This window comes from Paralichthys olivaceus, chromosome 13 (genome assembly GCF_024713975.1).
Source record: "Paralichthys olivaceus isolate ysfri-2021 chromosome 13, ASM2471397v2, whole genome shotgun sequence".
NCBI classification, from domain to species: domain Eukaryota; kingdom Metazoa; phylum Chordata; class Actinopteri; order Pleuronectiformes; family Paralichthyidae; genus Paralichthys; species Paralichthys olivaceus.
Window position 1 is genome coordinate 23,615,276 of NC_091105.1, and position 72,089 is coordinate 23,687,364.

Sequence of the window (72,089 nt, forward strand, 5' to 3'; positions counted from 1 at the left end):
GATTAGTCAACATTTAGTGAGTGAATTCATTATCCTGAGAGGATGAACCCTGATGAAGGTGCTGGTCACTCCCACAATATCTATTTATTCAACAGTTGTAAAAATCTTCCTACTGTGTAAAAACACATTTCATCCCCTAATGGCTGGTAACACTTTTGACATATGTTAAATGATATTGATACAAGTCAATGTAAAGTTACATCTACTCTTTATATAAATAAATATTTCTCCTCATAATCTTAGTGTTTGTAGATTTGATTCCAATGAGACCGTGGCTCAGGAGACAGGTCTTCCACTAACCAGGTCTGTGGTTTGATCAAGTCTGCATCATGAAATGTCCTTGGTCAAGATACTGAAGCCCAGATTGCCCCTGATGGTAAATGGAAATGGTTTGTATTTATATAATGCTTTTCTGATGAACACTCAGAGCACTTTACTGTACAGTTTTTGCCATTAACACACATAAAGAGTGCATCTACACTATGTGGAGCACTTTCTCTGTGAGAAGGAGCTGTTTTCTGGGTTCAGTATTTTGTACTAATTGATATCAATTATCAGTTATGTGCACAGTGATCAATCTCTGGGTGACAATGGACAAATAAATAGGGAAAAGCAGAGATTCTTGCTTCGTTTACAACATGTATCAGTAATAATCTAACTCCAGACGAATGATTTATATTATTAGTAAGACCTGCATACAGAGTGTATGGCTTGTTGCAGGTGAGAACACTGTTTATCGCCTGCCTGTGCACAGAGCTAGGTACTCAGTAGGGACATAACAGACTGCATTTACACAAGGCTAAGTGCTATATGAACAATGTGAATGGGCACAGGCCCAATTGACTGAACTGACTGCATGTGGGAGCTGCTTATTCCTAAAAACACTGTTTTTTAATTCTTGCAATATTATGGCCTTTTTTCTCATTAAATTACAACTTTATTGTAGTAATTGTTACGGCTTGTTGTGGCTGGACCCGGAAGCAGACACAGAGAGTTTGTGACATGAACAGGGTTTTAATGAATCGTTCATGGCAGGCTGAGGGGGAGCAGGAGCGAGGGCAGGCAGGTAGAGTCCTGGTGATCCACAGGAGCAACTGTAACAATCTGGCGACGAGCAGCGGAGAAACCAGGTTCTTATAGTGCTGGTGATGAGGATGAGGAAGCCCAGTGTGGAACTCACACCAGGTGCCCGGAGTGGAAACTGCGCCCACACACACACACAGATACACACACACACAGATATACACACACACACAGATACATACATACACTCACACACACACATACAAATACACACACACAGATATACACACACACAGATACACACACACAGATATATACACACACACACACAGACAAACACACACACACACAGGAGGAGGAAAGGAAGAGGGACACAGAAACACCATGGAGACGGCCCAAGCCGTGACAGTAATATTACGGCTCTCTTCTCAATAAGGACTTTATCCACATGATATTATGACTTTGTTCTGAAAATCTCAACATTGTTTACTGGCCAGACAATGCCATGACAACCAACAATAAATCATTAACCGATGGGAACGTATTTGTAACTAGGGTAAATCACACAGTGTCATTTATAAACTCCAGGTGGCTTTCCATACAGGCCTGCTTTCAGTTATGCCATTTTGTGCTGCTTTTCCATGTAAAACCAGTTTTTACCAGCAATCTACTTCCTGTTGTACTGTTGTAAAGTGGGGGTTTATATGTGATTTTTCACACCATTCTTCCCTATAATGATGAGCCCTTCCTTCTGTTTTGCATAGCCAGTAAATCCAAATGTATGTAACCAATCAGTGAAGAGTAAAGCCAGACCAAAGTGCTGCATCTTTAAAAAGTGTGTGCCATTGCAATGTTGCAGATTGGTGTTGCCTTTGACAATCGCACATTACTTAAATAATAATTGTCTGAGAATAATGACCTCGTCTGCCTTCACTGTCTTTTAAAGTAACTTGTGTTAATATCATTGTGAGCAGGTTAGCAAAGTTCCCCAAGAGAAAGAAAGTTCCCAGTTCGAATCCCAGTTCAGCTTGGGGTCTTTCTGTATGGAGTTTGCATATTTTCCCCATGTTTCCATTGGATTCCTCTGGGTACTCTGACTTCCTCCCAGAGTTAAAAGACATGCAGATTGGGGTTAGGTTAATTGCAGACTCTAAATTGACTGTAGGTGTGAATATGAGATGGCCCTGCGATGACCAATTCAGAACCTGTCCTGCCTCTCGCTCAGTGTCCACTGGGAGTGGCTACAGCTCCCCCTGCGACCCCCTAAAAATTAAGTGGTATAGATAAAGGATGGATGGAAATATTGTTGTAATATGTTCATATGTAAGAAGTGTTAGAAAAAGCCATCCTCTTCTACTATTTGATTGCGAAGGTATAGACAAAGTTAAATTGATTGTTCAGAGATAATAATGTCCAGTATATTGTAGACTCCTGCTTCAAATGAAGTCCTTGGCACAAGATGGCAGCCTTCCTTTACTGACATGCTTGGCTTCATTTCTAAATAATGGGAAGCAGTGGACACACAGTGGACAGGAAAGTGTCACATTTTCTGAACATTAGAGCATGAAAACCTTTAAAGGTTTAAAATGATGTACCTGAACATGAGCAGAACATGTCTCCTTTAAAGCTAAGCACTAAGACCTGGAATATCAGGGGGTTTGAGGACGAGAGTCCTAGAATTCAAGCCATCACAAATGTTCTAAAAATACAAACTAACCTTTATCTAAATTGCCTTTGCCTTAAAACAAGTTAAAGTACTTGTAGTTTTATGAGGGAAATGCAGTGAAGCAGCACTATAGTGCAACTCCAGAACAAAACTTGATGCCTGCACAGATTTAAATGTCCCTCCAAGGCCAAAATATTTGTTGACATTTTTCTGATTTGTGTTGGAATTTTGTTCTCTCAGTTTCAGAAGCTTCAACACTGAAAGGGATACAGCTCTGGATGAGACACTTATTTATTGGCACAAAGAAATTATAAAATGAAGCGTAAACTTGCATTTTAGTGCAACACACACAAGTAAATACAAGGGTTAGTTGATTAATTGATGTTGTTCAACAGAAAGTTAACCAGCACCTGTGTTGATTGATTAAGTCATGAGGGAAAAGAACTTGGCTCCTGCTTCTCAATTCCAAATGTTTGCTGGTGTTCTTGGACTAATTTGAAAAACACAGCATGAAAAAAAAGTATGTGCAGATGCCACTGTGGGCTCTAGGAAATTAAAATGTACGTTTCTCACTATTTAATTTGTCTCAATTAATCAATCTATTAAAAAACAATTTGGTAGATGAAACGATTATGAAAATAATCCCAAGTTAAACCCCTATATGAGAAGCACCAGGTTCACCCAAACCCACCAGCAGATACCAGAGCTCTAACATTCATCAAGTTTCAACAGCATCAAGTGAGAAAAACTGTTAAGTATCAAAAATAAATGTAAGCTGAAAGTCAACCAATTCACTGACACTGTGGTAATGTACTTCTACGCTGCTACGGCATGAGCAGGACAGTGCTGAAGAGGATGGACAACATGAAGCGGGAGAGGCTGCGTTCAGTAACAACAAAGAAGCAGTGAGCCACGCTCACATTGTCACTGTCACATTCTTAGATGTGACAGTCTCTTAACATTAATTTGATGTGATTGTGCTTCAGATTTCCACAAACAATTATTTACTTCTGTTTTCACATTTTCTGCCCTTTTGCACAGGTTTCAGTAGATCACTGAGGATGCACGGTAAAAGGGGCACTGCACAAAAGTACCAAAACCAGACTGGGTTAACTTTAGTTTTATTACCTGTGCTGGATCAGGGGGCTGATGCAGGAATTGTATATCATTGTGAGATTTTTTTGACATTTTGACTTTTCAAGGGAATAGTTAATGTGTCTCAACTTTTTAAATCTTGCATATTTAGGAAACTGATATCTGTAAGTGTGCAATTTGGTGCATCTGGGTTAATTTTAAGGAGACTGTTGGGCCTTGGGGGAGGTATGCGCTCTACTGAGTGGAATTCTAGTTTGCAACAACAACATAATGACATAAAATCTTCAGCCTATTGAATCTTCAGTTTATTGACAACTGATCACACAAAGACCAATTAAGTCAGTTGCTAAGCGTAATTCATATGTTTTATTGGGAGGTATTTGTCATTCAATTTTTATAAATAGAGATAATATTTAAGTACCCAAGAAGAGGCTTGCATACACAAATCTATCTAATGACAGTCCCGACAGATGGAGCTGGTCCTATGAATCATCTGTTTCTCCAGCTCTGTTGCACATGAGTTTGGCTGCCAGGGATCCGTATGTCGTAGTCTTTGCCTCAGGCTGTACTTTGTCTGTGTGGCTTCTCCCTGTGAACAAAGACAGCACAGCTCATTAGACGGACACTGCTGCCAGATGAGACCAGGGTCAGTGCTGGCAGGCATATTGTCAGTGCTGGCTAATCAATGCAATGATCAATACTCAATATATAGGTCCACAGAACCTCCTTCGCTTTGATGAGAACTGATTCAAAGTTGATCAAAAATTTACCAGGGATCCGGTCCATTGCGATGAAATTTCGATCTTGTTGCTTTATCTTTGGCCTGTTTCGGGCTATGAGGAAAACTCCAAGGAAAGACAGAAGACACCTGAAAGAAAAAGTCATCTTGCAATGAAAAATGTAAATATCTCATTTCAATTAGATGCAGTTACTTGTGTGTTGTTGAATACGTACCCAAACAGAAACATAAAAATGTTGAGTAAAGCCAAACCTTCAAATTCCTGGTAAAATACTATCCCTGCAAAATGGAAAAAAGCACATTAAAATGCATTTTACAGCAACAGAACATGTAGATCATCTCTAGTGTTTTATTTGTGAAATAGCCCTGCAAATCTTCAGTAAATCATATGGTGTGATGAGCACAAAATGTCTAATTATTAACTGAAGGGTATGGATTTTTTCCTCAAAACCCTAACCATAACCCCACAAACCATGAGGATTTACCTCTCTCTATAATGGATGTCTCCCTGGGATTAACTGTGCAAAATGGTGGAAAGAAGCTGCAGTTGTTTCGTTCTAAGAGACTGACACCAAAAGCCGATGTTTACAGTTGAACTGCTGGAACATTTTCTCTGATCAAACTCAACCGACTGGATTTGCTTGAAAGGACGCGTCAGTGGCGGTTGGGTAATCTAACCACAAAAAGAACAACAAACGAGGAAATGAATTAACACTATTACTGACAAGATAACAAAGATCTGACCTGTCCCACACCATTCTGTAAATAGTGTGGGACTTCTGCTGTACAAGAACTCATAAGTGGTTCACATAAGAGTGAATCACCATCTTGTCTGTGTATTTTGGTCCACTGTATTGAGGTCATGAACTGATTTCGACTCCTGCAGAGTACATTCAGTTCTTCAAGGATAAGGACTGTGATCATGGTGGATCATGGTGGCAGATAATCGTGGATTATTACTTTGATATACAATAGATATACAATATGCTATTCACACATACTACCTTAACTGACTCTATCATTACAACTGTCATTACCACTCCATTCATCTCTGTCTGCCCTTTGCTTTTGTACAAATACTACATTGACACACCTCTTTACTTATGTTAGACGCTGTCTTTTCTCATCAATGTTGTAAATATTGTCATTTTGTTGATGTGCTCAGCAAACACAGCATCTATTGACACTTCTTCATCCTAGGGATTCCTCACATGTGGTTTCCACAATATTTTTCCTCTCTTAATGTTCTTTTTTTGGGGGCGGGGTAGTTTTTCCTGGTCCTTGTCGAGGGTTAAGGGCAGAGGATGTTACACTTTGTTCACCCCTATGAGACAAACTGATTTGTGAATATAGGCTATACAAATGAAATTTCATTGATTGACTGATAAAGCTGATATTCTGTTGTCAGCAAATGAGAATGTGTATAGTCCATCTCATTGCTAACTGACATCCGGCTGCAGTCACAGCTGCTGCAAAAAGGGCTGTTCATTCAAAGTTCAGTTAAGCTTAACTTAATACACAAAACCCAAACTGGAGAAATCCGTTTTTGTTTCCATTGTCATGGACGCACTGTTGTGGTGATCGACAATGTCACTTTTATTGATGAGTCCCAGCCAGAGTTGCTACAGAGCGCTGTTTGCCTGTTTATTCAATGTTTATTAATATTGAACGTTGGACTCTGTAAGCACGGAGCCTCACCCCCACTGGAAGACTCTGTTTGCCTGGTTATACAGATTTTTATTGCATGTCCAAATTGCGCCTAAGTCTATGCTGCACTTTGCTGGGCCTTTAATAATGCACATTTGTGAAATTACAAGTGTGAAGCTGATGAAGATGAATGTTTCTCAAGATATGAATTCCACATACAGACAGACAGGCAGGGATCTATGGAACTGTTAGACTAATGCAGAGCCCATTCTAAACCTGCCTGTTTGCTTGACCTGTGATAAGACAGCGGAGCTACTTCAGAATTATTCCTCCTCATTTTTATTGTTTGTGTGCCAGATGTTGTGTGAAGAGCTTTTTATATACAGTCCATAGTGCAGAGTGAAGTTAGGACATTTGGTAATTGTGATGTAGAATAAGACATGTTCGACCCACATCTGCCTACTGAGTGATACAGAGCGCTGTTTGCCTGTTAAAACATTTGATAATATTCAAGGTATCGCGTGTTCAAACTGCACCAAATTTGACACTTCCCTTCCATGGACCACTAAGAACACTCATGGCAAGTGTGAAGCTAATAAACAAACTGTTCACAAGATGTGTTTTGTTATTTTCAGCTGCAGATTATCATGTATTTGGTTCACTTGTATTTGTTACACCATGACAATGATTGCTTAGCATTCGACTAAATCTATAGTGGCAGTGTTCATGAGATCCTATTCTCCAGGGCAACGAAACAGTTTCATCTTTTTGTGTGATTTGTTGACAAAGAGAAAAATACAAAGCATCACTCGTGTTCTCCTTTACACAAAAGAATGAAACAAGTAACTTTGAACCCACGGAGAGTGACAGATTTATGATTCACAAACCTGCAACAATGGCACTTGCCGTGAAAAACACAAAGTTGATCGGAACCACCTCAGTGGCATCAAACATTTTCATTGCCTGATTGAGAAATCTGTGGAGAGAAGAGAGGATTTGTGAAGCGCAGTGAATACAATGACCATGGTTACAATAGGGGTCAAGTAGGCCCTCTGTTGCGGCCTATTCATCCATCAAAATACTGGAGGTGTGCTGCAAGTACAATGTAACCATGCCAAAAATGTTCTTTTTTTGTTCAAACTGCAAAGCCAAAGTTGCATCTAGCTTGAGGCAAACATGGGATTTCAGCAGTAAAAAAACTGAGAAATGAAGGTACTCATACAGAGCGAAATAAGAAACCTTGACTAACTTGATCTGGAAGGCGCAGGAGGCGACCATGACAACGAGCATTACGTAGAAGATGGGGTATATGAGCTGCAGTTGGCCTTTTATCGACTCTGTGATCATCCCTGACACAGCTTTGACCGAGATGACTGTCAGAGAAGCTGCAGGAACAAAGATGCCACACGTCACTTCATCGTTTAGTTTCCAAAAAATGACTTCCTCACTGGTTCAAGCTGATTCGTGGAGGCAATAATTTATCCCTCATTGAGTTGTAATTAATTATTTTCTTCTGTCGTGCTCTAATCAGATCTTCATTGAAATGATAACAGAGCACAGGTCCATTTTTGGTAGCCAGGCAACAAAACAACGTCTGACCACCCAAAACGGTTCAATCCACAGCTTTTGCCCTCAATCACTCAGCTTTCACTGGTCCGTACCGAGCAGGGCCACGAGCAACATCACAATGACGATGTGTTTCATGTTCCTCCCCTTGTACAGATACAGCAGGATGCAAAAGATGATGACCTCAATAAACTGTTGAGAGAGTGAGAGAGAGTGAGAGAGAGGGAGAGGGGGTTAAACAAGTCATTATTGCAGGTGCCATTTTCTCAGAAAATGAAAACTTAAATTGCACTTTTACTGGCAATTTTATCCACGTAAAACAAAGTGGTGAATGCAGTCAGTGAGCAGCCTTGAATAATTCAAACAAATGACCATGGCAGAAAATGAAATGAATTGCTAGTCATTGAGGAGAAAGGCCCAGGGTGAATTCAACATTATTCAGTGGTTTGAGGACCTCTGCCGTAGAACCTATAATTTGTAAGAGTAATAAAGGAGTTCCAAATTAGGACTGAAGAAAAAGCTGACCTCTAAATGTCTGTCAACGTTCCCAGTGTTTCAGTAGAACAGAGGACTATGTTAACTATTTAATGAATCATTTTTAGAAATGGGCCATTCACCATGAATTTAGCATTTAACACTTTACACAATGTGAGTGAATGACAGTCCTTCCAGATAAAATCATTTGATAATACTATGACCTCTGAAAATAACAAGGAAACAGTGATGAATATCTCCTTTTCCTCTGATTAATCACAACCTACAGTTAATCCCACAGTTGATGGAGGCTGTTCCTCTGCAGACTGATGAGTATTCACAATGCATTGCCAGAAGTGCAGCATACCACTTTCCACACCATCAATCACAGCAGCCAGAGGCAACAAGGCTATCTCAATGTGAAAACATCTGTCTGTCTCTCCACCCGTCTGCATTTTGCTTTTCTTTTGTTTTTCATGCAGTTGATTTTATTTTCTCTAAATGTGTTTTCATCAGTTCAGCAAATAGGACTATATTAAGGAGTGGAATGTCAAATATGGTTGAGGGAAATGCTGTGGCCTGAATAATGATTGCACTGCTACCCGACACACTGCTCACATGAGTGGCTAGCACGTCCAGTGAGCTGCTCGCTGTTCTTTTAGTCTTGTCTCTGCCTGGCTTGATGCAGATGATCGGTTGCCCACTCAAGGTAATATTCAAGATTTGTGAACATTTTTGATGCGACAGCGCTCTAGAGTTTAGTTTGTGACACAACAATCAACATGTGTCTCATAGGCAAGGAGGCACTATGTATGCTGAGGGGGCTGCAGCACCTCCTACTGGCAAGAGGTGTAACTGCAAGGAAAGACTTTTACTTGGAAAGATTTATATCATTTAATTCTCTAGAGTCACAGTTTGAGAGTAGCATTGAAGCAGCTTTTATAACATTTGATTACATTTGTGGAAGCTCCAGTGCATGTTCTGCATAACCTATCTGAAATGTAAAATGTGACGTAGATAAAGTAAGGTGCCACTTTTGATAAAAGAATCTGAGTTTGAACTCTGTAACTGTCTCTGTTGCTGTCTGTTGTAATGTTAATGCTGTTGGCCATTAAAATTCATTCCGAAATACTTAGGGAATGTGCTGCTGCTCTGCATCAATGACGTTGTTATACATAATTTCTCTTAGCACCCCTAACTCTGAATAACCTTCAACGCTCAAGGGATTTCTTTTCAGCTGTAATTTTGTACATATCATGTTTATAAAGTAAAAAAAACTGCCCACATGTCAGATGCAGAATACGCTACAGATACTCAGTGGATTTGAGTCCAGATGGGGCACTTAATAGCACAAGATAGGGCTTCTGTTCACTCTTGAATTACTCAAAGCACTGCTTATCTAGCCTGGAGGTTTAACCCGACAGGTGGAAAATACAGAGCACCCTGTCTCACTCTGCTGCGACCATGGGAGTCGTGGCATCAGTGGAAAAGCAGCAGGATATGACCTTCCACTGCTGAAATATTCCCTTAGAAACATCGAAGGTGTGTTTTTTAACACACACTAGAGTTCACATTTGGAGCTGGCTTTTATATTTTTATGTGATGTGTATGTTGAAGCACTTTGGTGCTGCTCTGTACTTTGTTCCAGATCTTTTCACCATGGTAACGGCTATGTTTATGCCATCCCTGCCTGAGGCAAATTTGGAGTAGGAGAGCACACGGATGAGTGTTAATGCACCCGCAAAACCATTAGGTTGGATTGATTCTTTGAACACTTAATGTAAAAACATACAGTTGTAGTTTTAGCAGACAGGGCTCTTCCATATGAGGTCAAACACCAAGCAACACCAAAGATATTTCATCCACAAGGATGACCTACATAAATCAGGCTGTTATTCAGCTGCAGTTAAATTCTTTACTGCGGATTAATAAATATTTATACTTTAATTAACCAGTGAGAGTTATGCTCCAGCTAATCTCTAACAGATTCATGTTAATATGCACTAACTGTGGGCGAGGGACAAGATTTTAAGGCAGGAAGAGTTTAGACAAAATTTTGTTGAGTTAAAACACCACAAAAAGCATTTCCTTGTATGTTTAGTTTGGAGAAACGTTGGACTTGTGTGGTAATTAAAGGTAGTTAGACTATAAAAAGTGTAGAGTGAACAAAAGAAAGATATCTGCTGTCTACACTGGAAGCCCGACAAAAGATTGGGGACAGGCTAACTAACACTAAGAGCTTTAAAGACATTTTTGCTGCTAAAAGCACAACAGTGACCCATGTGGGCAGAGCAGTATCTCCAGGGAAAAAAAAAAAGCCATACAAACTATTACTGAACTTAGTCAAGATACATACAAGGTAAAGCAGGAAGTGCCAGCTAATGGCATAGTACTGGACCAGATGGGCTGTGATGTGTGTTGAATTATGGGGAGCAAAGGTCACCAGGAGATACGTTCCTGTTATTGCCAGGGTGCCACCTGTGGAAGAAAGAAAGCAGGTTGTAATGAAGCTCAGGCGTGAGTTCAGTTCTCTCATTCTCTCTATGCTTATTAATCAGCCAATCCGATTCTGCTAAAGTCTCCATCAGCCAATCATGCAGCTGCTGTCAAACTTCCCCTCTTCTGCAGTCAGCAGTCATTCAGTGACACGAGTAACCCACCTCCACCCCAATCTCTTCCAGTCTTCAGCAGAATCATGATCACTTCATCTGGATCCTCAACCACCACCAACGTCTAGAACCCCCTTCTAATCCTGATGACATCACATAGGGGTCTAAAACGCCAAGACATAACATTCACATCACTATCTCAAACGTTAAATTGAAGTCTCTCCTGATGAAATGAAGTAGTGTATATCTCTGCCAGGGCACGAAACCACATTTAAATTTACTAGCTCCGGGTTTGTATATATGATCTGCACCAAATTGCAAACACTCACATAAATATCTGTCCTTAAACATGAATGATTTTTTCAAAAAGATCCATGAATTATTCTCAGAGAAATTAAGCAAAATGTTGAAAAACACCCTTTATCACAATGTTAAAGAAAGTTAAAGCTAATTCCTGGGTAAGCCCCCTTATGTGGATCTGCACTTGGGTCATGAGCCATCCCTTCAACATTTCATACTCAGGATTTTTAATTTATCTGAGGCAGTACAGCAACACTACCCCAATAAGGCTGCATAATACTGTATGCATGGAGTGGATGGTATGTATAACAAGATCAATCACCTGTCATGAAATTCAACTGAATTAAATGGTCATGTTTTTCTCTGTGTTTTTAGTCAGTCATTTTTTACATTTTATAAACATCTTGCTATTTATACATCAAATGACATACACTGAAATTAGATTTTAGAAACACAACCATAACTTAAGTTCACAATGCCTTCGGTCGTTCACGTGCAGTATTTGTTTAGAAATGACTTAGCAATAAACCTTGAAAAAATACTATTTTGTACTGCATAAGAGGTTAATTTGTTATATCACTCTTAAACTTGGTAAACTCACAGATTTACCAGGTTCATTGAGACTTGCCTGCACGTTGTTACATGCAGTTACCATCTTTTTCTGTCATTTCAGTTATAATCCTAATTCTGTTGTTGGTTTGTCTGACCCTTTGTAAACAGGTGCTTCTGCAGCTTGCTCTCAGTGATTGTCCCCATTAAAAATAAAACATTCAATTAAATGTTCTGCATCACTCAGCAATTACATGAGAGTGAAAAAATGGGCAAAAAGATATGCTAATGATTTCTCCCGGAAACCAACAATGTGTAGAACTGTGAGGTGGTGATATGAATTTCCAGTTTAGCAGTTGTAATTATCATCATTAGTGTCGCGAGAATCCCAATTATGCCATTTAGCATGAGACAATAGCTTTTCATAAAACAACATAATGAGAGAGGTCAGTTGAATAGATTGTGCACTTTCTTTAACTGCTACAGACTTTTCTCAGCCAAAATGGAACATGCTATCTTTGTCACAGGAGTTTTGTTTTGCATCTGAGACTGTATCTGAGAAGTGTGGTTAGATTTACACCTGAACTGTAAATATCAAAGCAGCAATGTGAGAGGACATGTCAGCTCGAGGCTTCAAGCGTTAGCTTACCAACAATGTCAGAGGGTCGCACCGTCTCCTTGAGGAAAACCACAGATATGACAGCACTGGCTGGGAAGTGAAAAAATAATCCTGTTAAATTAGTCACCCATCAGTGCGCACAGAATATATTATGAACTCTGACACAATTATATCTCCACACTGTATATTAAAAATAACAAGACGGTACCATGAATACAGTCTCAACACAACACTGATTTGAATTGCAAAGTAAAATCAATCAGTGCTCATCTCCTGATGACTACAGATTTGTGTTCAGTTGTTTTTTGTAACCTCATATTCAGGACTGATTCGTTGTTTTAATGCAAAAGTCAGTTTAATCATAAGAAATGTAAGATTATGGACCGAATACAGATAAAATAATAACAACATTGCTGCAATCAGACTGCAGCGGTGTACATACTATAATTGGATGAGGAGCAATCAGATTTATCAGGATAAACGCAATGATAGCACATCACTGTGATACTGCTTGATACAGAAATGAAATACAGCAAAACGTGTACACATTCATTCATTCACATGTGCACACAATGATACTGGAGATGCATATATGTCCACATAAATTGATAAATGTACACTTGATACACACACAGTGCTTGACATGTTAATATTGATTGGCTCAGGAAAATCTGTCAACGAGCTTAGAAACATTAGGATTTCATAACATTAAATTACAACAAAATGCTGTTCCATGCCACATTTTTCATTAAGTCATTCATCAATATCCATGTCGGAAACTGCGATGCTGGAAAGCAATCAGCTTCACATGAGCTAAGCCCCAGATTAGTCTTCTTAATGTCTCCCCAGGACATGCGTCGAACTATGGGAGGGGAATGATCACACAGCATTTGGAGATAGATATGGCAGATATGCATGCAGACACACAGACGTGCTGAGAAACAAGCCAACACACAGATGGATGACCACACAAGTGGACTAACTGCCTGAGACAGAATAACAAATCACAAGACGAACAAGCAGAGAGCAGACTGACAGGGAGGCAAACTGATATGAAAGTGACAGCAGCCTGTCACAGAGAGGAGGTCGGTTTACACAACACACTGAGGCTGCCATGTTGGAGCTCCTCAACACTTTGCATTACTGAGTGGCATTTCTGACACTATGTTTTGGAGCCATGTTGTCGTACATTCACAAGAAAATATGAGCAGAGGCAGCTCTGCAGATGTGTTGGTTAGGACATTTTGGACTCAACTGTGGCGAGCTGCTGTGAGCCATACCCATCGACAGGTGTGCACAGCTGGCACTGAGACAAAGACAGGCAGACTGAAAATAGAAGCAGCAGGAAAATGCTGGAAGAAGACAGACGGACAGCAGGCAGTTTGAGAGTAGAGGTTCTGCTGCTATTGTAAGGGGATTAGATACAGAGCACGAACAGCTCATTCATGGGGAGTCCTGTGGTGTGGAGGCATGATAGACAGGTTCTCAGGATGTTTATAGTGTTTACACTGGCTGTGCAGCTAAACAATGAAAGACTGAATCTCTATGCCTGTAACTATATGCAATATGATGCTGATAGTGTCTTCCAGGGGACACAAGAGACTGCAGGGACACTACTGTCAAACCAGAAGTATACAAAGACTCTTGTTGGTGCTCTGATGAATACCAGTTAAATATTTCATTCTGCAAGCATGTTCGCTCGCACACACATTTAGGACTCTATCTGTGCCTCTGGAACCAGCTGGATCTAACAAGTAACCATAGCAACTCCATACAAAGTGATCTTCACGCGGCTTGACAAAAATGAGAAATGTGTCGACAGAAACCTCTGGGGTACACAGTTCTGTCACTGGCCCTGGGTATTTATGGTGTTGCATGTGTATGTGTGTGTGTCTGTCTAAGTGTGTGCATCAGATCATTGCTGCCACTCTACGTGTTATTTCTCAATTCAATTCAATTCAATTTTATTTGTGTGGCGCCAAATCATAATATACATTATCTGAAGGCACTTTACATAGAAGGTCAAGACCTTAAAATCATATAAATATAGAGAAACCCAACGGTTCCCACAATGAGCAGCACTTTGGAGACTGTGGAGAGAAAAACTCCCTCATTAACAGAGAGAAACCTCTAGAACCAGACTCAATGTGGGCGGTCATCTGCCTCGACCGGTTGGAGTGAGCAAAGAATAAGGGGGAGGAGAGGAGAGAGGGGTGCAAGAGAGGGGAGAGAGACCGGGAACACTTGAGCACCATCAGGTATCAGATCTGACTAGTTAAAATGTAAACAATAACAGTATGAAAAAGTTATTGATTATTAATGTTGTGGGGAGCCTTGCTGTGGGAAAACACACCGTGTCACACACTCCCTCATCACGTGAACACACAGATGAAAGCACTAGATGTCTGACAGTCATCTCTCAGAAGAACGCAAGTAAGAAATGTTATCACCCTGTACATATTGCACTTTCACAGTGTCATAAATGTCAAAATAGTGTCTTTAGAAAACATTTGAACGATGCATGAATGGTGTCATGTAGTTGATGTACAGGACTTTTGCCAGGCTTTGCAAAATACAAGTACAACAACATTGAATGTGTTTCTTTATCTACTGAAAATTGTAACAGCTTCACCTGAAAATCTTTTCCAACTGACATCTGTGAGTGATGCTGATGCGATGTATGAATCTGCATTCTGTATATTTGTTTTCACCTTGCCAGCTTTCCTTCTCTTTTACATGGGATGACAGAGAATCTACTGGGGGGAGCTGATGCTCTGCTCAATACCACAGCACCTGGAATGATACTGTCATTCCTAATAGAGATCGATGGGGGACAGCAGTAATTGCTCCCAGTGGAGGGTTGGAGTGCCAGTGTGACATGAAGGGACAGGCAGATGACAGCAGCATTGTCTGCGCTTCCAATCCTGACCTTTGCCTCCTCTGCTTCTTTCCAATTCTGTATATATCCCTAGCTCTAGTCTTTTTCCATTCCTCTCCTCTGTCTCCCCTCTAACCTCACTGTCTTTTGCTCTCAGCATCCATCTTTTTTTCTCTCCTGCTTTACTCACCTCTTGTTTACGCACTCAAGGTCTCCTGCTGTCTGCCCACCCACCCCCATCAGATGATCCCACACACGACTCACATAGAAAACAGGCACAACAACGCCAAAGGAAGAGGTCTGTCTTTAGATCGGCATGTTCCTACACACCAGGCTGTGGCTGAGGTGAAGAGAGCAATAGGGAAGAGCAGACCTCCATCTTGGGCAAGATACTGAACCCCACATTAGATCAGAACTGCTGCCTATAGTTGCACTGTGTGAATGTGTGTGAATGGGTGAATGGCAAAAGTACTGTAAAGAGTTTTGAATGCTATTCAGGAATAGAATATCGCTATTTAAATAAAGACCATTAACCATTCACTACAGTTATGCATTTGTGTTCAAGTATGTGAATGTTTTTATTTGCATAAAGTGTGAGTCAGCATGAGGTGAGAGGTGGAGTCACAATGCAGACAGCACCCTGCACACTTCCCCCTCTGCTCCTGTTTTAAGCTATGAGGCAATAGACCATGTCATGGCTGCAGACATCTTCCTTCACCTTCCTCTTACCTCTTCATCTCTTGCTTCATTAATTCTTCAGCTGCATATTATATATTCATGCATACTCAGATTCAACACCGGCCTCTAGCAGTCGCTAGTTTTAATAAGGATAGCAATGATAGTAAAATGGAAATGAGCACAGCTATTGTTACTACCTGTGGCTTTGAAGAGAGTCATTATAGTGCCAGCTTTAGAAACAATGACATCACACTGATAGTTACTGCTTTGACTAGAACAATGTGCTGAAGTGCTGTTATTGTCATAATAGCATTTTATAAAATAATTGCTCACTCACACAAATACAGCAACATGCACAACTACAATGAACAAGATTTGTTCAGTGCTTCATTCAACCATTTCTCCACTTTCTACACATGACTATAGGATAATGGTGTAAAGCGTTGAGGTAATAGCTGTCATTAATATCCATGACTCACCACCACCTCTGGTGCAGTGAGTGATGGGTGACAGGAGGTAAGACATGAACCTCTTCAATATTTAACCAGTGTTTGCACAGCAACCATGCAGACTGTGTTTTGATAGGCTAATGAATCCGACTTTAATTCACACTGTGGGCTGTAAAAATGAGCATCTCTGGAGTAGCCTGCAGTACATCTTCATAATGTCAATAGTGTTTGTCGACTCAGTTGCATCACTTAGTGATGTTTTCTCACAGATAAAAGATCAACACGTGTCAATGTTTAATGCTCCTGACCTTTCAGTTCCTGTTCAAGAAGCAGTATTTGCTGATGGTAAATACATCTTTAAAAAGACGAATGTCCCAATATTAATCCCAGTCAATTATTTCTGTGTTCAGTAGATCAGTGATTCCTAATCTGGAAATGGATACCATTTGTCACATGAGTAACATAAATTATTGTATGTTCCTCTAATCTTGCTTTTAAATTGCTGGAATTACATTTTCATGCATCTGAGAATTATTCAGAAGAAAGGAAATATGTCTTTGGTCAATCTGGTAACCGCTAACAGTGGTCCATCCATTAATCTGGGTGACACAAGATTTAAACAGATTTAAACAAGTGCACAATGCTTTGTTTATGGGTCACAAGTAAAGTAGCATTAAATCAATGTACAGTCCAGACTGTACATATTTAGACAGTTGTGTCTTTTCTGCTCTTCGGCCTCTGCACTACAGCACATTCAATTTGAAATACCATAATGGATATGACATTAAAGTGCCAAGTAGATATAAAGTAATCATAGAAAGAGCTGTGTGGGAGATATAGCCCTTTGAACACTTAGTGGTCAAATGTTAGGTGATTAAAAGTAACAAGAAAGAGACCCATGAAGTCACACAAATCATCATATTCAATGGCTAAATTCTTCAGCAGACCCTTTATATCTCCCCTGGGGTCTGTGGGGTCTCTCTGTCTTCAGTTTCAACTTCACTGAGTATAATGCTGCTCAGTCAGACGGAGATCAGGTGACTGACCTGACCAGTCGAGAATATTCCCTCTCCTCATCCTGAAAGGCTTTTTGGTTGCTTTGAGCATGTTTTCAGGATCCATGTCCTGCTCAACCATAAAATGAGTTCTGATGTATTTGACTGAATTGGTGCTCACGGGATGCTTTTGTTAATCATCAGTAAATACCAGAGCACTTAGCAGTAATACATGTCAGAACCAGCACCATGTCTGACAGATGTGGTGGTGGCTCTGGGTCATAAGCTGTTTGTTATTTCCTCAAAACTTTCCTGTTCCATTCTTTTTGTTTGGTCTGTATTTATATAGCACTTTTGTAGTCATGGTGACCACTCAAAGCACAGTACAGTTTTACATTCACCCAATCACACACACATTCATGCAGTGCATCTATGTGCAGCACTTTTCTCTATGAGAAGGGGCAACAGGAAGACTAGATCGAACCACCGGTTAGAGGACAACCGCTCTAACCCCTGAGCCACAGCCAACCCATGTTTTTATAGAGGTTGATTTAGGTTTTCGACTTTGTTCCAGTTCTTGACCCCATTTATCTATTCGTGTTTTCTTTTGAATGGCAGCCTGCCCTTTCTGTGATTGAGGTTAACCAGTGATTTTCATCATGTGGTGAATACTCAGATTTCTGGTCCTGACATCTTCTCTTGTTGACAAGGAAACATGTTGGCATCCTGAAAGGCATTATGGACTTGCTGTGCAGTCATAAATAGTTTTTTCTTCACAATTGAAGCTATTTCCTGCTCATCCGCAAGATTTGTGCTCCACAGTCTGTCAGGACATTTGACATTTTCTAGTTTTCCTGTGAACACCTGCTTTTATAGATTCTAAAAGAAATCCTGACACCTCCATGTTTTCCTGATGACAGTTTTAAAGGTTCATGGTGTGGTCTGGGCACCTGAAGATCCCAATCAGTCCTGGTGTGTGTGTATATATATATATATATATAATATCTGTCCTGAATGAACTGATAAACAAGTGGTTGTGTCCTGGTTGCTCCCTGAGATCTGGTGACTCAGACCACATTTGGAGGTGGTCTGCATATAGTCACCTTTTTTCCGCTATGACAGCGCAAAGGTGTCTTGGGCCACATATGAAGGACAATCTACTCAGCTGACGCCCTCTGACCTTCTACAGTTTCACAATGAATCATATTTTTTTCAGTGGTCATACATTGATTTGTTTATAACCACAATCACAATATCAACACTGACCACCACATAATGACTGTTGCTTTTCTTAAATTTGTAAAATCTCTCTTCAATACTCTCCTCTCTCTCTCTCACTTGTAACACCAGGTGAAAACAGACAAACTTAACACTGTCCACTTGTGATCAGATTTCTTAGGGACAGATGCTAATACCAGGTCCAGGGCCATGGAAGCATAATGGTACAAAACGGTAGACCCCATGGAAGACGACCAGTTCCTGATGTAGATATGAAGAGTTAATTTATGAGCTAATTAAAACAAACTGATTCATACTTTCAGCTGATTTCTGCTGAGACACTTTGAAACACACAGTATGTACATTGTGTAGATCTCATTCTGCTAAGTTATATTCTCAGATATCCCTCTATATCTATCTTCCCTCTATCTACCTTTTTTATTAGCACACAATGCAAACAAATGGCACAAAGAGAACCATTTATGACAGGATGAGAAGACAAAGAGCAGACCTCACATAGCAACACTGCCTGCCATTCCCCAAGGAAACAACCTTTCGTCTTGCCTTCATGCATGATTAATGTATGAGACAGAAAGGGTAGGACTTACTTACCTATGACAGACACACAGCCCAGTGGGGCTATGAGGGATGCTGGGGCAAAGCCGTAGGCAGCAAAGTTCCCCAGTTCCCCAACACCCATGAGAACCACACCGCACCACCACATCACGGAGGTGTAGTAGGGCTTGGAGCCACGCTGAGACTGACGGACGTGGGCATATTTCTGTCAGACAGAGAGGGAACGGGAGCCAGAGGCATCACTCAGATTAAGTGGATACAATGACTGGGGAGCTGCACATGACAAACTCAAACACACGCCACACATTTGTTAATAATTTATATAGACACTTTCACAATGTTTGACAAAGAATAATCGGTTGAAGAGATAAAACAGGATTCCATGCACCAAAACACCCGCTGCTGATTAGCTGTTCATCTCAGAAGAGCCATGACAACAATTAAGCAAGTAAATGAGGTGGGAAGCTACATGGCAAATGTAATTGTAGGCCTATACTTCATAAATCTTTCCAGTTCTATCTCTCAGTGCTAATGACTTGCTAACGAACATCAGCATTTTCCAGCATTTTATGTGGAGGTTGTCCCGTCGACCTCGGTTTTACACACCCTGCATGCTGCTGCCACAAAAGCAGTTTGCATTGCCTAGACAGAAAGTCATTTAGCTACAGACCTTATTTTGGGTCTTTTGGGGAATTATTGAATTGTGCAGTGGAACAAAAATCCTAGCCTGTCAGCCTGCTAAATGCTACAATGCTTGTGGTTAATGAATTGCACAAATTCACTAAAAGGCTTGGATTGATGATTTAACAGCATGTAGCTCAGAGTATATATACTTCACTTGAAAATAGTCATTATAAACTGTTAGAATAATTAGTATTTTGAAAATATGTTGTCTAAATTTACTGTATAATTGGACAAATATGTTGCTAATCAGTGTTAAATTATATTTTTTCTAAGGCTGAAACATCCATTTCTGTTAGTTTCAATTTAAACAGGCTCTATTATGATGAAATATACAAATGCATTTGTGCTGTGTGCTGTGCAATATATTCTCTGAACATGTGAGTAGATCACACAGTCACAATGCATGTACATTCACTAAAATCATGATGGATGCATACAGAATTTGATAAAGAGAGAGCAAACTGTAGCAGCGCACAGGGAGTCTGTACAGACGTAAAGGGCCAGCTGTGTGCTGAGCGTGTGCTGTACAGCTGGATTCCAGCACTTCATACCTGTATGTTGAGTGAAATGCTGATGAGGAAGTTCCCACATATAGAGATGATGATTCCCAGGAGATAGGTCTGTCAAAACAAACAGTAAACAGAAGGAATATGAAACGATGCGCTACTTGTCACACAACAATTAGAAACACCCCATAATACTCCCTGCAGGTCTTCCCTCCAGCTGTCACTTTCATTACAACTGATAGAACTGCTGCACTGTTGCTCTGTTCAACGGCACCAAAGTGTGTGTGTGTGTGTGTGTGTGTGAGCAGAGGCTCCTATTGTTAATATTACTGTACATATGAGGTAGTATCAAACTCACACACTCACACGCAGTCAATAACAACAGACCCAGGTATTTAACACACATGCAGAAACACAAACACTTGCTCAGCATCTTAACTCTCACGTGATATACGACACCTCACTGATGCAGGTCGGTTCACACCTTTAGACACACAAACACCCGACACAGACTGTGGGCAAGGTTTTTTATAATTGTACAGACTGTACAATATCACACAGCTAAATGCTACAGTCAGCAAGATAAAGGTAAGATAAAGATGGCTGGCAACGTAGCAGGTAAAATGTTTATTATGTTCGTAATCTGAGATTTAGAGAATAAAATCATATCACAAGAAAAACCTTGTACTTTTAAAAGAATAAAGAAAAAGAAAAAGCAGCAAGGACAAACCAATCTCATTATGAAACTATGAAACCCCTTAGAATATGATAATGCAGAAGTACCCAACAATGTTCAGTCGACCACAACCAAACTTTTCCGTGTCCTCAAAGAATAGAAAGCTCTATTCTTCAGAATAGATGCAGTTTCTTTCACAATATTTTCAAAGTGCTGATGGTGATGCTGATGTGCCAAACCCATAACAAAGGTTAACCTAAATTATGACTTTATTCTTGTAAAATTACAACCCATTTCTCATTATATTCAAACTCACAACACTTTTTCATGAAAATCATGACTTCCCCCATAATATTACGACTTCATTCTCAAAGTCTCACATTTCTTTAGCTTCTAATCAATGTATCTATTGCACTTCTGTCCATCCTGGGAGAGGGATTCCTCACGTGTGTCTCTCTTAGGTTGTTTAAGCCCTATGTGACAAATTGTGATTTGAGAATATGGGCTTCACAAATAATAATTTCATAGATTCAACATGGCCCTAATATTTCCTAGAAATACATCACAGTATTTGACAAGTTCGTTTTTTATTCGAAACATGATCCCTTTCCTACTTGGAAAGGGATCAGCCAAATCAGGGGCTGCATAGTCTGGATAAAATGAATGTCTGTACATTTCTTCTATGACAAATGTTGAGACACTTTAGTCTGAATTAATGAAGTAGACCGACTGATCGACGCTGTTGATCCTTGAGTCAGACCACTATCATCATTAAAAATGTATGTGAAGGTCTTGACAAATGATGCATCCAAAAATGCCTTGTAAGAGACTCTCATTATCTAATTTTTTTAAACTTACACTTAATCATGGGCTCCCTCTAATACCAGGAAAAGATAATACGGACATCCATTTGCTTTAAGTGTTTCTAGAATATAGAGCTGCTTCCCTCCATATGCTTGGAAAATTATTGCCAAGAGGAAATTTAATTTCAGGTCATAAACTTACCAGTGGCTGTGGGCGGACAAAGTTTTACAAAGAAATGAAAGTACACAGTGGGGGTGGAAAGTGAATGATGAAAACCTAAAGAAAGAAACTCAATCACTGGAAAACAAGCCAAGCACATACAAGTGTTTATGACTTGAAGGAGAATTATGAGAGCGATGGAGGTTGGAGGGGAAAAGACAGGGGATATACAGAGATGGGAGGTAAAACAGAGGAATGAGAGGCACAGCAAGAAAGAGCAGAGAGCTGGAGGAGCATGATTGAGTACAATATAGTACATTTGAAACAATAGCATAAAGAGAGAGAGACATTTTCTTGTGTACAAATCCGTTAAATCTTTTTTCATTAAGTTACAAACTGTATGGAGGTTTTTTCCTGTCTTTATTGAGAGAGCATGGTATTTCAATTCGAGCACATGACTTGTTGAATTTATGTTCAGATTGTGTATTACTTTTTATCAAAACCCTGCTCTTGCACTAAAATAGCCTGTTTGCACTTAAATTTGCTCTGCTTCTGCTCAAACTGTGGGCATGCACTCAGATATATTGTTGCTCGCAGGGATTCTTCCCCTGTCCTTTTATTCCAGAAAGTCGTTATAGAATAACTGCCAGCACGGGACGCTCGGAAGTAAAGCGAACGTGCCCGCAATAAGGCAGGGATCATATCATTCATTTCATCGGTTGACCAGTGGTCAACACGACACATGGCTTTCTATTGGTTGGGGAATTTTGTGAGGGTTGTTGCACAGAAAAATCTAAGAGCAGAGGAGAAATCTGAGCACAGATGATTCAAGAGCCCGAGTGTGGAGAAGGGCTGAAGCTGGGAGTGCAGGAAATCCTTGTGAGCAACAATATATCTGAGTGCAAGCACACAGTTTGAGCAGAAGCACAGCAAGTACAAGTGCAAACAGGGGCTATTTTAGTGCAAGGGGAGCAATACAACATAATACACAATCTGAACATAAATTCAAGTCATGCGCTCGAACTGAAAGACCACGCTCTTGAATAAAGATAGGAAAAAAAAAAACATAAAACTGTTTTCTCAGTTACATGTGGTTCTCTCTGAGGTTTCTAGTTTGTCCTAACTCTTGCTGAGGGTTAAGGACAGAGGCTGTCAAACCTTGTTAAGCCCTATGAGACAAGTTGTGATTTGAAAATATGGGCTGCACAAGTTAACTGTTATGGATTGGTTGAGAGAGAGAGAGCGTGTGTTGTCAGGTTCAGTCTATTCAGTGAGATAAGGCATATAGGAAGTAGGTTATTGCCAAAAACGTGCATATTGTTGACACTGTGATATAACAGCACAGTTATCAAAACAAACCAGAATGAACGGAGGGTAAATTAACTCCTCCAGACTTCAAGCACAAAAGATGATCACTATAACACAATCCAGATGTCGAATCACTCTGTTGGAGCACATCAGCACTGGAACATCTCTGTCATTATTAAAGTCATTAACTAAAAACCAAAGCTCATTCTATGGGCAAGAAAAAAGACCCTCCTCTGTTTCTTTCATCCCCAGTGTTGAGGAATTTTGTATATCCTCACACATTACTGTGTACGCCACTATATACCATATTATGTATATATAGTGTATATTAAATTATATCTGTACACAGTTAAGAGAAGAGTGCCTGGCTAATTCCACAGGTACTCCCTTCTCTTTCTAAGCAGTACACAAGGTCAGGCTATAGATAAACAGTGCATTGTAGTGTCTACGCTTGGGGACTTTCATATCTAACTCAGATGCCCGAGACAGAGAGGCACCAACTTCAACTCTTTTGCGTATTACACCAGTATCCAATAGGATGTGAACACCTTCATGTAACATAGAGAGTGACAGCAATTCTAACCATTCATGGATGTTCTGTTAGAATGGGTGAGGCAGGTAGAGGAAGATATATGGGGATGCTGTGGGTGACATCTTCAGACTTGGGGGTGACAATAGCTCATGTTGCTCTGTTAGTGTTTGTATATTGTTCCACCTTGATAAAAAATTAAAAGATGTCCCCATGCTGACGGTCTCCTTCTGCCCTGCTTTAGAAACTGTTATTTCTCTGTGTAGTTTTTTCTGTGTCTTTTATGTTTATCTCTATTTCCACTGCCACCTTGTCTTGTTATGTCACCTGATTTCACTAATAATAATAAAAAAAGAATTAAAGTAATGAATTGGATGAAGATTACAAACAGACTTTTATTTTTAGTGGGCTAGGCCAAATATTAATACACATCTAGATTTGTATTCGCTGACAGCTCTGCATCAACATTTGCAATTCCTCAAGATCTCCAAATGCCAAAAGTCAGGGTTCACCAAAGATGTTACAATTTATCCTGAGGGGGACATGAATGTTTTTACAAAATTTCATTCAGTGAATCCATGCTGGATTAGCCAGTCAACATTGGTATTCCTACAATTTTGCCACCACAAAAATGTAAATGAAACAAACATACAGTGATGTGTACAACTTTAAATGAAACCCAGGGTGGGTGGCCAGGATCACACAGCATTGTTTGGTTCAGTGTTAAATTAGACTACCATGACCCACATTTGCATTTTATTTTATTATATATTTAATTAGTGTACAACCTTGACCTGCAACAACGTGTGTGTGTGTGTGTGTGTGTGTGTGTGTGTGTGTGTGTGTGTGTGTGTGTGTGTGTGTGTGTGTGTGTGTCTTTGCAGTCAGAGGGAAGCAGGATTTGGGAGGGGTGGGGAGCAGATGGGAGGCTTGATGATGAGATTCATTGGGGACTGATATTGGATCAAGGTAAAAAAAAAAAAGATGTGTATGTGTGTGGGTGTGCAATGAAAGACTCCATCCTAAAACACTGAAGCAGACAAACAGAGTGTTTATGGCGGGCTAACTGTAAGAGATGACTACACCTCTGTGGTAATTCGTGATCAGACAGACTGCGTCATCCTTCTGGCCAGCCGTGGTCTGTTCTCTAAACAAAGATCAATAGCCTTGTCAAGCTTTACAGGACAGAGTGCAACTGGTCCACTGTTACTGAGCTGAAGAGGAGGCTGCTGGTTAATGCCAAAAGGAGCCAGGGGGCAGAACGAGGTGTGTGAGAGAGATAGGGAGGGAAGAAAACTGTATATCCACAGTACAAGGTGGTGGATGTACAGCCCGTGGAGGGTTAATTCAACAGACTTCAGGAGATGAAGCAATTTTAAGTGTGAGGAAGGATTCATCTCACCCTTTATTGGATTCATTCATCACTTACCAGCAAGTAAATTCAGCCTACTTACAGTATACTATTCTCTTTTTTGGCTTGTTTGTGTGTCGTCTCAGTGTTGGTGAAAAGACAGAGTGTTTGCACCACTTTCAGTGCGGGTGGTCACAGCAGGACCCACCGAGTGAGATGAATCCACTCAAGGGAGTGTGAAAGTGAGAGAGTGAGAGAGAGAGAGAGAGAGAGAGAGAGAGAGAGTTTTCCTGTCACAGGAAAAGCAAACAAAGCAGTCGAGGCGGGTAAGGCCAGTACACTGGGTGTGCCGTTGGCTTGTCAGCTTACTTAGCAAACATTAAACACTTCACACAAGGGAAGCAAGAGACTCCACAACACAAGGCCCCTTGTGTTGCACTGTACTTGTGCGTTTACTATTTTGGATTTCACTTCTGATGTGTTATCAGTTGGTAAAGAGTTCCACAAACTCGACTGAAGAGACTGCAGAACTCATTTGTTCTTGTCTAAATGTTGAATCAAAGGCTGATCTCTAGGTAGAGTCAGTGTTCCTCAGCACTAATTGTTTTGTCTGTATATATACAGCGCTCTTTTAGTCTTGATGATCACTCAAAGTGCTTTACAATACAGATTTGTCATTCTCACACAGTGCATCTATGTGCAGCACATTCTCTATCATAGATCTATCCTACAGGGGCAATTAGGGGGTTCAGTATCTTGCCCAAAGACACTTTGGCAGGCAGAATGGGGGAGATGGGGCTCAAACTACCGACCTTCTGGTTATTGGACGACTCACTCTACCTCCTGAGCCACAACCGCCCTCCATGTATTATCATAAGGAGTAATAATATACATTTTACCGTAGCCACTTATTGATAATGCATGATGAGTGTGTATATGTATATGCTTTGTTGTTTGGTTATATGTTGTTTGTTTTTGTTGTCATTTATGTATACCAGTGTATGATTTGGGAAGAGCATACTGATCATAAAGTGTCATACTTTCTTATTTTACTGGGATTTCTTGGCTATTAAACTTCACCTTACTGTGGCGGGTCATCCTGGTTACAAGACATATTCCACTCGCTGAATCAACAGGGTCAGTTTCTCAGTGGACTGGATCCAGGTGATTGAGAGGTGAAACTAAATTGGCCAGCTTGAGTCACAATTTACACCAGAATTGAAAGATCACAGATACAGGCACCTGACCTCACGTAGCATTACCTCCTTTCCTCAAAAAGAAATGGACATTTAAAAAGCACAGAGACTACTGTGCATAATGAGTAACCTTTGCAACTTCAAGTAGAACTTACTGATGATTCTTATTTACTTAAATGATATCTGACTGCATAACTTTTTGCTTGTAACAGAGTAAATTACAGTATTTCGAAATCAAATAAAGTGCGTAGTTCTTCCATCACCTATCTTTGGCTGATTTTTGAGAGTCGTTTTGGGATAGGCCTCCTATAAACAATCAAAGCTTGCATTTGACTGTATTCTGTGATTGCATGATTGTTCCAGGGCAGCCACATAAAAAAGCTGAAAAGACTCCAGCTTTTTATTATAGCTTTTTTCAAAATGTAATTCATTTGTTACAAAAGAAGGTTTCACAAAATGTCCCGAGAGAACAATTGAGAGCAAAGAGCTGACGGTTTACCTGACAAACGCAGTGAGACAGACTGTGAATAGCACAGTTAGTTTACTTGTTAATGCCACAGCCAGAGTTTAAAGAAATCTGTTAGAATCTGCAAAGCTAATTGGATTCTTTGTACTGGCACTGAAACTGATGGTGAGGGAAATAGGCAACAGATCAATCACAGATCCTGGAGTTCTTTAGTGAGCATTTAAAATTCATGATGATAAGAGAAAGCTTAAATATCAGTATAAACAAACGCGAAAGCTCTTGCAACATACTATGTGCCCTGCGAGAGCACATTCATCATCAAGGCACAATCAACCGTGTCAATTTTGTTGTTTGTTCATTGTTTTGTGGAAGAATTACTGTAGTTTCTTCAATTAAATTGCAGTCAATGTATTGAGTCAATTGGCTAACGTAATGTTAGAGTTAATATCAGTCAATCAATCAAATATTATTTGTATAGCCCATATTCACCGATTACAATTTGTCTCATAGGGCTTAACAAGGTGCGACATCCTCTGTTCTTATCCATCAACAAGAGTAAGGAAAAAATACCCCAAAAAACCCTATTAACAGTCAGGTTCGAGCCATTTCTCAGAGGATTCAATCACTTGATGACAACAAAACTCCAGAACTTAAGCCCAACTACAAACAAAGTGGACATTTCCAGCATCAATCAATTTAAACAACGGAAGTGAAAAACAAAAACTTGAATGGTCCTGATAGCTGACCGGGAGACTGACAACACTAATCCTCCTCCTCATCACTATAGGACACACTGACCACCAGACAGACGGACCGACAGTGAGGCCCTTTGTGTCCACTGACAATGGGGTTTTGTCCCTCCCTGGGATGTGCTAATCTCAGGATGAAGCCCTTCAGTTTCTGTTCAGGGTTGGTGGTTACAGAAGACACAAGGAGTGTCAGCACAGACAGAGATGGAGGAAAAAGATAGACGAAGGAGGAAACCAGGATAGACAGAATAAATAAATCACAATTTGCCCTCAACGACTGAGGAAAAAAAAACGCAGACACCTGAGAGAGAGCTGCAAGCAAGAGATCCCTCTACTAGGATGGACAGAAGTGCAAAAAATGCTGCTTGTAAAATAGCACATTGACAAAATAACAAAATTCATGGAAAAGAAAGTGTCTAACATAAACGGAGAGATGTATCATGAAGAGCATACCTTGTCATTCTCAGTCTCACAAGTAGTAAGGTTAAGAAGGGAAAGAGCAATGCTACCATGATCGGAAAATGATTTATTGCCAGAGGGGCAAGATCGTACATAGCAAATGATATGTCCAAATCCCCATGAAACTTATACCGTCTCTTGTATGTGACATCTCAGAACTTGTGATGGCACTTTGAGTGTCAGCGAAGATATTTCTTCAGTCTGCTGGGTAGGATAAATCCCTGTAACTAGATGTTAACTGTGGAAAACAGTTCCTCTGGACTTAAAGGTTCAGTGTCTTAGACTTAGGTGAAAGGGATGCATTGGCAGAAATTTAATAAAAAATAATCCCAGTGATGTTTTCCCTAGTGTGTTTCATCTAAATTTTACAAATTGTTTTTTTCTTTACGCTAGAATGGGTCCTTTATATTTAACTAGTTTATATTTACATCAGGAGCGGGTCCTCTCTACAGAGGCCGCCATTTTTTTTACAGTCGTCTAAACTAGACAAACTAAATACCATTTGAGTTTCTATGACAATGATTTAATAATTGGAAGGGGAGGGTGAGGTGAGGGGTATTCAGCTGCAACATGCAACTTCACCACTAGATGTCACTAAATTGTACACACTAAACCTTTAATTGCTGAATCATCAAATGACCTGACTGACCCAGCATAAGCTTTAGGCCCCCCTGCTATTATGAAAAAGATGAAATATAATATAGTATAGCAGTATGATACAATGGCTTAGTTTGTTGCAGAAGTATTTCTGCTCAACAGTTATTTTTAGCTGTACAGTCTCCCGTCACCCACCTCCTTCACCTCTTTTGGAAACAACAAATTCTGCACTAATAGAAGTAGCAGAACAGTGTGCTACAAAACTGATAAAGGCAGATGTGGGGAAGCTTTTTACAATAAAATGCTATTCACGTTTTTATATAATCCTTTGTGGTTCATACTAAATTAGTGAACATATATAACACCTATTGAAGGCAGTGGCTGGTATTGCTTCTCTTTGGCGTCTGATGATCTGTCAGATAATAGTGATCATGATACTACCCACAGCTGGTTTTGGCCAAAACAACAGTCCTCCCCTTTGGTAGTACCACACATGACTTGATCAGTGTTACCTTTATCCAAGCACATTCGTTCATGCAACTCATCCAGACTAGCTGCATGTTTTCAGTTGTAATAATGAGATCTGCCTATGTCGTCGTTATCGTCAACACAAACTAGCCACACTGGCTTCTCTTTAACATCAAAAAATGTGTTTGTTCTTGAAGGTCCTGAAGGATATGTTCATCTATTATTTTCTACTAGTGCAGTGCCCGTTCTAAATCTGGCTGTTGATATGGGCAGTGTGCTTGGCCTGTGGTGAAGCTGATTGCAATGTTTTTTCTGAAACTGTAAAAACTGACCTGCAGAAATTTAGCTATGATAAATAAAGGACGGCTGCTATACGCAAACTTCAGTGAAGCTTGATTCACAACAACCGGACCGGAGGAAAACTTGACTTGCCATTGTTGTGAATGAGCTGTTGTCATGTCACTGATATCTTGATGAGTCCCAGTTGCCTCTGCTACAGAGCACGTTTATTCATATTTTATAAATATTGAACATAACACATTGCCCTTAACAGCACACATTATTTGCGTGAAGCCAAAAGGAGGAACGGCTCTTGAAGTAAGCATTCCACATACAGACAGTGATTTCTGGAAATAGTTCATTCTTATGTCACAGAAGTATTTGCAGTAACAAGAGTTTTTTTGGATTGGAATGTTATATTTTCAGGAATTGTCTGGGTGGCCAAATCAAATTATAGCCAGGAGGCAGGGGAGGTTCAGATTTTAAGATAATGTTCACAGGGTTAACTAAACAGATTTATGGTGTGAGCATGAACTACAACCCCCACAGCTTGAATCACACACAAGAGCTCTACATGTAATTCTTCATCTGACTCTTCCTTTATTTCCTGTCATCATCAACTGTTTGTATACTTCAGCAAAACCAGCTACATAAAGGTAACTGGGCAACTAATGGGATAAGTAAAAACATGTCACACCCATGCAAACATTGATAGTCAGTAAAGTGTAAGACAGGCAGATATTGTCTGCCTGATGTCGGGACGTTCTCTGAGATGGTAGCTTTGTACAGAGGGGGAGCTGGGACCATCAGCCAGCTGTTCAGTACTCTTACAGTAGATCTATTCTCTAACAGCCCACCCATGGGCCATTACTCATTACTCACGCCTCTCATTCGTCCTCTGTAGTCTCTCTCTCTCTCTGTGCCTCTGCTCGTAATGCCACTTAGACAAAACATGGCAGAAAGGGAGAATCACTGACAGGGGGAAGATATGCATGAGGAGAATGTGCCAATGTATAACAGTAGGAGGGCAGAGGAGTAACACAAACAGAGCAGCAGAGTACTGAAAGCACACACACTCAGGGGGAGAGACTTTACATTACCATGCACACAGTCTGCACACTCAGCCTCAGAAAGTACAGTTTGCAAAGTTTTAAGTTTAGAATAAATATTTTTTTTTAAACTTACAACACAGGGATTTAGCCATATTCACTTTTAGACAACAGTCCTGACAGGTGCTAACAACAGTAGATCTCTGCTTGCCTGGCTCCCTCATCCACTCATGAGTGCTCATTACCCAAAAAGCTTTGGAGGCTGCAGGTTATGTTTTGCATTACAAGATGATTTTAAGAGACTAAATGAATCTTGTTTTGGACAGCAGAGTTTAACATCCAGCTCTAAATGAAGCTCAGGGGGAGAAGTTCCAAGTTTAGAGAGAAAACAAGAAAAGAAAATGTTCCACATCTCTCTGCAGAGTTTAACTGCTGCAGTGAAGCTCAACAGCTATAACATGACAAGTTGAGTGAGCAAGGGAACTACCAAATAGACCTGCCCTGACATGTTTTCATTTAAATATTGTATTCTTCTTATTATTATTGTTGTTATTATTATTATTATTATTATTATTATATTAATTCATAACCCTCTTGTGATTGGATACGTGTGTGTATATAATTCTGCATATGCATGCATGTATATGTTTATTTAAATATCTCCTTATACATACTGCACAACTACATCCTCGTGAGCCACTCTGCTTTCCTCATATTATTCCATCTTAATTGAAAGAAGTACATCTACATCTGACCTTAAAATAAATAACGAGGTAGTGTTTTGTTTTCTCCCTGAGACAACACTTGTCTCTTCTCTCTGGGAGCGAACCTCGATGATCAGATGTGAAACTTTTCCAAAACAAACTTACCCGCAGAGGGTTTTCCAGGATCTCTGCCCGGAGAGCGGAGGTCAGATCAGGAGAGCTTGTATTCGCCATGTTTTCCTCTGTCGAGCAATAAGTGAAGTAGTTTTGTTCTATGACGAAACTCCTACTCTCTGCTCACATCTCTGTCCGCTGTCTCCCACCTCCTCCCACCCTGCATCGCTCGACCTGTCGCCCGAGAGGAAACTCAGGAGCCACAAGTTCCTCAGATGTGTCGCATGTAGCAGCAGAGTTTGTGATGCCTTCAAATGTACTCGGGAGAATTGACTTTCAATTGAGGAAGTTGTGTAGCAGGGGTCCCCCAAAGTCCAGACACGTGATATTGTTTTTGTATCTTGTGCGAACAAGATTTTAACTGAACCAGACCATTTACTAAACATGAATATCCGTTTACAACGACTTCAGATGCAGTTGCAGCCACCACAAGGTCATTATTATCTAATGCACACCACATATAAAAAAATAACACTTTGGTTTGCACACCTGCAAGACTATGTTGGACACGAATTAATCCATTGTTAAAATACCAATGGCCTTTAATGATACTTTTCAATAAACTATATCAGCACACACTGTAGGTAGGCATACTTCGTTTCAGTTCCCGCTTTGTATATAACTACTGGCGATGAACTCCTCGGATGTACGACGTCACGGAGTGTCCATGAACGTTTCATATGAGGAGCGGTGCCATTCCGTCGCGGGTCTAAAGCGCGCACATGGTGCACGTGCAGGGCAGCTGTTTTACTCTGAAGAATTATTTCCTTTAACGATGAGTTATTGTCGTGTTATGATTTATTATATTGCTTTTATCGATTTTTTAATTTTTAATAATGGATTTCACTTCTGTTGTGGTTTTTCTTTGACTAATATTTAATGTCATTGGATAGATGTTATTTCACTGATGTTGCGTTCTAAACTGGACTGTATTGTCTATTCTACTGTCTTCACGCTCTGTTTTGTGCTTTGGAAAATAAGTGCCAATAAAGTGAAGTGGCTGCAAAGTAAATAAACTGCAGTCATATCATGAGGATCATTTTCACACATGTTGTGCTTCCTGCACGTGAACTCTGTTTCAAGGTCCTTGAAGTAGCCACGTGGACACAAGATTTACAGTGTTTGTGATGAAATGAAAAGAGGACTTAATTTTCTGCTTGGCAGTATTTGTGATCCTCCTGGGTCTTAAGCCTTCAAATCAAATCAAATCAAATTTTATTTGTATAGCCCAAATTCACAAAACACATTTTGCCTGAGAGGGCTTTACAATCTGTACAGGTAGTGACACCCTCTCAAGCCTTGAATGCAATAAAATGTGATGAGTGTAAACCCTAAAGCCATTTTATCCAATAGAAAGTGTCTCTCTAATGTTTTGAACTTATATCACTGAGCACTATTGTGGAGTATGTGTGGGTGTATAGACTAGATCATGGAGAAGATCAATTCTATCATTAAAACAAGATGAAGGTAAATAAATAAATACATTTTAAACTTTTGGTGGTACCTAAGGAGACTCTGGAATACTGGACTCAGGACTCAGGACCTAAGTCTGGGGGACAACTTCCTGGATGGCTGGACAACACATCTGATTTCAAAGAGTCACGTGGTGTCCCACTTGTTGGATTGTTCTTAATATACAGACAACAGGTGTTTGATGAGGACGAATCGTCATCATCACAGCTTTTGGAAAATTCATGAGCAGCTGAGAGGGAGCTGAAAAATGGATATCCTAACAAGCGATGACAAATAAGGTCGGCCACATCAGGAGGACACTCTCTGATCTCCAGTCAGAACGGGTCCAGCTGCGGGTACGTCCCCGGTCAAAAGGATGAAGTGAGACACATTGCTGCGTTGTCTTTCATGGGATTTCACTGATCCGGCTTCCTGTCTGTGAATAGATGAATGATGAATGCTTGTTTGTTCTGTTGTGCTCAGCACAAACAAAATCATTTCATGCAGATGGAGCTGCTGCTTTCTTTGAGAATACAAAGCTCAAATATGAATATTCATTATTTCCTGACTGATATAATCCTACACTCAACAATCATATATGTTGGTATGAGGGCTATTATACATTTGGGAAATATTACCACATTACTATAATTCATATTCAAAAGCTAATGTCAAATGGATTAATATAGACATCAAACATTTCAGATTTAACTTACAGTGTACTGGGTGATTGGTGGGGTCATTATATACCCTGCACACAAAAATTAAGGGAACTTAATTGTCACATTATTACACAAAGTCAGGTAAACTTCAGGGATATTAATCTGTCCATTTTGGAAGCACAAGTGATAGTGAATCAGTTTCACCTGCTTTGTTGCAAATGAAATTTCAATGGAGAGGCAGAGCAAGACAACATCTGTGCTGGCCAGAGACAGCTGCTCTCTCTTTATCCTTCCTGACTGACTCTTCTCTAGTTTTATGTTCTACTAGTGGTCTTGTAACTACTGGTAGCATGAGGCGGTACCTGCAGCCCAAGTAGGTTGCACAGGTAGTCCAGCTCCTCCAAGATGGCACATGTGGCAGAAGGTTTGCTGTGTCTCCCAGCACAGTCTCAAGAGCATGGAGGAGATAGCAGAAGGGCTGTGTCTTTACAGGAGGAGAGCTGGACAGGGCTGTAGAAGGGCTTCTACCCAGCAGCAGCAGCAGCAGCAAGCAGCAGCAAGCAGGATCTTCCTATCCAAGGAGGAATAGGAGGAGCACTGCCAGAGCCCTACAAAGTGATCTCCAGCAGGTAACTGGTGTGCATGTTTCTGACCAAACTGTCAGAAACAGACTCCATGAGGGTGGCATGAGGGCCGTCCTCTAGTGGGACCTTTAAATGGTAAATGGTTGTATTTATATAGCGCACCTGTGCTCACAGCAGCACCGTGCAGCTTGTTTGACATTCACCAGAGAACACCAGATTTGGCAGGTCTGCTACTTGCACCCTGTTCTCTTCACAGATGAGAGCTGGTTCACACTGAGAACATGTAACAGGCGTGAAAGAGTCTGGAGAAGATGTGGTGACCGTTATGCTGCTGTAACATCATCCAGCATGATCAGTTTGGTGGTGCGTCAGTGATGGTCTGGGGAGGCATATCTTTGGAGGGTCGCACAGACCTTCATGTCATAACCACCAGTACCCTGACTGCTGTTAGGTATCAGGATGAAATCCTCAGAGAGATTATCAGACCGTACACTGGTGCAGTGGGCCCAGGGTTCCTCCTGGTGCAGGACAATGTCTGGCCTTCCCCTGACCTACATCCAATTGAGCACATACGGGACATTATGCATCTGTGCCTCCAACACTGCCAAGTACCACCACAGACTGTGCAGGAGCTCACTGATGCTCTGATCCAGTTCTAGGAAGAGATCCCCCAGGACACCATCCATCAGGAGCATGCCCACACGAACAGGCTCAATGAGGCCATACACACTACTGAGTCACATTAAGAGTTGTTGTGATGAAATTTAGGCAAGTTGGATCAGTCTGTGATTTCAATTTCAATTTCAATTACTTTTATTCTCAGTGTGGTTTTGAATCCAGCCCTCAACCGACCATTGTAACGTCATTTTGTTTTCAACACATTATACAATGTAAATGTATATGTATAAAGATTTTTAACTTGAATAATTCGTTCATCAAGATCTGATGTGTGATTTAATTGTTCCATTATTTTTTTTCAGCAGTGTATATTAATGTGAAATTCATTATATGATATATATTCACACACACATCATTCAAACAGTGCTGGCACAGCCGTAGGAGACAATTTGGGATTCAGTATCATGCCCAGGGAATCTCTGCCATGCGGAATGAGGGAGACAAGGATTGAAATGCTAACCTTCTGGTTAGAGGGTAACTCGCTCTACCTCCTGAGCCAGTGCTGCACATAGATTAACTGTGTCAACAAGTTGGTGAAAAAAACTGTACTGTAAAGTGAGTGGTCATCAAGGCTAGAAAAATGCAGTATAAATTCAGACATGTACGTCTCTGTAGACATTCTTGCATTTGTTTGTTGTTGTTTAGCATTTTTAGTTTGGTCATTTAATTACCTGTTGGTTGAGAAAAGCTGTCACTGTCTGCTGATACTAAAACTACCCATCACCCTCTCACTCTGGCAATGTGGGGCATCAGAGGTGGTCGATAACATGTCAGACTGGCCTGCGGCACCCACATGCCCATTTGTACAAATCCAGTTTATTGTAGCTCAGGATGATAAACAACATCATTTCAGATTTGGAAGTCGACAGTGGAAAGAGGTCAGTGGTGTCTCGCTAATAGACATCCCCTCAACTTTAGAGGAGAGGACAGTCAGTCACAGCACAGCTCTGCACGATGGCACCAACCAGTGAATGTTGAGGACTCAGCTGTCAAAGCTGACTGTAAAAACTACATGAAGCAGTAGCACAGAAGTAAATGAATTGCAAGTATAGCCATACAATGCTGTGCTATTTTTTGTGTGGGCAGAGCTCGGATGAGATCGTATTGTTCCAGCTATTGTCAGGGAGCTGTCTCTGTATTTAGGTCATCACTACAGTTACATATTATTGCTTGACATCAGAGCCAATTAGTGCTCATCATGTCGAGCATAAAGACTCCATCCAGATGGACTCAGGTCTAATAATTTGTCAACATGTTTTATGTGTGATTACAGCGCTGAAACTCACACGTCTTAAAGCTGGAAACAGCCAGTTTGTATTCATGCCGCTCCTTCATGTGTCTGTGCTTTGTCCTGAGTCAGCCTGCTCTCGCTGCCATAACAATCAAGGCCCATTTGAAGTGATTACTGTGGTGTGAAGTGGAAAAGTGAAGATGAGGGAAAGCACATTTTATTTCACATGATGGAATAACAAATAATTTATTGACAATTTTTTTTCCTATCTCTCAGGAGACTACTGGCTCATCCATCATGGCTGGCAAGCATTTGGAGCTAGCTTTGACTGACAGCTTCTGTCATGGATAGAGGGCAGGGCTGTTTCCCCCAGCGGTTATTGAATTCCTCAGAGATGCTCCGGATGGCACCCTGCTTTTTCCAGTCAAGGATGAGAACGGTGAACCTTGACCTCTGAGGACGAAAGCAAAGAAATATGAGTAAAGGATATAAGACGCAGGCAAGAGGAAAATGAGTGGTTATAAATGTTAAGAGAGACATATAAAGATAGCAAGGGAGTGGGAAAGAAAGCAAAGGAAGGAGAGAGAGCTATAAAGGCAGCCGAGCAAGAGATAGGGAGCAGCAGATTTAGTGGACACAAAAAACTCCTACACACTCTCACTTGAGCCTGCACCTCAGGCTTTAAAGAAGAGAGGATAGAGAGAGATATCCACACCATCTTCAAATGTCTCTCTCCTCTTTTTTCTATCTCTTTCACGTTCTGTCTTCTCCATTTAGTCTTTATCTGCCCCTTCCTCAGTCTCTGCCACAGTCACATGCACATATTAAAAGTCATAACTCATCACTGGGGATAAACGGGAGGAATGATGGTCTCCTCTCAACCATATGGGTATGATTACAGAACACCAGGTTTGAAAATCAAGAATTCAGACTGCTGGAGTCATTGAAAACTATTATTTTAAAAATGATTATTGCCTTAAGAATGTGAGAACAGTTTCTCATTGTGAAACTGCACTTTCCAGAACTCAAACTTACAGGCACAGAAGCTTTAGTTTCCAGCAGTTTTTTTAACCTTAACCATACAATCAATTTCAAAACTATGACTTCAAAATGAAATGAATATTTCAAACTTACCCTTGGTTGGACTAATAAAATCTTATCTTATCTTAAATCAACTAAACTTCTTCTGCAAACTCAGTATTTTTTTTTCTTGTGATTGAAGGCCAAGGCTTCAAAGTCAAGCTCATTGATCTTATCGATCTTTTTATCTTCTGATCTAATGTGCAACGGCCGGGGCCGAAAGACAACTTTAGGACTGTGTTATTTCAGGATAAAACTTATACTAAGGTTTCACAAAAGTCTTCATTAAAGGCATGATATGTGATTGAAAGCCTGTCAAGAGTGTGCAGAATTTAAATGATGGCTATTAAAACGCAGGATGTTCACACATTTTCAAAATCAGCCTTTGTAGATGAATGATCACCAGTTGGGTAGAAAAGGTTAAAACATTTAGATCAATGCATAACGTGAGAGTTTGTATATGTTCAATCATTCAATTAAATAATCAAAGGTTATTTGTATAGCCCATATTCACAAATCCCAATTTAGCTCATAGGGCTTAACAAGGTGCAACATTCTCTGTCCTTAACCCTCAACAAGAGGAAGCAAAAACTAATCAAAATCTATGAACAGGGGGAAAAACCTAGGGATGCCTTACCTTGATGAACAGAAGTGTATTTACAGAAGTTGAGTAGATGCTGTATTTACATTGATTAGAAGAACCTGTTTTGAACATAAAGTAATTGTGTGTCAATGTTTAAAGTATTGCTACATAAGAAAATGTCTGATAGAAATGAAGAGAGCAGCAATGACAAATGAATTGAGGGGTTATTGTCAGTAGTGGTAGAATGTGTGAGTAGGCATATTGTGCATCAAGTAATCTAGTTGTAATCACACTCCATGATCAGCTGCCACCACTTTCAGTACTTAGGGCTTCTGCTTTCCGCTCCATTGTACAACTCTACAACTTTGTACTTACTTTCAAAATGGGTATTTAACAAAGACGTGATGTGATGAGTTTATGAAATCAATATTTTCTGAACGAATAAACTTGTAGCCCCCACTATATTTAGCTTGGGGCAGTAATATAGTATCAAAAGAAAATAAGTATAATGAAAATAAGTATAATGAAATTAAATGTATTGCTATCAAAGGAATAGATGTTGGCACAAAGACCCCGGAGGGAATTGGAACGCCATGGAAGCAGTACTATGAATAAGGTGCTTTGTATATGTAGGAGACTTCCTCCCGGAGCATGGCAACAGGTGGTGATAATGACGAATGGAGCACGAAGATGGGACGTCTTATGAAAGGCTTCTGATTGGATGGTTCAAAGCAGATGAGCCTGGATACAGAAATGGGGTGGTGCAGGAGTGTAGGGGGGGTCAGTGATTTAAAGTGGTACTGAACTGACAGTTGAATGACAGGAGAAAAAGAGAGAACATTTGAAACTTTAACAGCTTACAGGTCGTTCACTCAATGCAAGCATGTGAGGCTGTGATTGAATGAAAAGAGTGAATGTGCTGGTGGAGCCTTGAGATAGTGGGATCTGTGCATGTGACTGAGGAAGCAAAGATAAGAAGACAGTCGTCAAGTAGCTTCAAATCAGACTTCTGTTCCAGCAAAGAGACATTTCCCTTTGAATGGTCTGATTATGGTTTTAAAAGTTAACATAAAGAGGTAAAAGGATCAAATGAAAAATGAAAAAAAACCTAATTTTAGAGAAACATTATCTTGCGTCCCGCCCCTTGGTGGGATTAAACTACCTAGAAAAGCTATACTAGTAAAATGTCTAAAAAATATCTAATGTATATATCATAATATAGTATAGGAGTATTACTACATTAATGTATTGAGCAAGCCATGCTATCAATAAGAGAGCAGATCTGAGGAGACTTGAGGAAGAATCAAAGCTATGAGAAATCTTCCCTCCTCCACAAAGCAGCACATTAAACTCAACCATGTGGGAGAAGAATGAATCAAAAGCTGCTCGGTTCAGTGGAAAGCAGAAAGTGAATAATCTTCAGATGACAGTGTGGTTAGCACAAATACTTCATTACAAATCACCTCAGTAATCCTGATGGTGCTCACCGTTACAAACATTAAGCCTCCTCCCTGTCAATAAGGTGTGTGTGTGTGTGTGTGTGTGTGTGTGTGTCTCTGCTGTCAGAAATACTATTCAGGACAGTCCTGATGGACTTGCAGACGACACCCATTATTTTCACCCAAATCAGATACCCTCCACAAAAACAAATGCATTTCTCCTGCAGGTAAAGGCCAAAGCGTCACTGTCATATAATCTTGAGAGCTGTTTGTGCCATAGCACCAGCGTGTTGTTGCCTACATGATTATATGGCATCGCTACACATTGAAAGGATATATGATGAGAAATAATCTGAATCGTACGGATCACAAAAAAAAGGAATCACAGCGATCATGAGCTTTACAATAAGTCCCTGCAGGATGAGGATATGAAATACTAAATGGGATTATAATTGTAGCACAACATTCCCACACAGCCAGAGATTGATCTCACAAGTGAGGGGCATTAATAGGAAACTATGAAATTTCACAATACTGCATTCAGCAGTGTGGCTGTTTGCTTTCAAGGCTGTCGCTAAGCTTCCCAAATCCTAGAAAGCTGCCTTGTGAGTGTGTAGAGGATCTGTAGAGGCGTATGAGATATATAATACCATCACACAGGGACCACTGGAAGAGGTATCAAAGCCCTAAAGGAGTTCGGAAAGAGGATATAGTGCATGTGAATACAGTTTCAAAGAACTAATCTGCACAGGTGCAGTCCATGCTTAGGCCTAGTTTTCTCCGATAGCTGGGAGAGAAAAATGAGTGGTGATGTATCAGTGTGCTGGCTTCTTGAGGGTAAAAATCTAGGAGTGATCCTATTTGCGTAAAGCCTGTGGTTATATAGCTCCAAACAGCAAGCATGGAATTGCTTCCAATGATATGAAATGTATTTTCAAATGAGCCAAAGCTGTTGTCTTGAAGAGGGTGGCCAATAAATGACATCAGTGAGTGGAGAGATTGAAATGATCACAGCAGTGCAGCCAGAGGGAGCAATAACTGCTATTAAAGTCTTCACTTTAAATCTTCTCATTCAACAATATGAAGAGGCAGAGCCGTACACTCTATCATGGCTACTTATCACTTTGTGTTAATACTAAAATTGGGTCACATGTGTTTTTTTCGATGGCTCAAACAGCATTAACAAGAAGGCACTAATGTTTTCCCCAGTGAATCGAGGCAATCTGAGCCATGACAACAATTCATCTGCATCATACTAAGAGCTGAACCATTGTACTCAAGAAATAGAGACACAAATATGCACAAAACCCTGAAAGGGTTGAAGTAAAACATATTGTATACAATATAAAGAGAGACAGTTAGTGCAGGGGTCTAGTCTAGACAAAGACTACCTATTTCTTGTATGGTATTTTCATAAACAATAAACCTCAAGGTTACGTACCATCTATTGGACTGGGCTACAGCTGTATCAGTAGGTCATTATAACTACATGCAGTAAAATGTTAAGATGGAAGCAGGGCAGCTTTTTTGTTGCAGCCAGTGTCACCTTCAGTAGACACATTGGGACGTGTGAAACAAAACCTGCAGCACTTAATCAGTAACAGCAAGTCTGCTCCGCTTGGCTGCAGCTTTAACAATGGCTTTATGTTCTGCTAGACAGGGCTGGTAATAATACCGCCACTTAATTGATAAAATATAATGGAGGTGGTGGTGATGGTCAGTGTTGAAAGCTCATACAGGATCTAACCTGATATCTCCCTACATGCTCTGCAGTGAGGATTGGTAAACAACAGTGAGGGGATATCGGCTTGGGTTAAATGCCATATGGCTAATTCTATTGATCCACGGCTGCATGTGAGGCCAAAGTGTTTGATCTATGACCCTAGACTCAACAATCGATTGTGACATTTACATGAGAGCATCAGTCCACAGATGTAACTGAAGACATCTATATATAAAAACAACAGCAGCATTTAGACAACAATTTTTGTGAGACACAGTAGAGCTAAATTCTAATTTCTAATGACATTATGTGTCATATATCTTCCGTAGCTCTTGAGATCTGTTAAGTATCTGTGATGGTATCTGTGCTCGGGTTTAGAGACTTCAGAATTTCTTTAAGGGTAATTCTGTGCGAGGCAGTCGTTTTCAAGGTGGGTGTTTGGAGTTTATAATAACGATGATAATGATAAGAATCAAAAGAGAGGGAAAAAACAAAGTTATTGAGATGTATTAAAATAAATAGGGGGTGCAGAGAGAGGGAGAGAGAGAGGCAGGAGTGCTCAGTGCATGATGGGAATTCCTCCATCAGTCTAGGCCTATAGCAGTAGAACTCCATGACTAACCACTGTGTGCATCGAGGAGTCGTTGTTAACAATATCAAATTGTAATCCATCTGATAAGTATGACTTAAACCAGCCTGTTCCTTGAATCCCTGCTGTTCCAGTGTCTGTGAAAGAATCTCAGGATGTATGGTGTCAAGCAGGACGGGGTTGAATGAAAGATACAACAGGTGCTTGACCAATATGGAATATGGAACAAATATCTAGAATATGTCCTATGTGTCTTTATGTATATATGTATTGATTTTGGCCAGTCTTGTGAGCCCTTGCACTTTATGATGCAATACTAAATTACTGCAGTTATAATATCTTATGGTACATGCACCTTCTTGTGTTTTTTATAATAACTATGCCTTTCAGTTCGTTGGATTCCCCATGACATCACTACAATATAGGCCGACATATCAAGCTTGCTGCACTGAAGATAAAGCTTATTACTGGAGCTGTATCATATTTTTGTTTCAACTTGATTTTTCTGCCAGTAGAATCCTCCTCTGCTCCTGTCTGGATGTGTTTTTTTCGTGTGATGGTTACTTGGAGACTCCCTCTCCTCCAGGAGCTGCGCCTCGCCCCTCGGCACCATGCGATGCTGAGATCACTTCTCGAGGGCGGTGCAGAGGGAGAGCTACGTGTTGCTGCGCAGCAACAGATAGATGGAGAGAGAGAGAGAGAGAGGCGGATAGATAGGATGGAGAGAAAGAATGGGGGGTGGTGGGGGGGGGGGGGGGGGAGGAATTCCCTCGCACAAACAAAAGCGTCAGCCAGGGCGTGTATCAGATCATACAGCTCTTACCTGTGAAGATGTGGAAACCTGTGGTACCTTGCTTCAACAAGCCAGATATATTAGAGGGAGGGACATCAGTTTGATTTTATTTGTGGAGGAAACATCATATTCGACATCGTGCTGAGTGTGAACAGGCTTCCCTCTCCGCTGCTGAAGCTGAGACAATCAACCTGACGCACAGACGCGTCTGTCTGGGGGACACATGTCTCTGCCTTTATTACACAACTTGCCTCATTCCCTCCACCCAAACTGCAATATGCCATCACCGGAGTAGAAACGCAGAGGAGTCTTGTAGGAGGATTCAGAGAAACAGCAGCGCTGTAAAGTAAGTTGCATGTGTCTTTGTTTCAACGAAAACAAATATCTGCCCTTCTTCTTACTGTTTGGAATTTCAGGGAAATTGTGGTCCAACAAAAATGGGCACAATTTCTGTTTCACTTTTAATACCATCTGTGGTATAATCTAAAACAATAAGATCTACTGTATATCTTTCTCTTTGTCTTGTCTCTCTCTGTTAGTGTGATTGGGTCTCCTCTCTTTCTGTGCGTCGTGCTTCTTTATGAGTCCCTCTCTTCAGACATGACAGGTCACGTCCTGGGGGAACCGCGCTGCGGGGCTCACATGGATGACAGCGCCGCCATCCGCATCAACGTGGGCGGCTTCAAGAAGCGTCTCCTGTCCGACACTCTCTCTCGGTTCCCCGAGACGAGGCTTGCGCGTCTGCTCCACTGTCAGTCCAAAGAGTCCATACTGGAGCTGTGCGACGACTACGACGACACAGAGAAGGAGTTTTACTTCGACAGAAACCCGGCTCTCTTTCCGTACGTGTTAAATTTTTACAACACGGGGCGGCTGCATGTCATGGCCGAGCTGTGCATCTTCTCCTTCAGCCAGGAGATAGAGTACTGGGGCATCAACGAGTTCTTCATTGACTCCTGCTGCAGCAGCGCCTACCACTGTAGGAAAATAGTCCAGGAGCGAGAGGACTGGGACGACCGGAGCGATGAGGGCAGCACCACCTCTTCTTTTGACGAGCTGTTGGAGTTTTACAACGACGCCACCAAGTTCGACAAACAGCTGCTCGGGAGCGCACGGAGGCGCATCTGGTTAATGCTAGATAACCCCGGCTACTCCGTGCCCAGCCGCATCATCAGCATCCTCTCCATCCTGGTGGTGCTTGGCTCCATCGCCACCATGTGCATGAACAGCATGAGTGAGTTCAGCCTGTTGGACAGCGAGGGGCAACCCACGGAGGACCCGCGTTTCGAGATTGTGGAGCACTTTGGCATCGGCTGGTTCACTCTGGAGCTGGTCGCCAGGTTCGTCGTGACGCCAGATCTTCTACACTTCTTCGAGCACCCGTTAAACGTTATAGACTTGGTGTCCATACTTCCGTTTTACCTGACTCTCCTAATAAACCTGGTGGTGGAGAGCAGCCCGGCGCTCGCCAACCTGGGGCGCGTTGCGCAAGTGCTGAGGCTCATGAGGATTTTCCGCATCTTGAAACTGGCCCGTCACTCCACAGGGCTGCGCTCCCTGGGGGCCACCCTCAGGAACAGCTACAAAGAGGTGGGCCTGTTGCTTCTCTACCTGGCAGTCGGAGTTTCGTTTTTCTCCGTCATGGCCTACACGGTGGAGAAAGAGGACAGCGAGGATCTCTCCACTATCCCGGCGTGCTGGTGGTGGGCCACCGTCAGCATGACCACCGTTGGGTACGGAGACGTGGTGCCAGTGTCCATTGCGGGCAAGCTGACCGCCTCGGCGTGCATCCTGGCTGGGATCTTAGTAGTTGTGCTTCCGATTACGCTTATTTTCAATAAATTCTCCCTGTTCTACAAGAGACAAAAGCAGCTGGAGATCGCGATGAGGAGCTGTGATTTCGACGAGGGGATAAAAGAGGTGCCCTCGGTCAACCTACGGAACTATTACGCACACAAAGTGAAATCCCTGATGGCGAGCCTGTCAAACATGAGCCGGAGTTCCCCCAGTGAGCACAGCCTGAACGAGTCGATCCACTGACACACTTCACTGACGCTGGGTGACGCAGCTGCACGAGGAGCTGTCCGGGGTGCTGAAGCTCACTTCCCCCAAGCCCGTCTGGCCGTTCGCCTCATGTAGCTCAGTGCAATAACGAGTTGATCTATGTGGAAGTGACAATGAGAATGTAAGCGACTGTACAGGACCGCCTGAATACGATATCTCACTGTGCATTGACATGGTCCCCTCACCAAACCAGGATTCTGCAGTGGTTCACAGTCCTAGAAGGTGCCACACTATCGTCCACCCTCCAGCTATACTTGTTGTGGTCAAATCTGTCTGACAGTAACTCCCGCTGCATATATATTTTTTATTTAGAAAGAGTGTAATTGTGGTGTTGCAACAAGACGACTTCAAATGTGTGGTTATAAATCAGAGTGTATTAAACAAGAAATACATAACTCACTGTCTTGATTTTTTAATGTGCAGAACAAGGGTCTCACAATGTGTCTCACTGATGGGATAAAACGTGTAAGCCTGACGGGGTAAAGGGGGGTTGGTACCAGTGACTGACACAATATCTGAAACTGTTTGACAGGCATGGCAACAACATTCAGCGATGACATGCTGAATGCATTTTTTTTCCACAAAGGATTTTATTTTTCTGGCTGCAATAGATTTCCCTAAGAAAATGTCAGGTATTTCACATTTAATTGATGGCAACATATGTATTATCAAAACAGTATGGATGTATCACACTGACAGATACACATTTTCTGCTCTAACTTTTTGCCTATTTGACAGAATAAATGCAGACATAATAGATGCGTACCAGTGCCTTTTGAGAATACAGTTCACATAGACCTACCGACCTGATGTATAACCTTTGTCTCCTTTCCTGAAACTTGACGACCTGCATAAGCCTCCATTTTATCAAGTCTGATCTATTCCACTGGGGCAGAGTGAAGTCGTTGCCAACCCTCTGCCTGCTTGCGGTCACTGGTGCAGTAAACAGCCCTCTCAGGGACGCAGTAGCAGGAATTCAACAGAGAGCACTCACTTAGTGGCATTGATTTCAGTTTAAAGGATGAAGAGTCATTTGATACAAGTTGGTTCCAGCTCTAAAAAGTCAATGCTTTTGTCATCTCGCAATACAGTTACAATACAGTTTATTTCAGCATTTTGATAAAAAGATAATTTTATTTTGAGGGCAGTGAAACAATGTGAAACAACCTTTATTATTTTGTGACGAATCTTCATGATTGTGTTTGGAAAGACACCATGGCAGAATTTTCTTCATTAAGCTTTCTGTAATTACATGTAATTTATATATATATATATATATATATATATAATATGTATAAATTACCTGTATATAATATATCTATATACATACATATTATACGTATATGTATTTCAGTGACAAGTAATCAATCAAACTTACTGTATGTGATCCATTCACAAAGGGGTGATTTGAAATGAATTTCCCCCAGTTAAATATGTGTAGACAGACAGAAGTATCATACATATGGGAACTCAAAACTAATTAGTTTGAACATAAAAAACAGACTGTAGCTAGTGCCTGTCGCCTGCATTACATTAACTAAAAGGAATCTCAGAGTAAAAAAAGCAAAAAAAAAGAAAAGAAAAATTCTCAGAAAAAGTATCGTTGAAGAGGCTTAAATTAATCAAAAACGATCTGTGAATACCAAAGAGCCTTTGAATCTACATACAACAACATACAATATTAGAATAGGAGTGGCACAAAAGCACATCAGCAACATGGTCATGCTCACATGAAAAATCCTTGTATTACTGCTAGTATTTCTGATGAGGTCATTTGAAATAATATTTATTCTGTGAGGCTGATTACATCAGTCTCTTATTGTTTAGCCCTGCTCCTTTAAAGCCTTTTCCAGAGCACCACAGCAGCAGCAAAGTAGCATAGTATTAAAATCAGTAGATTAGTGCACAATAATAACAGGTGATATTTTAGTATATATCAAGAGAGGCAAACCCCCTTCTCACTAAAGGACAGCAGTCAATCTTTTCCATGTTTGGGAGAATTAAGAGAAGTAATTGGGAGGAGGATCAAAATGTACTTTAGGATTTAGCCAAGGTCAAGGCTTTCTATGTGTGTGTGTGTGTGTTACTGTAACTCCTATGGAGCAAGACATAAATGTCCTGCCCTTCCACAGTCTTCTCTTGGCTTGATGTTTCATTACCCTGTGATTGTGATGATGGATTTAAGGAAGGCCCAGGGCCTGCTCGGCACACAGCTGAGGACCGATGGCAGTTCCGATCATCAGTGGAAGGCCATGAAGGCTATATGCTCTCTTCAAGTCCAGTGTCCAGCAGTGTTTATTACTTCTTTTTGTCAACAAGATTAAAATTTGTGAGTCATCATGCAGAAAGATAAAAGGCACATTGGGAATATGTTTTCAATCATCAAAGCTTGAGATGTGTACTTGATAATTAATGCTACTGTTGGTAATCCGTTAATTAATAATTAAATCAAAACATCAGATGTTTTCTGATCTTGGTAAAGCTGAAATAAAGTTAATTGGTTCCTTTTTCATCTGTTGTGAACAAAGACAAGTGGAGGACGAACATGGAAATAACGGAAAGATACCAGGCTTATTAATGAAGAGCTGACAGGAATAGGAACTACATGGTGTATGTGCTTCCATGTGTGTATTGTTGTGTGTTCTGTACACAAACATAGCAGACAGCGTGTCTAATAGGAAACTTATTGAAGCTGGCAGCACAAGCGTCATCTCCAGTCTGCTTTGTATTGCCGATATAAAACTGTTACTAAGCAGGCGTTCCATGTTGTTGCACATCACCATCTGTTACTTTCGCTTTGCTTTAAACTGTGGGGGAAGATTTTATATTTCTTCTTGCCCACCCCCTACCCAGATACACACACACACACACATACACACACACACACACTCTGCATCTTACCAACGTGTATGATCATCTCCAGAAATAATTTCTCATATAATGGATCATGGCAGAGCTAATTATCACCTGCAGATCTGATGCAGAATGCAGGTAATGTCAAACAGTTATGGCTGTTAATACAACAATTAGAAAACCTATATCTGAGAGGAGTCAGGGTATATATATCTGTCTTTCCTAATGTTTTTTGTATTATTAACCATTCTGGCATGTTCATTTCTAAATGAATACTTTAATTCTAATGGGTATTACTTTGTCTTATTAAGATCAAGACTTCTGTGCTGACCTTGCACCACTAAAAGTGCAAGGAATAAAATAAAAGATATATTGGATAAACTTCCCTATTCTCAAAATTCTCAAAATTGGCATCTATATGCAGGTTTTTGAAATACAGGCAAACCTGCCAAAAAGTATTCCAGTGGAGGTTTGCGTCATGTTCAGTGTCTAAAACTGTGGCACCTCGCTGTTTGCCAAATTAGAGCTGGAGTCTGTAGCACAGCCATTTGACTTGAAAGTGAATACCAATTGAATCCTTTCCCATTGCAGACACAAGCCAGATGTTAATAGTTTTTTTGACCAGTGAAAAAGGGGTGTTATATACAGTCTATACCTTCAGGAGAATGCATGCAACATTTCCACGAGTGGAAAAGTGTGTGATCAACAGAGTCTTTAAGATTCATCCTCTAGGAGCCATGAATGTCTCTACACAGTTTGATATGACATCGATGATCAGTCTGGACCAAAGTGACGACCAACCAGCTGACTTACATCCCCATTGTCTCCCTGCCAGCGTGGCTAAAATCTAATTTCATTATCTGAAAACATGGGGTTAGGGTTAAGGTGAGTATATTTCTCGTGCCTGTCTTATATTGCGATTACTTAAGTCATAATGTCGCAGTTTATTAAATATCAGATTAAATACTGGCTCAGACTGAAACCCCAACATAAAGCCTGTCAGCTTGTAGGAAGCCTCCAGCTCTCCAACCTCCACAGGCACCAATAGGATCTACTAATATTAAGTGATTGAAACTGCAGCTCGCGTCCTTTTAAAATGGCCTAAAAGGCAGGAAAGCGTTTTTTGTTCTCAACAGCCGAGAAGTGAGATGATGCACCTTGGCAGTTTTGTTTGGATCGTAACGAGAAGAAAACACTTTGATCATTTAAGCCTGCATTTTAGGACTTTCGAAATGCAAGTAGCAGGGCTGACTCACTCCTCGGTAATTTCACTAATCTGTACATCCAGGAAGACTCTGTTGCCCCTATAAACTGTAACTATATATAACACCTGGCAAAAGCCTGGCTGTTCTCAGCTGCTTAAGGGATTTACAGTCAGTGACATCAATGCTTTCCTAGCAATCAGGCTTTAAGAGTCTCAAACAAATTCATATCACACATTTTTTCATCTTACTCATAAAACTCTATGAACTGCAAATAAGGCAGTTCATCCCGCAGGGTACATGAGGGGAAATTAGTTGTTGGATCAAATCCTGTGGTGAATTGAGAATATTTTTCCTGCAGATCATTGAAAACGATTTTGATGAAGGTAAATTGAACTATAAGTATTTCTTACTACACTGCTGCTCCCACCAGTGATACAGTCAGACAGACTCAGATTGAATCCATTATTACTCTTGGATGGGTGGGTGGTTGGGGGTCGAGAGGACAGACACAATCAGACTTTTCCTAAAGTGAGAGGAGCAACTGATAGAAGATGCACACAGATCAACTTCTCTGTCAGTCTGCGTGTGTGATGGGTTATGGTGGCTACGTATTTGCATGTATATGGAGTTTCTGTGTGCTTGTGTGTGTGCATGTGTGTGAGCGTGACATTACTTCCCTCCTGAATCAATTTCCCCAGGATGTGCCAAGGACAGCGGTGCAGACTGTTTGATTTGTAAAGCCCGAACAGGAGTGTGTCTGAGAGCCTTGGTGGAAGTGCACCTGAGCCCGAAGGGATGACGATAGCAATACCTCAATAAAACCCTGATATTTCAAGGTTTGTACTTTTAGAAAAAAAAACTAATATGTGTTCTGCAGCAATAATGCAAGAAATATGAGTGAAGGTAGAGGACTATCGAGCTACCTTCAACCACGAGGCTTGTGACCCTTGAGAGTGTGATGAAAAAATGTCTGCATGATGCACAGAGGTGGTAATGACATTCTTGCAGTTTAAGGACAAAACAATACACGGTGAAATAATCTACGTCAGTTGGTGTTGCAGGTTACAGAGGAATACAGGTTTAGATACCCTTCATTTGAAGACTTAGCAGAGAAAAGACGAGGGGGTGCAGATGCTGGATCAAAAGAAAATGCAGCTGTTGACAGGATGTGGGATCTGTGCAGTTGTCAGGTGAAACCACACACACACACCACATGAAGATAAAAATGTCTTGTAATTAGCTGTAGCTGTAATAACATCTTGTGAGACATGATGGGAATAAAATGTCATAATAACAGTATTTCTGTTTCATAGAGCTGCAGTCCTACTCCCTTTTTTCTCTTTCTCTTCTTCTTTCTCTTCCCCTCCATTGATCTTTCTTGATTTTCTATTTATTAAATAGTGGGGGCTACATTCATAGCCCTGTAGCTTTGGAGAAGGGTGATAATTGCCCAATTTGTTATAATTGCAGTGCAGAATCTTATGTGTGTGTTTAATTGTCTTTGAGATCCACCACTATGCTGCAGCTGCTCCAGTGGGACCACACTGACTAAATGAAACTGATTATGGAAACAGAATGAGCTTCATCACCCTGCTCTCTGCACTCTGTGAGTCATCCCAGGGTTTTTCATCTGAGTTAATCTCAGGTTAGCTCTGGTCGTGGCGGTCTGTGCGTAAAGGGGCAGGTGCCTGCTCTTTCTACTGACATGGTGCATGTTGGTCACTATTTGTGGTTGACAGTCTGTGTGTTTGTCTGCAGGCGTAGACTCTTAAGTCATTGAGGATCACTAGATTAGACGTGATGAAAGGCAATGGAAGAAATGTTAGAGCATATCTGGTGATAGAAGAGGAAGTAATTCGAGTAACTGGTGATTAGAATGGGCTATTAGGGTCATATTGAAAAATTAGATTTCGAGAATAATTTAATGTTTTGTGAATGAAGTTGGAATATTACAAAAATGAATTCGTAATACTATGAGAATAAATCATAAATGACAAGAATGAAGTCATAATTTAACAAGAAAACTTTTTTTTAGGAAATTAGCTGCAAGGAGCACCAGTGTTTCCTTCCTTCTAGGTGCAGATCATCAATCTCATTGTTTCTTGAACAATGAACTATGAAATCTCCTTTCAATATCATAAAGATATATATTTGATCACTACCAAACATTTCCTCTTACGCAAAAGAGGCTATTTTTTCTCTTTCTTCAGAAAGTACGGTTTCTTGCTTAATCTTTTCAAAGTCCTGATACTTATGATAATGTGATGTTGATGTGTCAAAAGATTACACAAAGCCTGTACTAAAGAATAACTGAACAAGATTCTCCACACTCTCACACGCAGGCGACAGGCTGATCTCATGATATGTTCACAGAGATGGGTGTGGTGTTTATTGGAGATGAATGTCTAATTAATGCATGTTACTAACTAAACTTCTTCCCTGGAGTGTCTGTGCTCTCTCATCCAGCAGGTTCTCATGGATCATGGCTGCTCCCTGTATTGGATCGTGGTTCCCACTACTACCATGGCCCTGCCTGACATCCACTCTTGTTATTACTATTAGTCATAATTCCATGACATTAATATTAACATGTTTATTATTGTAGCATTGTTACATATTACCACCACTGCTACTGTAATCATTTTTTTTCATTGTAATCGTACAATATGTTTCTGAAGCGTTGTTCTGTACACGTGACATCCATTGCACATCTGTCCGTCCTGGGAGAGGGATCCCTCCTTTGTGGCTCTCCCTGAGGTTTATTCCACCTTCTTTTCCCTGTTAAAAGGGTTTTTTTGTGGGCAAGTTTTTCCTCACTCGAACCGAGAGTCTAAGGACAGAGGGTGTCACCTGTACAGATTGTAAAGCCCTGAGGCAAAATGTGTTTTGTGAATTTGGGCTATACAAATAAAATTTGATTTGATTTGATTTTGAAAGGAGGCTTAAGTAAAAAAAAACTGGAGGAAGGAAAGAGCAAAAGCCATTGATACAAATAGAGTTAGAAAGTCATCATATTGATTAAAGATGAAAAGATGTTCTGACTTCAGGTAATAGGATTCACTCACTGAATGTAGATGATTCATCCACCCTGCATGAAAGAGGAGCCATATAGGAGACGCTGCCTCTTTTCCATCATTATCCCAATGGAGGCAATAGGAGTGTAAATGTGAGAAAACAACTGAAGTACATAGATGGATGTCTCCCATTATGGGTCATTACAGCTTTCTGTGGGCCAAATATCCACTAATGTGAGTGTGGAATGGAGCTGTGAATTTTTATTGTGCTTCAGTTGGGAAAAGTTGTGTAATGGTATTATGTGGTTGTTCAGAACCATTATGTCTGTTTAATATTTTATATTGAGATAAACATATGAAGCTGATCACAGGAGCAGCAATCATATTATTTAACTGGGAAATAGTTCCCTCTGCAGTGAGGACACGGTCCCAAGTCTGAAATACAAACTTCCAAACGCTGTCATTTCAAATAGAATCAACGATGAGAGCGATGGAGGGGAAGAGGAATCTGCTCATCCCAGACACTTCTAATCTATTAGTCTGGGCGCACACGTCATGTTCAACTGAGCAAACACACCTAAGACTCCATCAAGTCCCAGAGCGTCGCTCTGTGTGAATGAACATGAATATACATTCTCTGCTTCTCAGTGAGGTGTCTCTCCCCTAACAACGTATCTGGATTCCAGACACTTACAGTATGTGTGTTCATAGCTGCTGTGAACCGACCCGTCACCTTTACGCCAGAGTCTTAAAGAAAACGCAAGTGGAGTGAAGACATGACAACAGGACCTCTGTGCTAAATAACCCACCTCTAGGGGAATCCCACGATGCCCCCGCCTACACACTTGAGACCCCAGGAGGAAACTCTGTGAAGCAGATGGGGCGATTGCTTTCTGGTGAAATGTCACACCAATATTCCTTGTGTAAAAGATTGGTTTCCTCTGTATCTGAGCCACCAGGGGCTGATGCATCATTTGCAGGAGCTCATTACTCTTTCATGGACAGCTCTCACAGCACTCAACACACACACACACAAACACACACACAGAGGCACTCTCACACATTCACTCATAAGGTCAGCAGTAATTAAGCTCCTCAAAGTAGCGGAGATAATAATGGATGGTGAATATTTCCTCAGAAAGCGTGCTCTGTTGTGGATGCCAGGATAAGGCTTTTCTTCTGTCTAAAGGTATGAACCTATTTGTTTGTGTCTAGTAAAAGACAACAGAGAGAGTGGAGTCTGAGTGGATGTAGAGTTAATGACTTCCTGTCACTGCTGATCTAGTGTTGACACCATCAAGGACACATCTCCTCTTCTATACCTGATAAGAAAAAAGTATAGTAAAAATATAAGTTACCAGATATGCAGGGATCTTTCCATATTCATTCACGCAGAGGAGAAGTGCTTGATGAAGTTGTAACTACAATGATTGTTGCATCATAAATTCTGTTTGGAAAAATGCTATACACATATCCTATATATATATATATATATATACACAAATTATTTCTGGACCTGACTGAATAACTTTGAGCTATCCTGCCTGAGACATTATTTTTTAAGAGAATGTTTTACCATTTCAATTCATTCAATTATTTTGTATAACACCAAATACTAACATATTATCTCAAGGCAGTGATAAGCCATAGTTCTGCTAGGGTAGGAGGCCAACTATAGCCCCACAACTCTTGCTGGGACAAGTGGCTTTGCTTGGTGGGCCTTAGCAAAGTGAGGGCGTGATCCACCAGACGGAACTGCCTGCAGGCAATTGGCTCTTTTCCATGTATGTTCAAACTGCATGCTGCTGACCACTTGTCTCTGGTGACAGGTTCTTAAAAGTCAGGAGAAGAAGCTGGTTTGGAGCGTGGTGTACCTCCACATCCCTCTCAAAGTGAAAGGCGGTCACCATGAGGTTTTGAGAGCAGACAATTGTGTTGTCCCCATAGGCAATCTAGGGGATGAGGGGAGTAACACAGCCAGAAGTGAATAAAGCAAAGAGTCTGGAGGAACGGAATGTTGCAAGCAAATATATAATATTTTTCTCTCAATAAAATTTAGAGACGAGACAGCTCACCTTCACAATAAACATTTCAGGTTGTGAGTAGCACTGGTTTTGCAATACTCACCTTAATTGAATAGATTAGATTTGCAGAATACATCATAAAAACTTCGGATTAATTATCTTTTGTGTAGGAACCAATAAACCTGGGTGAACAATGTTAAGCATGAGAGATACTATTCTTAAAATCTTGGTGACACAACAACTATGTAATTCCAATACCAAGTGTTTATTGTATACGCAGCGACATAGGTTCAAAGATATATATTCTCATAACAGATGACGTTGCAGTGTTATATAGTGATAATCACAACTTCTGAGTCATTTTGCCCACATCACCTGAAAACAAAAAGCTGTTTCCATGTACAATCAATCAAGGAAAATATTAAAACTATCCTTGACTTAGGCTGCTTGAATATAATTACCTAATTATCATACAGGGACCTTTAGAAAAGTACATTTCATAACCTTACTCCTCCTAACTGAAGAATGGGGACGTATTCACTTTACTTGTTTACAGTGGATGTTGTTCAATAGAGGGCGCTAGAGCGCAGCCCTCCCTTGTGGAGAGTTTCTCTTTTTTTTTTATAAAAATTAACTGTGATAAATCATTTAAGTATTTATGTGTTTAAATTTCACAATAACATGTGTTGTATAACATAAATGAATATGTTCAGTGGAAATGAGTGTTCGGTGCACACAGTCGATGGTTCAGGAGTGCTGGAAAAGTCGCCCATAAAGCAGAGACGAGTAGCCAATAAGGGACTGTTGCTGGGTAAGACACGTGTACGGCAAAGTAAATTTGGCCAATCAACATAATAAAATAATGCCTGAAGGGCGATTCTGATAGCACCCCAAGCCTGGTCTCTCAGTGTCAGTGGTGGAGGAAATCAGATGGTACTTGTGACAATGACGGACGCAGGTACACACAAAACAGCATCGCAGCCACCAAATCCGGTACATTCTATTCTCCAACCTCCATTCGACAGAACTTTGGTTGAAATTAAAGAAATTGGACCAGATTAACCTGATATTAAAATCAGCCAACAAGCCAGCGAAAAAAGCTGTTAGCTATCTGTTTTTGTGTAAAAATTACATTATTATTGTTCATTGATTAAATAAATACCTTCTATTTCACAAAGAACTGATATCCTGCAGTTTGTGTTAAATCACAGTGGGATGGTTACTGAAAACTGAATAACCAAACCAAGAATATTTTGATGCGTGTATTGTACGAGTCAACTGGCTGCAGCTCTTTGTGCTTCCCACTGAGATAATGGCAGTTAGCAGTTCATGTTAAATATATCATAATAACTGAGAAGAAATATGGTGAAATATTGGATTGAAATGCAATAAGACTTGTTTAGTAAGGCTGCATGTTAGGGGTATAAAAAAAGTTTGTCATATATGCAGTGGAAACCTGAACATCCACTCTGACTGAATTCAGTACAGCTGCTTTCAGTGGTGTAATGTGTGACTGCATTTACATTATGTTTAAAAATGAATAGAACTCTATTAGATATTTTCTTGACTTGTGTTGTTACATTATCCAAAATGTTTCTGACATGTTTCAGTCCCACAGAAATCCACAATTTCCTTTGACTTAATGGTTGAATTGGGTTGTCAACGGTGTCATATTTTGGGCATGTATCAGCATCTTGTTTGTCTCCAAAAGGGTCAAAATGTATGTGAATCCTTTTCATTATATATAATAGATTGTGTTTAGTTTCATATTTTAAGTGAAGAATTTTAGAATCCTAAATGAACACTGAAGGAATTCTTACCAGAAGCAGCTGACTACAATGGTGTTGAAGACAACAACCACCATGAACCTGAGTTTCTTCTTTTGTTACTGTTTTGATTGGGAGAGCCAATATTGCAGAAAATTACATATTGTGCATGTAAGATGTTTAAATTTCCATCAAGGAAATAGATAAGAAAATTCTAAAGTCTCATTTGACCAAATGACCACATTGTTTATAAAGAAAGTAGCTGCACAACCCCTGTTTCCTGCAGCAGGGAGTTGCTAATCACTCATCTGATGTAACTAAACAATTCTTTGAAATAATCCTCAATGACAACTACTGATTCTTTGATCTACTCTAAGTTTCCCTGGCAACAGAGAGAAAGAGTCATGCATGTCATTCATTATAAGTATCTATAATTTATTGGAATGTTTTGTTGGCGACTAACAACCAGGAGCTTAATTTAACATCAAAAGACTAATGATAATGAATTCATCCTCAACACATTCGAGTTCTGTTCCAGTGGAGATGAGCAGGTGCAGTAGAGATGCATTTAGACAGAGGCTGTTGACAAGCTTAGAATGCATAAGCTTGTGTATGTGTGTGTGAGTGTGTCATACATACGTGTTTAATATGTATATATATATATATATATATATATATCTGTGTTGTAAGTGGATTATCAGCATGACAAGATAAGGAAAATCCCCAGAGGACATTAATTGCAACCTTGTGTTTTTTAGGGACTGTTGTAGGATTGGGTCTTGGATTACATTTAATAGGTCAGTATATGTAAATTGTAAATGCTATATATTATTAACTACTCCCAGTGTGGTTAAGCCATGACAGTTTTGAGTTCACTGGTATAGGTTTTACCCTATTCATCTCTGAACTGTTGCATATACAACAATGGAGGTTAATGAATTTGTTTGTCATGCTCAAATATTACATTAAAAAATCCACAGCAGTAGATTTATTTTCACTCTTGACTATACAAGAATTTTCACTACAATGCAATTCTCACAAAGTTACATTTATGAAATATATGATGTTTTTAAGAAGTTTACTTTGATATATCAGCTCTTGGCAACTACAGTATGGTTAATGAAGAATATGGGACCATTAAGTGTAGCTGTTTACAAATTTAAATGTAGCAATAAAGATACTTATTTTAAGAACCCTCTATTTATGTTAGACGCTGTCTTTTCTCATCAATGTTGTAAATAGTGTTATTTTGTTCAGCTACTTGTGGCATCTATTAAATATCTATAAAATAAATCTGATTTAATTGATTGATTGATTGAATGTCTGTGACCAAATGACGTTACACTATTACTCAGCTGGTATTTTAGTTAACAGTCTACAGGGGAGCATTTGCAGTCAGCATTCCGAACCAACCGTAGCATCTTTCCTGCTAGATTTGCAGCCTTTTCAAACTTGTTAGTAACTTAACTTTTGCTATGCATTCTGGAGAAGAGTTTAATTACCAACTTTTCAAACAAACTCTAGCTACTGTTCATTAAAAGTAGTTCTCAGTGTTTCCACAACAGTTCTCATCACTGACCTCAATTTTGCACACTGAGCTGTACCAAAGCTCGAACTGCCATCTGTTCAGTGAACCCATAGACCACAACTCAATAAAAAAAACCTTTTATTAAACAGGGTCGATTTCCCCTCCATATTTTTCTCTCTAGTAGCAGGGTTTTCACAGTGCATCTCACATGCATCACATACTTTTGGCAGTTAGAAGAGGCACAAATGCCAAAAGAAGCAAGAGAGCCAAAAGAAGTGTGACCATTTTCAAATGTGGTGGAAAGCTGCTTGATAACTTGGCAAATTAAGAAAAACACTGTGTGTGTGTGTGTGTGTGTACTCTGCCATATGCCTGGATGGACATCTCAACCTGGTCAAGTACTGTATGTGCTGGCGGGTAATGGGTTTCTTATTGAAGGGTGTTTCTTATCTCTCTTAAGCACCGATCACATTCCACTTTGTTTCTAGTGAGTCAACAGGCCCCCATGGCTCTCACCCTGGATCTCTTCATTATCTTTGGCTTGTTGTCAAGCACTCTCATTCCTTCAGACCACATCAAGCCTCTGACTGCTCTCACAAGCTGATTACCAGCACTATCATCACATCCTGATATACTGTATGAGGCAAAGTGAAACAATGGACAAGAGGATGTGAAGAGGGGTTGATAGAGAGCTGGAGTAACCTGTAAGTGGAGAGATGAGTGAAAGGATGTTTGAGAAGCGAGGGAGGGAATTAGGATGAGAAATGGGCTGTAATGATTCAAACAAGGGCATTCTGTAAAAGGAACTGTACACAGCAGAGAATTGCAGCGACAAGAGACAATTTGTGAGACAGCTGACGATTGATGCTGACATTCATTTGATGTGCCACCCACCAACCTATCTGCTTGGGTGTTTCAAGACACTGTTCTCACAAACACTTCTCATGAAAGGAATTTATTACAGCGCTTTTATTTTTTCATGCCAAACTAATAGTCTCACTGAGTGCACTCTCATTTGCAGTCAGTGAATAAGGAATCCCAGCAAATATCAACAGTATGGCTATAGAGTGGGGGTCAGTTAAATCCAATTACAGTAGCTGAAAACCATATAAAAGTAGTGAACTGTGAGCACCTAGAGAGCGTTAGTTTAGAGTACAATCAAATGTAATCTCAACAGAAGAGGTGCTATTGTGATAAAGATTTTGAGCGTGGGTATGTCATTTAATTATTAGGCACAAACCTCTCATATTTGGGGGTTTGTTGTTAGGCCTATGATACCTGCTGGGCTCTCATCTGTTATTTCCTGTAATCCACTCTGCAGCCACTCTCGTCACTCACCTACGAGCATAACACTGTGCTTAACACTGTGGTCTCTCGCACTCAGAGGACATAAATGCAACTTTCGAATCTTTTGGAGAAGTGTGAGACTTTGTTCAGGGTGACCTACGGTTCTCTCTCAGGTGTTATAAAACAGCTGTGTGGGCGGACAGGTGAGACCTGGCTGCCACAGCTCTATCACAGAACAGCCTTATGGTATTACAGGGATTTTACTAGCTAAGCCCCAACATGTCCCCTGCCATAATTGGCCCGACTTTAGTTTTAAAAACTTTAATATCGTGCAAGGATTGTGAGATTCTAGTTAGATTTTAAATCATTAAAGAAACATTGTTTACTTGAGAGACTTTGGTATACAGCAGGGGATGAATAAATAATTGCACTTTTACTTTGTTTTTCTTCTACCTAATGCCACATTGCCGGCAAGAGAAGCTGTGCTGTCCTAAAGATATGCGATACACAGCTTCATATTGTAGTGTAGTAGCTGCTGTAGTAGGAAATACAGAAGTTATAACAGAAACCCTCACGAAGCAGTTCCGCTGCATAACCGCAGCAGACATGCTGCGTATATAAATTTATATATATAGGCTCAAAACCAGAGGCTGGACCAAAGCCAGGAGAACGGAAGCTCCATCGAGAGGTGGTGGCAGAGATCTGACATCACTTTGGCATTGATTGCAGATCTAATATCATGTCACTGTACTGTGTTGGAGACACGACCCTCCACTTTGCACAGATGCCATTGCCCATAATGGCCCTGTGACCTGCTGTAGGCTTTTTCCCACACAGTCTCCTTCCGTTTCTCCTGAAGAGTGTTCATCCAGAAGGGCTCCATTCACATGTGAGTGGGAGATATGTCAGTCTATAAAGAGTTTAGCAGCTTTAGCCCGGATGATGGAAGAGTTGTGCTTCATCCCAATCCAGCCTTCCTCCCCAAAGTGCTCTCGGAGTCACAACTCAGTCAGGTGATCAAACTTTATTCCCTCTTTTTTTCCACAAGCAGAGTAGGGACACAGGTGGAGACGGCCCCCTGTCAGGGCTCTGCAGCTGTAAATAAGAACAATATAGGCTCACAGAGTAACCAACCAACTGTTCATGTGATTCAAACAGGAGTGTCAGGGTAGACCAGTGTCGAAAGCTACACTTTCTTGATGGATCGCAGAGGTGATCAGGAGTATCAGCGCATCCACAGCTCCACCAGTTGCGACCTGTCGGGTCTGCAGTTATGAATGGCAATAAACTGTACTGTAAAGCACTTTGAGTGGTCATAAGACTAGAATAGCCCTATATAAATACTGAACATGTACCATTTAAAGGGTCTGGGGTTTTGAGACTGTTCTGCTTCTTCGTGTGGTGTCTTACAGAGGCCCAGTACATATGGATTATGTATCTCAGTAGAGAGATAGTCTCAATATGATAAAAAATTGTAGGTTAATTTGTATTGTTCTCTGAGTGAAGAGAATATCTCTCCACCAAGAGATCGATCAGTGAATACCAGAGTGATCATGCTCACCTGTGTCTTATATACTGGTGCATGCCACTACTACTGGTGTGTAATAATAACAATTATCCACATCATGTCAGGTGGGTATCATTCCCCATACAAATGGAATATCTATCAAAAGGCAGTCTCTTTTCTCAAACAGCGATGGTTACATTGTTACCTACTGATTTACAGATACTCTTTTTGGCAGGCAGAAATTCCAAACTCGCAAATACCCAAAGAAAACAAGCAGAAGGGAACAAGAGGGAGCTGAACAGATGACATACAAACGAACAAAGAGGAACCAGGAGCACAACGACTAAATGCACAAGAATGGCAAGGATAATTGGTCACAGGTGAAACACTTTAGAAAGTAAATAATAACAGGAGGTAAAACCACAAAGAAACAGATCAAGAAAGTAACCTCAAAGAAAAAAAAGAACAGATTGAATACAAATAAAGAGTAAAAAAGTTGCTTTTGCGTTCTTTGGGTGCAGCTGATAATCAGTTTTCCTGAGGAAATCTCCTAACTGAGTGTAAGGACCCAGAATTATTTCAGCGGCTGCCATAATAAGAGCTGTTCCAATTCTCTAAAAGATGAGGAAATGAGCTTCAGTGCTTCCTTGCTTTTCTACTTTAGCATAGTAAACACCGGATCGGGGTCTTCCTTGATTTTATATTGCTATGTTTATACCTACTTTTGCTCTTTCACCTCTCACCAAGACAGATTTTTCATGTTTCAAAAGCATGCAGACCATATCCAAAATGATTTGAATCACATTTCCCCGGAGCATTCATCTCGCTTCACTGAATTCACGGTTGGTTGACTTACAATTAGGTGACTCAACATACAAATGAAGGATGGCAAGATAGGCTTTGGATTTACGCCGCATGTAAGGGGTGTTAGGAAATTCAAGACAATGCAGGAGAGCACTCAAAAGGCGATACAGGTTTTGGTCCAGGCTCTGGTCATCTCACACCTAGACTACTGCAACTCCCTCTTGGCTGGTCTACCTGCTACTGCTATCCGACCTCTGCAGCTCATCCAGAATGCAGCAGCTCAACTGGTCTTTAACGTACCTAAATTCATTCACACTACACCTCTCTTCCGCTGCCTTCACTGGTTACCAGTGGCTGCCCGCATCCATTGCAAGACACTAGTACTTGTGTACTGTGCTGCGAACAGATCGAGTCCAGTCTACATCCAGGACATGGTCAAACCTTACACCCCAGCCTGTCCACTCCGCTCTTTATCTGCCAATGGGCTTGCTGCTCCCTCACTGCATGCGAACCACCAAACAAAATCACAACTGTTTTCTATCCTGGCTCCTAAATGGTGGATTGAGCTCCCCATTGACATCAGGACAGCAGAAAATCTACACATCTTCCGCCGCAGTCTAAAGACACATCAAATGGACTACTCCATTTGCATTGAGCTCTAGGGTCTTGACACTGTGTGTGTAGTATTAACCTCCAATTCTGTCTATTTTCAGTTTCATTCAGTTTAGAGGAAAGTGTCAGATCAATTAAATGTGTAATCTGTTTCATTATTGTGGAAGAGAGAGAGAGAGGCAGAGAGATGGGGTGAGGGGGAGGTTGGGGGCTGGAGTCTGTCAGGAGAGCTCTGCCAGAGTCAGATAAGTCATACATGTATAATCCTGCAGCTATAGACACAGCAGCCAGTCAGTCTGCATGCCAGACAGTCAAAGCAAACACAGCAGCAACTCAATGACATGACATGCTGCTTAAAATCTTGTAACAGCAGATTTGATTCCTGTGCAAACATGTGCAAGTCAGGGGGATTGAAGACTATAATTTGCCCACAGGTCTGATCAGATCTGTCCATCTGAGCAAACACATAACACTGTTTTATAATTCAGCCCATCAGAAGCTGGGTAATGACACAGTGCTGAGAAAATTGAATTGAGGGAAAGATCATGTAATTATTATCGTGGTCCATTTGTGCCATGATCAAAATACTTTGAATAACAGTGGCAGATGCAGCAGCCTGCACGCAAGCTGGCCAAATGCTGTTCATGAAGGTGAGCCAGTAACCAACACGCAGCTACAACAGGTCGCCTCAGTGCTGGCCAGCAGACAGCGAGTTGTACTGGTTGTCAGGTTCAGGTCAAAGAGACGAGTACAGACAAATTTTAACAGCATGTTGATTCCACGACCTCATCAAGCGTTTGTTCCTCCAGTGCTTGTTTGCACCATTTTTTTTGGTAATGAGAGATCCCATCCAGGCAGGCACCCTTCACCATCTGAGAGAGAGAGTTTCTGTCCTTTAAGTCCCTCCACCCTCCATCATCTTCCATTGATTTGCTCCTTTCCGTGAAGGCTGAAACTCTGCAGCATGTTCTTTGACCAGTTTAACCAAACTTTCAGGGACTGATCTAGGATTTTCTAAATTAGGGGCCAATAAAGGTGGTCACAATTTAAACAGATGGGGCAATTATAATTTCAACATTCATGCACAATTCCTAATTCAGTAAGGTGCACATTTAAGTCAGTCCTTGATTAGGGTTTGCTCTATAGCTCTGAGCAAAGACAAAATATCAAATATATTCAGAGAATTGTTCCTTGTTAATGCACATTGTGTACCCTGGATCTGCTGCTGCACACTTCAAATCAAATATTATTTGATTAAATACAAAAAGAATTTGAGATAAAGCTCCTTTATGCATTTCAGTATTATGTGACTGCATGAAAAAGATGCATGTGCTGGAAAATTTGCCATTCACGCTCATATTCCTTCATGCTTCCCTAACCCCCAGGGAAACAGGTTTCTCTACCTAACAATATTAAATCTTCTCAATTATACGGTTGGGTTGCTGCCGGCTGCTCGTCTGGGAAAGAGCCTATTGTTTTGATGAAAAATGTAATCAAGATACTGTCTCTCACTCTCTGCAGTGGCCTCTCGGCACATCCCCTAATTGCTTCTCTGCCCCCACTGATAGTTCAACACACACAGGCACACATGTGACTTTTATGTGCTGAATTTGTGTATAGTCTCATTCTACATATAAAACATTTAAGTACAACTGCACAGGCAAATGTACAACCTATTGCATACATGTAAACCTATAAATGTGCTGTAGTAGAGTCGCTTGTTAAGAAAATGTTTTAAACAAATTCCAACGTGATTGGTCAAACTGGAAACAGAAACCAGGAGGATTCCAGCCCCAAAATATTGTCTCTCATCTACAGATTCTTTATAATCTGTGTACAGAGATTATACTGAACGTTGCTGTTCCAGTCCACACAGAAAGTAATTTATTGTTTCTTAGCCTCTCTGAAAGATGCTTGCCAGCACTTGCATTTCCATATCTAAATTGCAGATCTTCTGTCGTCATTTTCACTGGCACATTATCCACATCTCAAGCTTTGCTGCATTGATGCCAATGAAAAAAAAGTAGTAAATCTTTGTGCATAGTCAGTGCGGAGAGCAGTCAGTTTGTTTTACTTTTGAATTATGGCTGTTTAAAGTGCCAAACTTTTAAAGTGCAGCCCGTATTTAGGGATTGAATAGTTGTAGAACCTCCTGATTAATACATTATACATTTCTTCACCTTCAAAGTCTCATGGTAGAGTAGTCAGCTGCATGATCTTTCTTGCTCCCCACAAATCATTGCTGTAAGAGACGTTATGTTTCCCATGCACAATAAAATTTCCCAAAGCTGTATGTTTTAATTGCAGTCTTATTGCTATATTTTAGTTTCTGTTTTATTTTAATTCATTTATCATATAAACTGTTTTGGTTGTTCCAATATGTTGTATGTATAATGTAAGTATCGATAAGACCATCTTCTTCTACACTTACTGCAAACAAGCACACATACTGTGCATTGGCACATATACAGCATAGACTATACTGTATATAAAGATGGACCAAATGACAGCTCCCAGGAAGTGAAGCCAAAATATCTCAGTCGCCACATGGTGGCTGGCTGCGATATAAGACTAAAAGACTAAAAAGTCAAAGCACACTTCAAGTACATTTTTCTCCAAATGTTTTTTTTTTGTCAATTTAGGTAGTTCTTGTCAGACTGATGTATGTTCAAGTGCTAATTTTTCCATTTGATTTTAGTTACTTGTTTAATGCTATAAAAAGGCGGAAACAATGATTGACAGCTGACTGACACCCAATTTGTCAAGTGTGCGTATCAGCAGGACCATGCTGCCGCAGCCCCACCCACTGCACAGACCCTGGCTCCAATTCCACAATTCAATTCAATTAAATGTTATTTGTAATAGAGCCAAATCATAATATACATCATCTCAAGGCACTTTACATACAAGGCCTTTAAACATTATAGAGTTCCCACAATGAGCAGCACTTTGGCGACTGTGGAGAGAAAAACTCCCTCATTACTGTAACAGGGAGAAACCTCTAGAATCAGACTCAATGTGGGCGGACATCTGCCTCGACCAGTTGGGGTGAGCAGAGAAAAATGGGGAGGAGAGATGGGTGGAAAATAGGGGAGAGAAGAGAGAGAGAGAGTGAGTAGGGGGAGAGGGAAGAGAGGGAGAAAGAGGAGAGAGAGACCAGGAACAGTTGTGCTCCATCAGGTTTCAGCTCTGATAGATAGTTGTTATATTGAAAACAATAAGAGAGATGACTGGTTCTTATCTGGGATATTTTAGCTTCATTTCTTGATAGTGGGAGGAAGTGGAGATGTGTCATCCATCTTTATATTCAATCTATGATATATACACATGTCAATAAACACAGACACATTCAGAGTCCTTACAGACATAAAACCACTGGGTTTGTCACAGTATGTTTTCCTTCATCTACTCAGCGTGTTAGATTCTATTTGATGTCAGCTTTTAAAATAAATCATGCTTGCCTTGTTCTACTCTGAGCTGATTAAGGACTTTCGGAGCAACACTCAGACAAATGACTGAGAACTTGAGCTTCGAGAACTCTTAAGATAGTAAATCATACATCCGTTTGTTTGCTGTATTTTTGCAAACCATAGAATGCTCAGTCATCTGAAGCCTGGATTTCCCGCCTGTAGTGCTTAAGAAATGGCAATGACTATGTGGTTTGTTGCCTTTAAAAGGTTTTTGATTTGTTTCAGCCTGAGCTGCCATTGAAAAAGACAGCAAAATGAACATTCTGCCAAAGTGACCTTGAGTGTAACGTAGTTACACTAGCTCTTAGTTTGTCTTTATTTTTATTTTGGTTCCATGTCTCATCACTGACTCTCCTGTAATTTCAGAGCCTGCCTTTCTTCTCTGCCATGCAATCGTCTCATTTCCGTAACCTGGTTTTCCCTGCCCTCCTCTTCACCTGCAGTCCATTTGCTCATTAGTTCCTCAGTATATATTCCAGTCATTTTCACTTGATCCCTGCCAGATTGTCTTGTGTTGTATTTTGCCAAGCTCTCCAGTATTTCCACTTTTGCCATCTTGTTCTGACCCTGTTTTGCCTTCTTGGACTTCGGATACCTGCCTGCCCCTTGACGGATTTGTTTGCCTGATTTGGATCTCCTGGTTTTGACTCTGCCTGTGTCTTGGACTAAATAAACGGTTGCAACTTGCCTGCCTATCGTCGTGCTTTTGGCAGCACCAGTGACCGTGACAGAACAATCAGGCCACTATGAACCCAGCCGACGCTGACTCAATCCGCAATGAGCAGAGAGCACAGGCCAGTGCTCTTCAGCGCCACGACGAACAATTTACTTCCATTTCAGGCGGTCTGCAGGAGATGGCGGCTCGTCATGAGAGGAGCATGGGCAGCATTCAGGAACATCTCCAAAAGCTCTCTCTGTCAGGACGTTGTCGGGATCCTGCATCCTCTGTCAGCCCTCCTGTCCAGGCTCCTCCGGTGTCGGATGCTCCCTTGCCTCCTCCGGAACGTTATTCCGGAGCTCCGGGTTCCTGCTGGCCATTCCTCGTATAGTGTTCCCTCGTCTTTGAACTCCAGCCTTCCGCCTTTCCCACCGAAAAGTCCAGGGTGGTGTATATCGTCTCTCTGCTTACCAGCAGAGCTAGAGATTGGGGAACCACAGAGTGGGACAAGCAATCTGCCATCTGCTCATCTGTCAAGCTGTTCTCCTTCGATCTGCAGAAAGTTTTCGACCATGTCACACCAGGAAGAGAGGTCGCTCGGGGTTTGTTTAACCTGACACAGGGAGGGAGGTCTGTGTCCGATTACTCTATCGAGTTCCGTACTGTAGCAGCTGAAAGTAACTGGAACGCTGCCTCGCTCTTCGATGCTTTCTACAACGGTCTCTCAGACGACATCAAAGACAAGCTGGCAGCTCATGATCTTCCTGTTGATTTATACACACTGGTCTCTCTCTCTATACGCATAGACGGTCGTCTGCGGGAGCGGCGGAGGGAGAGAGTTCAGTCCGCTGCTTCACCTGCGCGGGTCAACCAGCCATCCCATCCTCCAGGGCGTCCTTCTGAGCAGCACACGAACGCTCCTTGTGACGCTTCTGAGCCAATGCAGCTGGGCAGGGCACGGTTGTCTACAGCAGAACGACAGCGCCGCCTTAAGGAGAACAGGTGTCTGTACTGTGGTCAGGACAGCCATTTTGCCTCTTCCTGTCCAGTAAAAGACATGGCTCACCAGTCATCCCGAGGGTGCTGGTGAGCCGGATTATGAACTCTGAAATGCCCTCTCTGTCTTTGGTTCAGGCAAGCTGTTCTGCTCTGGGAATTATCGGACTGTCTCCGCCCTCATTGACTCAGGGGCAGATGAGAGCTTGTTGGACAGGACTCTTGCCTCCCGGCTGGGTCTTGGTCAGGTGGTTCTGGAGGAACCTATCGACGCCTCAGCCTTGGATGGTCGTCTCCTCTTCCGGGTTACACATCGATCTGCTCCCCTTCAAATGACAATTTCAGGTAATCACACAGAGACTCTTTCTTTTCACCTGATCAATGCTCCACAACAACCTGTCATTTTGGGATTTCCTTGGTTTAGGAGACATAATCCACACATTGATTGGTCTGCGGGAACTATATTGCAGTGGAGTACTCATAGTGACGCTATCTGTTTGAAGTCTGCCCTGTCACCTGCCTCTGGTTTGACTGTCCTCTCTGAGTTTCCAGACCTGTCACAAGTTCCTAAGGATTATCTGGACCTGAAGGAGGGTTTTAACAAGGCCCGGGCCACCTCTTTGCCGCCACATCACCCTTACGACTGTGCCATTAACCTTCTCCCAGGTACATCACCCCCTAGGGGGAAACTCTTCTCCTTATCAGTCCCTGAGACAAAGACAATGGAAAAGTACATCAATGACTCCGTGGCGGCAGGGATCATACGACCATCATCGTCTCCCACTGGAGCAGGATTGGAACTGAACTTTGATTTGATTTGGAGTACAAGAAACTGAACTCTGAACTGTCAGAGATTTGGATCTCCTGGTTTTGACTCTGCCTGTTTCTTGGACTGAATAAACAGATCTTCCCTTGCAACTTGCCTGCCTATCATCGTGCTTTTGGGTTCTCCCTTGCCAGCACCAGTGACCGTGTCATTGATAGGTTGAAGTGAATGCAAAGCTGTGTTTGTGATAATCATTGAAGAGTTTAAAGACATCGGTTCAGTTGTTCACAGCCCATACAACAAATAGTGCCCCCTTTAGTATGAGCTGTGATTTTGTTTCTTTAAGCTCACAGCATAATCCATTATAAAGTAAAATTTTATTATCAGAAGAAAGTAGTGAAATTATTAAAAGTAAATGTATGTGATCTACCACTTCTGTAACTGGTACATTTGAGACTGCATCAAGATTTTTGGAATTCTGAATCATAAACAGTTCAGTGCCTGCTCAGTTGCAAAGCCTTTGCACATCAATGGTGCTGTGAATAAGATTGCATGAAATAGTCAAAAATTCTGAGGATAATTTTGAGAATAGTAACAGTAGACCCAACTGTGGACATTTTGTTAATCTATTTTCTTCAATAGGAGTTTAAAGGAAAAAAAAGCATGTAGTGAACAAAGGCCTGATCTATAGCCAAGAGTCACAAGATAAATCTAAGGACTTGTGAAATGATAAATTATGTAGAAAGGAATTTTTTTAAAAACATAGCTCTATCGCAGCTTTCTGTGTATGTGTGTGTGTGTGTGTGTTTCAATCATCAATCAAATTTTATTAGTATAGCCCATATACACAAATTTGTCTCAACAAGAGTAAGGAAAAACTACCAAAACAAAACCCTATTAACAGGGGTAAAAACCTCAGAGAGATCTACATGAGGATCCCTCTCCTCGAAGGGACAGAAGTGCAATAGATGCAGTATTTGTGTGTCCTCCTCTGGCCAACTGATCAGCATACCTGGAAGTCATCAATTAATCAGTTCATCAGCTTCAGTTTAAAATACATATGTGGAGGTGGGTCAGTGAGCACCTCCAGGGGAACCAGGGAGAGGTGATTGGCACAGCTAAGACTAGTTGGCCAGTCAACTCAGTAATCAAAAAATACGCCGTGCTAGGTTTTTTGTCACTTTGTCACTATGTTCTTTTATTTGTTTTCTCAGTAATTGTCCTGGGGACTTAATTGCAATTGCTACGTACTGTTTTAAAACTTTTTTCCTAGTTTTTCTGCTACTTTACACACTCTTTATTTTGACCAGCCACGCAGAGAGCAGTGAGAGCATTGTTTACTCGCGCGACCAGCTGATTGCGCTGAGTAGACCTGTGTTGCTGCCCGGCGAGAAACCTGAAACTCCGAAGGAGCTATAGAGGAGACATCGGGGACGCAGAGCTGGAGTTAAGTGCAGACTGAAGAGGAGGAAACATAAACCGTCAGTTCCTGCGGTCATCATGGGGAACGTGAGATACTTGGGGAATAAGATGGAAGCACTCAGCTCGTGATTAAGACCCAAAGGGAATACCCTGAATGCAGCTTGTTGTGTTTCACTACTGTTCGGGCGGACAGGGACGTTATAGAGAGCGGTAAGAAGAAGGGAGGAGGATTGCACTATATGTGAGTGAAAAATGGTAATCCCGGACATATTAATCAGAAGGAGCATCTCTGTTGCCCAGACATTGAACTACTAGCAGTGGGAATGCACCCATATTATTTACAGAGGGAGTTTACGTCCTCCATCTTTGTTGCTGTTTACATACCTCCATCAGCTGATGCGACTGTAGCTAGCGACACCATTCACTCCACTGTTGCAAGGCTTAAAACTCAGTATCCCAATGCTTTTATAACCATCACTGCTGACTTCTTTCATGTCACACAGGACACAATTTTACCTTCATTCCATTAGTATGTTAACTGCCCCACAAGAGACAGTAAAAAACTGGACCTTCTATATGCAAATCCACTTGGCAGATCAGACCACAACCTGGTATTGCTGACACCGAAATATGTCCCTCTTGTCCAGCGACAGCCTGCATCCAAAAGGAATGTGAGGAGGTGGACTCAGGAGGCCACTGAGGCACTGCAGGACTGCTTCAAGCTGAGGGAGTGCAAAGACTCCTACAGGAGGAAACTGGAGGCCAAACTCCAGCAGAACAATGTGAGGGATGTGTGGTCTGGAATGAGGGAAATTACTGGGTTCACAGCCCTCCTTTGTCCTCCCCACCACACTCCCAGACTCCCACACACCCTGACTGCTTCATAAGCTTCTGCCCCCCCCCCCACGCCCTTCCTCTTCACACTGTACACATCATTAGCAGACTCTATTTTCGGAAGAAGCTGAGATCTTTCGACGTGGGCAGCAAGATGTTGGAAATCAGTCTGTTGTAGCCAGTGTTCTGTATTTTGCTGTGGTCTGCTGGGGGAGCAGCATTGGAGCCAGTGACACCAACAGACAGAAGAAGGCTGGCTCAGTCATTGGCTGCAAACCGGACACTTTTGAAGTGGTGGTGGTGGAGAGGAGGGCGCCGAATAAGCTGTATGTAGCTTACCCATCATGGACAATCAAGAGCACCCTCTCCACCACCTGGTGGACAGACAGTGGAGCACTTTCTCCAACAGACTGGTTCAGCTCCGCTGCTGCAAAGGACAGATACAGGAAGTCTTTCCTGCCCACAGCAATAAGACTGTACAATTCCCACCTCTGATAGTACTTAATTGTAATTACTGCTGCAATAACTATCAATTATTTATTTATTTTGTTCATATTATATTCATACCCGTGTCAAACACTGCAATTTTGCACCTTGTCTTTTGTGTCTTGTTGAACTGCTGCTGTGACACAACAATTTTCCAGCTGGGATCAATAAAGTTCATCTATCTATCTATCTATCTATCTATTTATCAATCTAACTCTCCCTGGATTTTCTTAGTGTCTCTAATGTGCGTCGCCTCTCATGTATCTGTGTCTTTCTGTCTCTCCTTCATGAGTTTCGCTCATGTTCGCTCAGTTCTTATGCATCTCCTGTGTCTCTCTCCCAAGTGTCTCGCTCTGGCAGCTCAGCTGCTGCCTTTTGAATCCAGGGAGAGTTGATTGGCCAACTAGTCTCAGATGTGCCAATAAACTCTCCCTGGTTCACCTAGTGAGTGCTCACTGAGCCACCTCCACATATGTATTCATGTTTCCTTCTAAAACTTAAAAATATAAATGATGACAGATTCTGATAAGAAAAGAGTTTGCTAAAAAATGTTTCCTGCAGCTCAGGAAATGGTGGAACTGGCAGCAACACCTCTGAGATCAACAGGCACTTCACCTTATGTAACACTTAATATATCTGTGTGAAGTGAATGGTTGTTAACATGTTAATCAAGCCTATTATAACTGAAAAAATTAACTTGTGAGAATAGTCTTTGTTTGGTTAAAAAATAAACAGCTGGGAAAACAAGTAAGTGACTTCCTGTACAACTCATTTGTAAGCTGTGGATGGCTGACCAGCCAGATTGCTCAAACCACTAATCAATCTCCAAAGGCCTTTTCTGTGTACATCAGAGCAGCCCAATAAGGTCAGGCAGCAGACGTCTGTTCAGCAGCAGACAGTGTGTTGATAGCCAACTCGGAGTGTAACCACAATGTGCCATTTTTAGGTCTGCATGGACTCCCTGTGATCAGGGACAGCGAGTGTCTGCTTCTCTGTCTTTGTGTGAGGGTGACTTTTAGCATGTGTGTGTGTTGTGTGGTCCCACATACAGTGTGCATGTTTTCAAACTTGTGTGTATTACAGGCGAGCTAATAACCTTTTCTGACCCATGACCCCTTTACCAAGTTCAAAACATTCTAATGCACAGCAATTAATGAGTTTTCAAGTTGACACGAGAGTTTTACTATTGCAAACTTTTGTACCCTATTTTCAAAGCTGTGAAATATCTCAACTCTTATAAACCAACTGCATATCAGGTGACCTCAAGTGGGGTCTTGTCCTCAAAGTTGAGAAACTCTACACACTGATATGTCCTGTTAATTCTAAATGTAATGTAGGTCTGACATTCAATATCACACAGGTCTTGCAAGAGGAACAACATATTACATGAATTATCTAATATCTATGAGAAATTAGTCTGAGGTCTGACATGAGGTAAAGACAAAGGTAAAAGTAATCCACAGAGATGTATGCAGGGGTCATCAAGTGATTTATATTAAGTGCAGAGCAGAAAACCACAGTAGTGACAACCTGACAGAAATATGTCACCATGATGATGAAGACAGAATTCATAAATCATAACGTCAGTGATGTGAATGCTGAGTTACACCTGCTGTCTGTGCTGAATATCAGTGTTCCTAGTATGAATCCCATCAAATCCCTGCATCTTAGTCAAGTGTGGGAAGCCCATAATAAGGATCTCTTCCATCAGTCTCACTGCACCAGCTTTATTATCCTTCATTCTTTGCTTTGGTGGTTTGACCCCTCTGACTCTGGACGACGTGGATCTATTCTTAGCTCTGTCTTGCCCCTCATCCAAAGCACACATGGAGCAGTTTGTAATTGTTTGTATTGATCACACAGAGGGGATATTGTCTCAATCTCCCATGATAGGAATCCAGTTATGCTCTGTGCCCTTCAGCTAAAAACTAGCATTGATAGTGTGACTCACTTCATGACCCCTTTTGAAGACTCCACTGTCAAGACTGACTGTGAAGGCAGTTTTTATTTATTCTTCTACTATTTTAGCCTGACAGGCTGCACTTTCAACAACTCCTCGCAACATATTCACTTGGTACACATTATCAAAAAAGCAGAGCATTTTCCAAATCTGGTTTTTCAGACTTTAGGCCCTTGTCGGTCTGCTCACCGTTGGCTGGCATCACCCTACATAAGATGGCAGAGGTGGACGAGCCGCAGTCGTTCATGGACATGTTCGAGGTGACAGCGGAGGCGTGTGGCTGGCCGCCGGAGGAGTGGGCAGTGAGGCTTCAAAATTACTCACCAAGTGGCAAGGACCCTTCGTTGTCACACGGCAAGTGGGGGATGTTGACTCTGAAGTTGTGCGGTCTGACAGGGGTGGGGCTATACAAATATATCACCTCAACCTCCTGAAAGCATGGAGAGGGGCAGAGCACATTTTTCTGGTTTCGCTGGTGAGTGACTATCTCTCCCCAGCCCAGAGATCGGAGATCGTCCTGTTGCAGCAGCGATTTGCAGACGTGTTCTCCCCCTTGCCAGGACGCACAAAACTTATAGAACATTACGTTGAGACTTCCCCCGGGGTGACTGTACGTTCATGACTCTAGCGGCTTCCTGAACACAAACAAAAAACGTTCAGAAAGAATTAGAGACTATGCTCGGGATGGGGGTAATAGAAGAGTCCAACCGCGCATGGTGTAGCCCCATTGTTCTTGTAACAAAGAAGGATGGATCTTTAAGGTTCTGCACGGACTAAGGT

The 72,089-nt window shown here is 41.2% G+C and overlaps 2 protein-coding genes across 3 annotated transcripts; one reads left to right on the forward strand and one right to left on the reverse strand.

Moving 5' to 3' along the window:
- Positions 1 to 2,962: 2,962 nt before the first annotated feature.
- LOC109632089 (NIPA-like protein 2) lies at positions 2,963 to 31,495 on the reverse strand. The gene is made up of 11 exons (XM_020091210.2): positions 31,231 to 31,495; positions 20,317 to 20,385; positions 19,118 to 19,286; positions 12,318 to 12,377; positions 10,567 to 10,688; positions 7,832 to 7,928; positions 7,420 to 7,555; positions 7,058 to 7,146; positions 4,739 to 4,802; positions 4,555 to 4,652; positions 2,963 to 4,373 (listed from the first exon to the last, which is right to left on the reverse strand). The coding sequence occupies exons 1-11, from the start codon at positions 31,297 to 31,299 to the stop codon at positions 4,267 to 4,269; spliced, it is 1,080 nt and encodes a 359-aa protein (XP_019946769.2). The 5' UTR covers positions 31,300 to 31,495; the 3' UTR covers positions 2,963 to 4,266.
- A 10,561-nt stretch (positions 31,496 to 42,056) lies between these two features.
- Positions 42,057 to 44,907, forward strand: LOC109632105 (potassium voltage-gated channel subfamily S member 2). Of its 2 annotated transcripts, none has more exons than XM_069537725.1 (2): positions 42,057 to 42,399; positions 42,652 to 44,907. In XM_069537725.1, exon 2 carries the CDS (start codon positions 42,654 to 42,656, stop codon positions 44,091 to 44,093), a length of 1,440 nt encoding a protein of 479 aa, XP_069393826.1. In that variant the 5' UTR covers positions 42,057 to 42,399; positions 42,652 to 42,653; the 3' UTR covers positions 44,094 to 44,907. The 2 variants fall into 2 exon arrangements, with proteins under 2 accessions (XP_069393826.1, XP_019946793.1); XM_020091234.2 differs by having other exon boundaries at positions 42,060 to 42,399; positions 42,593 to 44,900.
- The last annotated feature ends 27,182 nt before the right edge of the window (positions 44,908 to 72,089 follow it).

What these genes read in the sequence shown, in the direction of transcription:
- LOC109632089 (XM_020091210.2), bottom strand. Translation starts at nt 31,299, where the DNA reads ATGGCGAATACAAGCTCTCCTGATCTGACCTCCGCTCTCCGGGCAGAG. An exon ending in GCATTTCACTCAACATACAG is followed by an intron (nt 19,287 to 20,316) that starts GTATGAAGTGCT and finishes TCTGTCTGACAG; the next exon opens with AAATATGCCCACGTCCGTCA. An exon ending in GGCAAGTGCCATTGTTGCAG is followed by an intron (nt 4,803 to 7,057) that starts GTTTGTGAATCA and finishes TCCATTTTGCAG; the next exon opens with GGATAGTATTTTACCAGGAA.
- LOC109632105 (XM_069537725.1), top strand. Translation starts at nt 42,654, where the DNA reads ATGACAGGTCACGTCCTGGGGGAACCGCGCTGCGGGGCTCACATGGAT.